This window comes from Macaca thibetana, chromosome 11 (assembly GCF_024542745.1).
Source record: "Macaca thibetana thibetana isolate TM-01 chromosome 11, ASM2454274v1, whole genome shotgun sequence".
Taxonomy (NCBI): domain Eukaryota; kingdom Metazoa; phylum Chordata; class Mammalia; order Primates; family Cercopithecidae; genus Macaca; species Macaca thibetana.
This window is the reverse complement of record NC_065588.1, coordinates 117636989-117708145: the sequence shown is the minus strand read 5'-3', so window position 1 is coordinate 117708145 and position 71157 is coordinate 117636989. Positions and strand designations below refer to the sequence as shown.

Here is a 71157-nt window from a genome sequence, read left to right as displayed (position 1 = left end):
TTGTTTTTTGTTTTATTTTTTGAGACAGAGTTTCGCTCTTGTCACCCAGGCTGGAATGCAATGGCGCAATCTTAGCTCACTGCAACCTCCGCCTTCCAGGTTCAAGTGATTCTCCTGCCTCAGCCTCTGGAGCCCGGCCTGTATCTTTTGATATAAAATTAAATCTCAACAATTTGTGTGGGTTGGGAAAATGTCTGTCTGAATTAGTGAAAAGTCTGAATTATAATAATTTTGAAAGTGATGTGATTTTAGCATATTTAAGTGTGTGCGGTAACTCTGAATAGACCAAATAAAATCTAGGAAAAGTGAAATTCTTAGAAATTTGCTTTTACACAGCCAGGCATGGTGGCTCACGCCCGTAATCCCAGCACTTTTGGGAGGCCGAGGCGGGTGGATCACGAGGTCAGGAATTCGAGACCAGCCTTGCCAATATGGTGAAACCCCGTCTCTACTAAAAATACAAAAATTAGGTGGTCATGGTGGCATGTGCCTGTAGTCCTAGCTACTCGGGAGGCTGAGGCAGTAGAATCACTTGAACCCGGGAGGCAGAGGTTGCAGTGAGCTGAGATCGATCGCACCACTGCACTCCAGCCTGGGCGACAGAGTGAGACTCCGTCTCAAAAAAAAAAAAAAAAAAGAAATTTGCTTTTATAAATAGATAATTATGATTCACCCTGCATTCAATAAGAAATTTATGTTTGTACAATGCTTTATAGTTTTCAAACACTTTCTTTTTATTATTTATTTTGAAGTAGAGAAGGCAAGTGTTATATTTTCCATTTCAGAGGGAATAAGAAAGCTAGTGACATGGCCAGCCATGGTGGCTTGCACCTGTAATCCGAGTATTTTGGGAGGGCGAGGTGGGCAGATCATTCCAGCCCAGGAATTTTAGACTAGCCTGGGCAACATGGTGAAACCTGGTCTCCACCAAAAAAAAAAAAAAAACAAAACAAAACAAAAAAAAAAAAACCTTGGTGCAAAAGCAATTGCAGTTTTTGCCATTACTGTCAATGGTAAAAACTGCAATTACTTTTGCACCAACCTGAAATTAGCTGGGGATGGTGGTGCACCCCTGTAATCCCAGCTGCTTGGGAGTCTGAGGTGGGAGGATCACTTGAGGCCAGGAAGTCAAGGCCGCAGTGAGCTGTAATTGTGTCACTGTACTACTGCACTCCAGCTTGGGCAACAGAGAGAGAGAGAGAGAGGAGAAGAAGAAGAGGAAGAAGAGGAAGAAGAAGAAGAAGGGGAAGAAGAAGAAGAAGGAGAAAAGGAAGCAAGGAAGGAAGGAAAGAAGGAAGGAAGGAAGGAGAAAGAGGGCTGGGCCCGGTGGTTCACACATGTAATCCTAGCACTTTGGGAGGCTGAAGCGGGCAGATCACGAGGTCAAGAGATCAAGACCATCCTGGCCAACATGTTGAAACCCCATCTCTACTAAAAATACAAAAATTAGCTGGGCGTGCACGCCTGTAGTCCCAGCTACTCAGGAGGCTGAGGCAGGAGAATCACTTTACCCTGGGAGGTGGAGGTTGCAGTGAGCTGAGTTCGCTCTACTGCACACCAGCCTGGCAGCAGAGCAAGACTTCGTCTCAAAAAAAACCAAAAAACAAAAAACAAAGAGAGAAAGAAGGAGAGAAGGAGAGAGAGAGAGGAAGCAAGGAAGAAAGGGAGGAAGGGAGGGAGGGAGGGAGAGAGAAAGAAAGAAAAGAGAGAGACCAGGCATGGTGACTCACGCCTGTAATCCCAGCACTTTGGGAGGCCGAGGCGGGTGGATCACGAGGTCAGGAGATTGAGTCCATCCTGGCTAACATGGTGAACCCCCATCTCTACTAAAAATAAAAAAATTAAGCCGGGCGCGGTGGCTCAAGCCTGTAATCCCAGCACTTTGGGAGGCCGAGACGGGCGGATCACGAGGTCAGGAGACCGAGACCATCCTGACTAACGCGGTGAAACCCCGTCTCTACTAAAAAAACACAAAAAACTAGCCGGGCGAGGTAGCGGGCGCCTGTAGTCCCAGCTACTCGGGAGGCTGAGGCAGGAGAATGGCGTGAACCCGGGAGGCGGAGCTTGCAGTGAGCTGAGATCCGGCCACTGCACTGCAGCCTGGGAGACAGCGAGAGACTCCGTTTCAAAAAAAAAAAAAAAAAAAATTAGCTGGATGTGGTGGCGCATGCTTGTAATCCCACCTACTTGGGAGGCTGAGGCAGGAGAATCACTTGAACCTGGGAGGTGGAGGTTGCAGTGAGTGGAGATGGCGCCACTGCACTGCGGCCTGGAAACAGAGTGAGATTCCATCGGAAGGAAGGAAGGAAGGAAGGGAGGGAGGGAGGGAGGGAGGGAAAGAAAGAAAGAAAGAAGGAAAGAAAGAAAAGAAAAGAAAAGAAAAGAAAGATAGTGACTTACTTGGAATGGGTCAAAAATCATGCAGCTTATCAGTCTGTAAAAATATTTTTATGAATTAAATTTTTATAAGACTAGAGATGAAGTCTCACCATGTTGCCCAAGCTGGTCTTGAACTCCTGAAGTCAAATGATGCTCTCATCTTGGCCTCTCAAAGTGCCAGGATTACAGGCACGAGCCACCATGCCCGGGCCAGGTTTTTTTTTTTGGTACAATAATAATAACAGCTAGCATTCATTGTGATTTACTAAGTCCAAGGAACGATTCTTAGCACTTTACATGTATTTCTCCTTTAAAGCTCATCATTGCCCCTGAAGTTTGTACTGTTAGTATTCCCATTTTGTAGATGAAAAAACTGAAGTATAGGGGATTAACTAATTGCCCAAAGTCCCTTGATAGTAAGTGGTATGGCCTGGTTGCACCCAAACAGTCTGATTACATGGCCCACACTTTTAATTATAACATTTAATTATAACGTGTAAGCAGTAGTCTCACTACTGATTTCAGAAGAACAGAGATGTTGTATTTCAAATAGGATACAGAGGTGCCTATTATGACCTGGTTTGTATGGCTCATTTCCTTAGAATTGCTTCCCATGCAGTAAGAAAATAATTATTAGAGCTGACCGTCCAAATCTTTGTGAAGGTAAGATTCATTAGTCTATGTTAATGATGTTTAACTGTGCTCAATGTGTATATATTGTTCTGTATTTGCTGATAGGTCACTTGCTCTCATGTGATGATTTAGTTTCTCCAATTAGACTGCAAACATTGAGGGGCAGATATTGATCTCTGGTTTCTTTGCCCTCCAATACAGTGTTGTGTCAAAAATTAGTTGTTGGCCAGGCACAGTGGCTCATGTCTGTGATCCCAGCACTTTGGGAGGCTGAGGCAGGTGGATCACTTGAGCCCAGGAGTTGGAGACCACCCTGGCCAACATGGTGAAACTCTGTCTCCACTAAAAAATCCAAAAATTAGCTAGGCATGGTGGTGCACATCTGTGATCCCAGCTATTCAGGAGGCTGAGGCAGGAGAGTCACTGGAACCTGGGAGGTGGAGGCTGCAGTGAGCTGAGATGGCACCACTGCGCTCCAGCCTGTGTGACAGAGCGAGACTTTGTCTCAAAAAGAAAGAAAGAAATCTGGTTTCTATTCTGCCACCAAAGGGCTGGGTGACCCCCAAGGCCTCAGTTTCCTCATCCTAAAGGACTCAAATTATTTTTGAGGTCACCAGCCAAGTAGCTTTTGTTATAAAACGCAGATGTTCATATTTTTTTTCTACTGTGGTAAAATTCCCTTAACATAAAATTCACCATTTTAACTTTTTTTTTTTTTTTTTGAGACAGAGTCTCACTCTGCCACCCAGGCTAGAGTGCAATGGCACGATCTTGGCTCACTGCAGCCTCTGCCTCCCGAGTTCAAGTGATTCTCGCACCTCAGCCTCCTGAGTAGCCTGGATTACAGGCACATACCACCATGCCTGGCTAATTTTTGTATTTTTAGTAGAGATGGGTTTCGCTATATTGGCCAGACTGGTCTTGAACTCCTGACCTCATGATTCGCCAGCTTCGGCCTCCCAAAGTGCTAGGATTACACACGTGAGCCACCGCGCCCAGCCTTAACCATTTTAAAGGGTACAATTCAGTGGCATTTAGTAACTTCACATGCAACCATCACCGCTATCTGTTCCAAAACATTATCGTCTGCATATGGATTATCCAGAAGAGTTAAATTCGTAGAGACAGGAAGCAGATTGGTGGTTGCCAGGGGCTGGGGAGAGGGGAAAGTGGGTAGTGATTGCTTAATGGGTACAGAGTGTCTTTTAGGGGTGATGAAAATGTTTCACAACTAGATGGAGATGATAGTTGCCCAATATTGTAAATGCATGAAATGGGACTGAAGTGCTCACTTTAAAATGGTTAATTTTACCACAATTTAAAAAGAGAAGGGGGAAAAAATAGCTTTGTTTATTAATTAATTAAGCACTTCAGATGTAGAGAGAGATAATTTAGATTAGTTAATGGGCTAACTCAATGAGACCCAGTCTAATGCCCCCATTACATCTACAGCACTGTGCCCTGAGATTTTAGCAGTGGAGACCAGTTAGGCTATTCATGAGCTTTCACATCTCAAAGTATGGTTAGAGGACTCATATTCTCAATATCACCTGGGAGCCTGTTAGACATTCACAAACCCAGCCTGCCCCAGACCAACTGAATGAGAATCTGTACTTTTTTATTTTATTTTATTTTTGAGACTGAGGGAATCTCCCTGTGTCACTCAGGCTGGAGTGCAGTGGTGCAATCTCAACTCACTGCAACCTCCGCCTCCCGGGCTCAGGCAATTCTCTTGCCTCAGCCTCCCAAGTAGCTGGGATTACAATGCATGCCACCACACCCTTCTAATTTTTGTATTTTTAGTAGAGACAGCGTTTTGCCCTGTCGGCCAGGCTGGTCTCACACTCCTGGCTTCAAGTGATCTGCCTGCCTCAGCCTCCGAAAGTGCTGAGATGACAGGTGTGAGACACTGTGTCCGACAGAATCTATATTTATTTAACAAGCTTTCCAGGTGATTTACTTGCACATTAAAGTTTGGAAAATCACAGTTATAGGAACACTGAAGTGGTACAAGCTTATCCCACTCTAGGCAACTAAGTATATATTAATATAATTTCAGTTTTGTTTTTGTTTTTGTTTTTGAGACGGAGTCTCACTCTGTCACCCCGGCTGGAGTGCAGTGGCACGATCTCAGCTGACTGCAACCTCCGCCTGCCGGGTTCAAGCAATTCTCCTGCCTCAGCCTCCTGAGTAGTTGGGGTTACAGGTGTGCACCACCATGGTCGACTAATTTTTTTTTTTTTTTTTTGGTATTATTGTTTTAGTAGAGATGGAGTTTCCTCATGTTGGCCAGGGTGGTCTCAAACTCCCGACCTCAAGTGATCCACTGGCCTTGGCCTCCCAGAGTGCTAGGATTACAGGCTTGAGCCACTGAGCCTGGACATAATTTCAGTTTTTTACAGAGGATGCATTGCGGCATGATTGCTTGCTTAACAGGCTCCCTTCAGTCTTTAATTTCCGATCTCCCTTAAGGCATTGGAAAATTTAACCACCATCAAAATATTTACCCATGATTTTCAAGGAACTCAGCTTTTGAGTAGATGAAAGTCTTTACAATTCAAAACACACACCAGCGACCAGAAAAAGTTAACATAAGCTTCCAAATCAGCAAGGGAAATTGCCTTCTTATGTGAGATGTGGCAGAGTTTATTTAAGGAGTGATGTGCCTTAATTCCAGCACTTTGGGAGGCTGAGGCAAGAGGATCACTTGAACCCAGGAGTTTGAGAGCAGCCTGGGTAGATAGGAATACACGTTGCTACAGAAAATGTTAAAAACGGCCGGGCGCGGTGGCTCAAGCCTGTAATCCCAGCACTTTGGGAGGCCGAGACGGGCGGATCACAAGGTCAGGAGATCGAGACCATCCTGGCTAACATGGTGAAACCCCATCTCTTACTAAAAAATACAAAAGAAAACTAGCCGGGCGAAGTGGCGGGCGCCTGTGGTCCCAGCTACTCGGGAGGCTGAGGCAGGAGAATGGCGTAAACCCGGGAGGCGGAGCTTGCAGTGAGCTGAGATCCGGCCACTGCACTCCAGCCTGGGCGACAGAGCCAGACTCAGTCTCAAAAAAAAAAAAAAAAAAAAAAAAAAGAAAATGTTAAAAACATTAGCCAGTCATGGTGACATGTGTCTGTGATCCAGCTACTTGGGAGGCTGAGGCAAGAGGATCACTTGAGCCTAGGAGGCCGAGGCTGCAGTGAGCCAGGATCAATCATGCCACTGCACTCCAGCCTGGGTGACAGAGTGAGACTCTGTCTCTGAAAAAATAAGTTAAATAAAAAAGTAAAAAGAGGCCAGGCACGGTGGCTCACGCTTGAAATCCCAGCACTTTGGGAGGCTGAGGCAGGTGGATCACCTGAGGTCAGGAGTTTGAAACCAGCCTGGCCAACATGGTGAAATCCTATCTCTACTAAAAATACAAAAATTAGCCAGGCATGGTAGCGCAAGCCTGTAATCTCAGCTACTCAGGAGGCTTGAGGCAGGAGAATTTCTTGAACCCGGGAGGCGGAGGTTGCAGTGAGCCGAGATTGCACCACTGTGCACTCCAGCCTGGGCTACAGAGCAAGACTCCATCTCAAAAAAAAAAAAAAAAGGATATTAAATATTTTATGTTTTAGAGTACACCTCTGAATAGGAATTTTTTTTTTTTTTTTTTTGAGACAGGGTCTCACTATGTCGCCCAGGCTGGAGTGCAGTGGTGCAATCTCAGCTCACTGCTGCCTCCGCCTCCTGGGTTCTACCGATTCTCTTGCCTCAGCATCCCAAGTTGCTAGGATTATAGGCGCCCACCACCATACGGGGCTAATTTTTGTATTTTTAGTAGAGATGGAGTTTCACCACGTTGGCCAGGCTGGTCTCGAACACCTGACCTCAAGTGATCCGCCTGCCTCAGCCTCCCAGTGTGCTAGGATTACAGGTGTGAGCCACCATGCCAGCAGGATTCTTTCCTCTCCCTCTCTCTCTCTCTCTTTTTTTTTTTTTGAGACAGGGTCTTCCTCTGTCACCCAGGCTGGAGTGCAGTGATGCGATCATGGCTACTGCAGCCTCAAACTCCTGGGCTCAAGTGATCTTCCTACCTCAGCCTCCTGAACAGGTGGGACTACAGGCATGCGCCACCATGCCTATCTAATTTTTTTTTTTTTTTTTTTTTTAAGTAGAGAGGAGGTATTGCTATCTTGCCCAGGCTGGTCTTGAAATCCCAGGCTCAAGTGATCCACCCACGTCACCTTCCCAAATAGCTGGGATTACAAGTGTGAGCCACTGCGCCTGGCAGTGAACAATATTCTCAATGGATGATTTTAAAGACGCTGTTCCCTTCAGCCTAGGGTACCCCACCTTTTCTTTGTGCTTTGGTCCTGTCATTAGTACTTCCTCAGTATCCCAAACTTGAAAATCAAAAGATGTGAAGCTAACACGACGATACCCATGTTCTACCTAATTTTATGGTAAAATTTGCTTGGTTTAACTTTCTTTTTTTTTTTTTTTAATTTTTTAGATGGAGTTTCACTCTTGTTGCCCAGGCTGGAGTGCAATGGCACGCTCTTGACGCACTGCAGCCTCTGCCTCCCAGGTTCAAGCAAGTCTCCTGTCTCAGCCTCCCGAGTAGCTGGGATTACACGTGCATGCCACTATGCCTGGCTAACTTTTTTTTCTATTTTTAGTAGATACCGGGTTTTATCATATTGGTCAGGCTGGGTTCGAACTCCTGACCTCAGGAGTGATATGATCACGGTTCACTATAGCCTCCACCTCCCAGGTTCCAGTGATCCTCCCACCTCAGCCTCCTGAGCAGCTAGGACTACGGTTGCACACCATCATGCCCAGCTAATTTTGTTTATTTTTGTAGAGACAGGTCTCCCTATGGCTCCACTTGCCTCGGTCTCCCAAAGTGCTGGGATTAGAGGCGTGAGCCACCACACCGGTGGTTTAACTTTCTTTTACCAATACATTTAACAAATATTTATTACATGCCAATTACATACTAGATGCTGCTACTTGTATGAAGATTTAGCAATGACCAAAGGAAAGGGAAATGTATTAAAATGACATAGAAGTTATCACTGGGTTGTGGAATGATAGTTTTGCTATTTCTGATTCATCTTGTTCTCCTTTTCTGTATTTTTCATGTTTTCTGCAAAGAGTATGTATCACTTTTTATAATACCTGAGAAAATATGGATGGGCTTAGTGGCTCATGCCTATAATCCCAGCACTTTGGGAGGCAGAGGCCAGAGGATCGCTTGATTCCAGGAGTTAGAGACCAGCCTGGACAACATATACGACAATGTCCATTCTTTTATTCATTAATTGACACAAACTAAGACCATGAAGAAGTGTTTCCTTCCTTTACCCCATACACACGCAGTGAATAAAATACTCATTCAAAGAACTCAAAACGACCAGAAGACTAGAGAAGTTTTCTGGCAACTTAATTGCTTTTGTCGTTCAAGATCATTAAGAACCTGAAAGGAAAGAGATAATCATCTAGTTTTTAATAGTGACTGAACAATGCTCAGAAGTTCCAGAAGCTTATGGGAAACATGAGTTCCAATGCTGTGGCTGGGGAACATGAAACCACTTTAAATTTTCCGATAATTCTGGCTTAACGATGACTTGTTAATCATTCCCTCAAAACTGGACTAGGCACTCCAGCCTGGGTGACAGACTGAGACTCCATTTCAAAAATAAATTTTAAAAAATTAGTTAAAAAAAACACCTTCCTAATATTAGAAATCAAATCCCAGCTAATTTTTGTATTTTTAGTAGAGATGGGACTTCACTATGTTGGCCAGGCTGGTCTCAAACTCCTGGCCTCAAATGATCCACCTGCCTTGGCATCCCAAAGTGCTGGGATTATAGGTGTGAGTCACCACACCCAGCCAAATGTATACATTTTTTAAAAAGCAAGGAATTAACATCCTGAAAAGAAGCAAAAGCAATAAGCAAATGTGTTTCTACTTCTATTACTGAAAGTAGCCAGTTCTGCTGGCAACTGCCAGTTAAACATTGAGAGTAAGTCAGGGTGGCTCCAAGGAAATGAAAAAGGTAAGTGTAGCCGGGCGCGGTGGCTCAAGTCTGTAATCCCAGCACTTTGGGAGGCCAAGACGAGCGGATCGCGAGGTCAGGAGATCGAGACCATCCTGGCTAACACGGTGAAACCCCGTCTCTACTAAAAAATACAAAAAACTAGCCGGGCAAAGTGACGGGTGCCTGTAGTCCCAGCTACTCAGGAGGCTGAGGCAGGAGAATGGCATGAACCCGGGAGGCGGAGCTTGCAGTGAGCTGAGATCTGGCCACTGCACTCCAGCCTGGGCGACAGAGCGAGACTCCTTCTCAAAAAAAAAAGAAAAAAGTAAGTGTAAAATTATGTAATCTTTCTCTGATTAGCACTGAGAGATATGGGTAGTGGGTTTAACCAAACAAATGATGAGAGTTGACAATAAAAATGCAAACTCAACCCCAATTAATTAATTTGTCCATTGATCCTTCAGCAGCGGAGTCTCCTTTGAATGAAATAAGTGGTCCAGAGACAACAGTGAGAATTCCTTTCCCCAGGGAGGGAGGTCAATTCAGTTCGTGAGCCTTGAGAAGCTGAAATGCTACCTTGGATCTGGAAACTTAGTGATGCTTATCAGGCTAGTAATCGAGTTTCCCCAGCAGCTCAGTTCATTACCCAGAACTTTCTGTACTGAGTGAGTCCTGAGACTCTGCGTGACTCTCTCAAAGTCAGGACTCATTTTATTTGATAGGAGACATTTTTCCCCCTTTCAGCTGGATTTTCTTGTATTATCAAAAGAGAGTGTTTATGCATGCACACAGGAGAACCGGTTCACACATTACATTTTCCTTGCCCAGAGGAATCAGAACAATTATCCATTCCCTCTAACATCATGTCTCAGAATTGTAGGGTTAGGGTTTGTCATTTTCTGAAGTTTTAGATCTGAGCAGCAGCAGGTATGGCATGTGTACGGTGACACTGCTGCCTTTCCCATCTGGGGTGGGTGCTGGGAATGATGTGTCAGCACTTAGCTGCTGGTGAACTTCTGTCTAACGAACAATGGAGAAAAATTGGCTCTAGTTGGTACAATTCTACTCAGGGTGTACAGTGTTCAGAGATACATAAAATCAGGAATATAATCATCCACTACTCAGAATAACTTTAAAATCTTTGATAATTATTTAGTTCTTTCAAAATCATCACATTGCTGAACATGATTCATGGTTAAACAGCAAGCTGGGTTTCTGATCCTCATTAAAATGTAGAGTCATTTCTGGTGGATGTAAAATGGTGCAGCCACTTTGGAAAACAGTCTGGCAGTTCCTCAAGAAGTTAAATGTAGAATTAGCATACGGCCCAGAAATTCCACTCCTAGGTATGTAACCCAAAGAACTGAAAACATATGTTCATGCAAAAACATGTACGTGAATGTTCATACCGTCACTATTCACAATAGCCAAAAGGTGGAAACAGCCCAAGTGTCCATGAACTGAGGAATGGACAAACAAAACGTGGTCTATCCATACAATGGAATATTAGTCAGGCACAAAAAGGGATAAAGTCCTGATCCACGCTATGATGTGGATGAACCTCAGAAACATGAAGCTAAATGAAAAGAAGCCAGACACAAAAAAACCACATATTGTATAAATCCATCGGAATGGAATTTCCAGAATAGGTACATCTATAGAGATAGAAAGTAGGTTCGTGCTTGCCAGGAGTTAGGGGAGGGACAATGGGGAGTGACTGCTACTGGGTATGGGGTTTCTTTTTAGGGTGATGGAAATGTTCTGGAATTAGATAGTGGTGATGGTCGCAGGCTTCTTTTCCTGGCTCCTGAGTCACCCTGATGGGTTGAACTAATAGGAGGCCCCGCGGGGAGATTGGAGGGCGAGGGAAAAGGAGAAGCTTCAGAATTTCTTGCCCTTTCTCTCTGCCTCAGGCAACATCCTCCAGCAGTGGCTGTATTTTACTTGGCACCACCAACTCCTTCTCAGTGGCTCTAGCTGGTCACCACTTTCTTTGTCCATTTCGACCTAGGAGTGGCAGGATCTTGTTATTCATATTCTCTCTCTCTCTCTCTCTGAGACAGGGTCTTGCTCTGTTGCCCAGGCTGGAGTGCAGTGGCACAATTGTGACTCCCTGCAGCCTTGACCTCCTGGGATCCTGAGATTCTCCCCACTCAGCCTCCCAAGTATTTGGGAATACAAGTGTGTGCCACCACACCCAGCCATTTTTTTTTTTTTTTTTTTTTAGACAGAGTCTTGCTCTGTCGCCCAGGCTGGAGTAGAGTGGTGGGATCTCCAGCTTACTGCAACCTTTGCCTCCTGGGTTCAAGCAAGTCTCCTGTCTCAGCCTCCTGACTAGCTGGGATTACAGGCATACGCCAGCACGCCCGGCTAATTTTTGTATTTTTAGTAGAGACGGGGTTTTGCCATGTTGGTCAGGCCAGTCTCAAACTTCTGACCTCATGTGATCTGCCTGCCTCAGCCTCCCAAAGTGCTGGGATTACAGGCGTGAGCCACTGTGCCCAGCCCACACTCAGCAACTTTTAATTTTTTTTGTAGAGACGAGGTCTTGCTATGTTGCCCACGCTGGTCTTGAACTCCTGGGCTCAAGCAATCCTTCCTCCTTGACCTCCCAAAGTGCTGGGGTTATAGGTGTGAGTCACTGCACCCAGCTTTATTGCTAATCTGTGTCCCGTTTGGGTTCTTAGATCTTTCATTACTTGTGGAACCAATTCTCTGTATTCATTTTCTTGTTTATAGCTTCTGTTTCCTGCCTGCACTCTGATGGATAAACCCTTCTAAGGGCTGTATCAATTCATATTCCTTCCAGTACTGTGTGAAACTGTCTCCTCCAAATCTTACTGCATTTTATCATTGTGGGAAATTGTGTCTCCCACTTCTACCCACCCAAATTTATATGTTAAAGCCCTAACCCTGAATAACTCAGAAGGTGACCTTATTTGGAAATAGGGCCATTGCAGATGTAGATTAGTTAAAATATGGGATCCTATGAATCAGGGTGGGCCTCTAATTCAACATGACTGGTATCCTTATAAAAGGGTGAAATATGGACTGGACGTGGTGGCTCACACCTGTAATCCCAGCACTTTGGGAGGGCGAGGCAGGCGATTCACATGAGGTCAAGAGATCGAGACCATCCTGGCTAAAACAGTGAAACCCCATTTCTACTAAAAATCAAAAAAAAAAAAAAAAAAAAATTAGCCAGGAGTGGTGGCATGCACCTGTAGTCCCAGCTACTCGGGAGGCTGAGGCAGGAGAATCGCTTGAACCCTGGAGGCAGAGCTTGCAGTGAGCTGAGATTTCACCACTGCACTCCAGCCTGGGGGACAGACCGAGACTCTGCCTCAAAATAAATAAATAAATAGCAAGCAGGAGTGGAAATATGAACACAGATATGTGTACAGGCTATGTGAAAATGACCATCTGCAAGCCAAGGAGAGAGGCCTCGAACGCAGCCTTCACTCACAACCTTCAGAAGGAACTGACCCTGCCAACACCTTGATCTTGGACTTCCAGCCTCCAGAGTTGTGAGGCGACACATCTCTGTCGATTAAGCCACCCCGCGTGTGGTTCTTTGTTATGGCAACCAGAGCAAAAAAATACTGGTTTTTCATTAGGCATTTTTAAAAACACTCATGCACAATAAAGAATGGATGTTTTAAACCGGGCACAGTAGCACCTGCCTGTAGTCCTAGCTTCTAGGGAGGTCGAGGCAGGAGGATCACTTGAGCCCAGGAGTTCAAATCCAGCCTGGGAAACATAGCAAGACTACATTTGTAAAATAAATAAATAAAAAATAAAGACAAAAAGGGATGTTTTATGACAGATCAAGGAAATAATTAACAGGGAGATACAGGTGCTGGAGTCTATGGGGGAAGAAAGCAAGAAAGAGGATTGAAGTGGTGGGGAGTCTTTAACAAAGAGGAGGCCAGGCACGGTGTCTCATGCCTGTAATCCTAGCACTTTGGGAGGTCGAGGTGGGTGGATCACCTGAGGTCAGGAGTTCGAGACCAGCCTGGCCAACATGGCGAAAACTCGTCTCTACTAAAAATACAAAAAATTGCTGGGCATGGTGGCACATGCCTGTAATCCCAGCTACTTGAGAGGGTGAGACAGGAGAATCGCTTGAACCCAGGAGGCAGAGGTTGCAGTGAGCCAAGATCGGGCTGCTGCACACTTCAGCCTGGGTGACAGAGTGAGACTGCATCTCAAAAACAAAACAAAACAAAAAACCAACAACAACAAAAAACAGGCTAAGATAGAGGTAAGCAAATAAAAAATAACTAGGTGGCAGCCTGTAACGTCCTTCCATTTAACAAATACGTGTTGAAGGCCAGGAGTGGTGGCTCACGCCGGTAAAGCCAGGACTTTGGGAGGACAAGGCAGGAGGGTCGCTTGAGCTCAGGAGTTTGAGACCAGCCTGGGTAACATAGTGAGACTCCCTCTCTACTAAAAATCAAGAAAATTAGCTGGGCATAGTGGCATGTGGCTGTAGTCCCAGCTACTTGGGAGACTGAGGTAGGAGGATCACTTGAGCCTGGGAGATGGAGGCTGCGGTGAACTGTGATTGTACCACTACACTGCAGGCTGGGCGAGAGTGAGACCACCACCTCAAAAAACAAACCAAAAAAACCCTCAAAACAATCCAAAACCATGTACCGATGGTCATGCCAGAAGCAGGGTGGTCTGAGGGGCACCCAGAGGTGCCCAAGCTTGCTGAAATTCAGCCGCTCAAATGTTATCTTTATTTTTATTTTTATTTTTGAGACAGGGTCTTGCTCTGTCGCCCAGGCTGGAGTGCAGTGGCATGATCTCAGCTCACTGCAACCTCCACCTATGGGGCTCAAGTGATCCTCTCACCTCAGCCTCCTGAGTAGCTGGGACTACAGATGCTCACCATCATGCCCAGCTTTTTTATTGGTATGTTTTTTGTGTATTTTGTAAAGATGGGGTTTAGGCCGGGCGTGGTGGCTCACGCCTGTAATCCCAGCACTTTAGGAGGCCGAGACGGGCGGATCATGAGGTCAGGAGATCAAGACCATCCTGGCTAACATGGTGAAACTCCGTCTCTACTAAAAATACAAAAAATTAGCCGGGCGTGGGGGTCAGGCTGGTCTTGAACTCCCGACCTCAGGTGATTCACCCCCCCTCGGCCTCCCAAAGTGCTGGGATTACAGGCGTGAGCCACCGCACCTGGCCTAAGTTATTTTTTGTTAAGCACTATTTTCTTCTGTGGCCCTGTGAGAAGATTAAACACTCTGAAATTTGTAGACACAGGTTCATTGCAGCATTATTCACAATAGCCAAAAGGTGGAAACCACCCAAATATCCATCCATGGACAAACGGGCAAATAAAATGTGGTCTCTCCATACAGTGGAATATGATTCAGCCATTAAAAGGAAAGGAGCGGCCGGGCACGGTGGCTCACACCTGTAATCCTGCACTTTGGGAGGCCGAGGTGGGTGGATCACGAGTTCAGGAGATCGAGACCATCCTGGCTAACACGTGAAACCCCATCTCTACTAAAAATACAGAAAAAATTTAGCCGGGCGTTGTGGCAGAAGCCTGTAATCGCAGCTACTCAGGAGGCTGAGGCAGGAGAATGGCGTGAACCCAGGAGGCGGAGCTTGCAGTGAGCCGAGATTGCACCACTGCACTCCAGCCTGGGCGACAGAGTGAGACGCCATCTCAAAAAAAAAAAAAAAAGGAGTACTGAAGTACTGACACATGCTACAACATGCACGAACCTTGAAACAACGTTATGCTAAGTGAAAGAAGTCAGACCCCAAAGGCTGCATATTGTATGATTCCATTTATAGTAAATATCCTGAAAAGGCAAATCCATAGAGACAAGCAGCAGCCTAGTGATTTCTGGAGGCTGGGGAGAGGGGACAGGAGAATGGGGAGTCACTGCTAAAGTGCGTGGGTTTTCTTTTTGGGGATGATGAAAAAGTTCTGGTACTGAATAATAGTGAAAGTTGCATATCACTGTGAATGTACTAATTACACTGAATTGTATACTTTACATGATTAAAATGGTAGGTTTTTGTTTGTTTGTTTGTTTTGAGATGGAGTTTCTCTCTGTCACCTAGTCCGGAGTGGAGTGGTCTGATCTCGGCTCATTGCAACCTCTGCCCTACCGGGTTCAAGCAATTCTCGTGCCTCAGCCTCCTGAGTAGCTGGGATTACAGGCACGTGCTACCATGCCTGGCTAATTTTTGTGTTTTTAGTAGAGATGGGGTTTTGCTGTGTTGGCCAGGCTGGTCTCGAACTCCTGATCTCAAGTGATTCGCCTGCCTCGCCCTCCCAAAGTGCTGGGATTACAGGCATGAGCCACTGTGCCCGGCCTAAAATGGTAATTTTTTTTTTTTTTTTTTTTGTTTTTGTTTTTGTTTTTTTTTTTTGAGACGGAGTCTGGCTCTGTCACCCAGGCTGGAGTGCAGTGGCGCGATCTCGGCTTACTGCAAGCTCCGCCTCCCGGGTTTACGCCATTCTCCTGTCTCAGCCTCCTGAGTAGCTGGGACTACAGGCGCCCGCCACCTCGCCCGGCTAGTTTTTTGTATTTTTTAGTAGAGACGGGGTTTCACCGTGTTAGCCAGGATGGTCTCGATCTCCTGACCTCGTGATCCGCCCGTCTCGGCCTCCCAAAGTGCTGGGATTACAGGCTTGAGCCACCGCGCCCGGCCTGTTTTTGTTTTTTTTTGAGAGACAGGGTCTCACTGTGTTGCCTAAGTTGCTCTCAAACTCATGGGCTCAAGCAATCCTCCTACTTTGTCCTCCCAAAGTGCTGAGATTATAGGTGTGAGCCACTGCTCCTGGCCCTAAAATAGTAACGTTTATGTTTGACCTTTAAATTATTATTATTACTGTCATTATTAGACACAGGGTCTCCTTCTGTTATCCAGGCTGGAGTACAATGGTATGATCATAGCTCACTGCAGCTTCAAATTTCTGGGCTCAAGTAATCCTCCTGCCTCAGCCTCCCATGTAGCTAAGACTACAGGTGTACGTCACCATGCCCGGCTAATTTTCATACTTTTTTTTGTAGAGATGGGGTCTCACTATGTTGCCCAGGCTGGTCTCGAACTCCTAGCTTAAAGTGATCCTCTTGCCTTGGCCTCCCAAAGTGTTGGGATTACAGGTATGAGCCACAGTGCTTGGCCAACATTAATTTCTTCTTTTTTTTGAGATGAGGTCTCACTCTGTCACCCAGGATGTGGAATGCAGTGGTGTGATCGTGGCTCCCTGCAACTTCCGCCTCCCGGGCTCAAGTAATCCTCCCACCTCAGCCTCCTGAGTAGCTGGGACTACAGGCATGCACCACCATGCCTGATTAATTTTTTGTATTTTTAGTAGAGATGGGGTCTCACCATGTTACCCAGGCTGGTCTCTAACTCCTGAGCTCAAATGATCTACCTGCCTCGGTCTCCCAAATTGTTGGGATCACAGGCATGAGCCACTGCGTCCGGCCACTGGCTGACTTTTTATTTTTAAAACATTTTTAGGCAGAGCACGGCGGCTCACGCCTGTAATCCCAGCACTTTGGGAGGCCAAGGCGGGCGGATCATGAGGTCAGGAGATCGAGACCATCCTGGCTAACATGGTGAAACCCCGTCTCTACTAAAAATACAAAAAAACTAGCCAGGCGTGGTGGCGGGCACCTGTAATCCCAGCTACTCTGGAGGCTGAGGCAGGAGAATGGCATGATCCCGGGAGGCGGAGCTTGCAGTGAGCTGAGATTGTGCCACTGCACTCCAGCCTGGGTGGCAGAGCGAGACTCCGTCTCAAAAAGAAAAAAAAAATTTAAATAAAAATAAGGAGTCACAAGTCAGAATTTTAGCACTGCAGACGACTTAACACATCATCTAGTACAGACCTTTCATTGCAAAGGCGATTAACCCAAGAGAGAAAACTAGGTTGTTGCTTGAATTACAGAGCTGGTTTCAAGGCTGACACTAGAACCTGGGGGTTCTGATTCCCAGGGTAGCTCTTTTGTCGCGTCGATCACAAATATTCTTGAATCATGGTTTTTCTCTTTGTGCTTGATTCTGCTTCTCTTTGCAGATTGGCCTTGTTCTCCTTCTCTACAGGCAGCAAAGAATATGCCACCTAAGCCTTGCTTAGCAACCTCAGGAGAAAGGGAGCTCCTCTTTCTCTAGAGTCCACAGTGCAACCCCAGAGGAGGGCTGATTAGCTCTACTAGGGCTCCGCGCCTGTCCCTGTATGCAGAGGGACATGTTCTACAACTTCATGCAAATTAACAACAGCACATTTATGGGGAGGACAGTAGCGTATGCTGGGCAAACTAAATAAATAAAAATAAATAGGCCGGGCGTGGTGGCTCAAGCCTGTAATCTCAGCACTTTGGGAGGCTGAGACGGGTGGATCACGAGGTCAGGAGATCGAGACCATCCTGGCTAACCTGGTGAAACCCCGTCTCTACTAAAAATACAAAAAATTAGCCGGGCGACGTGGCGGGCGCCTGTAGTCCCAGCTACTCGGGAGGCTGAGGCAGGAGAATGGCGTGAACCCGGGAGGCGGAGCATCCAGCCACTGCACTCCAGCCCGGGGGATAAAGCGAGACTCCGTCTCAAAAAAAAAAAAAAAATAAAATAAAATAAAAAAATAAATAAATAAACCAAAGTGCACTGCAAGTTACAAAGCCCTGCTTCCTTTATGACCTTGGAGTGCTGCTTTGAAATGTTGGTGTAAGGAACAGCATTTATAGCAGCCAATCACTCACCTGCAACGGCAGGTCCTCCTCAAGTCTCCTGGAGACAGAGCCTGTTTCATCAAAGGGACTTCTGGCTAGTTTCTCTCTTTTCTTTCTTCCTTCCCTTCATTATCTTTCTTTTCTTTTTCTTTTTTTTTTTTTGAGACGGAGTCTCGCTCTGTCGCCCAGGCTGGAGTGCAGTGGAGTGATCTTGGCTCACTGCAACCTCTGCCTCCTGGGTTCAAGCAATTCTCCTGCCTCAGCCTCCTGAGTAGTTGGGATTACAGGCACACGCCACCATGCTCAGCTAATTTTTTGTATTTTTAGTAGAGATAGGGTTTTATCATGTTGGCCAGGCTGGTCTCGAATTCCTAACCTCAGGTGATCCACCCGCCTCGGCCTCCCGAAGTGTAGGGATTACAGGCATGAGCCACTGCACCCAGGCCTCTTTCTTTTCTTCCCTCCCTCCCTCCGTTCTTTTTCTTTCTTTCTCTCCCTCTGTCTTTCCTTCACTCTGTCTTTTTCTTTATTTCTTTCCTTCTTTCTTTTCTTTCTTCTTTCCCCTCCCTCCCTCCTTCCTTCTCTCTAGCTCTTTCCCTCTCTTTCTTTGGTTTTGATACAATGTCTCACTGTCACCCAGGCTGGAGTACAGTGGCATGCTCACAGCTCACCGCAGCCTTGACCTCCTGGACTCAAGTGATTCTCCCACCTCAGCCTCCTAAGTAACTGAGACTACAAGCACCCACCACCATGCCTGGCTATTTTTTTTTTTTTTAATTTCTTGTAGACACGGGGTCTTATCATGTTGTTCAGGCTGGTCTTTTTTTTTTTTTTTTTTTTTGAGACGGAGTCTCGCTCTGTCACCCGGGCTGGAGTGCAGTGGCCGGATCTCAGCTCACTGCAAGCTCCGCCTCCCGGGTTCACGCCATTCTCCTGCCTCAGCCTCCCGAGTAGCTGGGACTACAGGCGCCCGCCACCTCGCCCGGCTAGCTTTTTGTATTTTTTAGTAGAGACGGGGTTTCACCATGTTAGCCAGGATGGTCTCGATCTCCTGACCTTGTGATCCGCCCGTCTCAGCCTCCCAAAGTGCTGGGATTACAGGCTTGAGCCACCGCGCCCGGCCAGGCTGGTCTTAAACTCCTGGGCTCAAGCAATCCTCCAACCCTCGGCCTCCCAGGTGCTGGGATTACAGGCATAAGCCACTGTGTCCAGCCTTGGGTAGTTCTTATGACAATTGTTTTCCTCCATGAGGTCAAGCACCTAGTTTGTATATTCACTGCTGTACCTGCACGGACTTAGCACAATGACTGGCATATAGTATGTACTCAAATATATTTGTTGAGTGAATGTCAAGGCTTTGCAGCACAGTTGACTCAAAGGCATATTGACAATAATTAAGCCTATACTAAATGTGTCAGAAACTAAGGATGCAAAGATTTTTTTAAAAAAGCAAACCTGCTCCCTGCCTATGACAGTCCCTCAGAGGACGCAGTTAATTATGTAAGTCATAGATATAAAATCATACATATAATAAATGAAGCTTGAATGAAGTGCTATGAAAATGGTCACATGATCTCTAAGATGATGGAGTAAGTCCAAAATAGTTCAGATCTTTTCAGAGTTTTGATATTTAGCCATGTTCTTTTTTTTTTTTTTTTTTTTTCTGAGAAGGAGTTTCGCTCTTGTTGCCTAGGCTGCAGTGCGATGGCATGATCTTGGCTCACTGCATTCTCCGCCTACTGGGTTCAAGTGATTCTCCTGCCTCAGCCTCCCAAGCAGCTGGGATTACAGGTATGCGCCACCATGCCCGGCTAATTTTGTATTTTTAGTAGAAAAGGTTTCGCCATGTTGGTCAGGCTGGTCTCAAACTCCCGACCTCAGGTGATCCATCTGACTCAGCCTCCCAAATTGTTGGGATTACAGGTGTGAGCCATGGCGCCCAGCCTACCCACATTCTTAAAATCAGATATGTACAAAGAGAAAAGTCTAGGCCAGGCAGGATGGCTGGCACCTGTAATCCCAGCATTTTGGGAGACGGAGGTGGGAGGATTTTGTGAGCCCAGGAGTTACAGACCAGCCTGGACAACACAGCGAGACTCTATCTCTACAAAAAAATTAAAAATTAGCCACATGTGGTGGTGCATGCCTGTGGTCCCAGCTACTTGGGAGGCCGAGGTGGGAGGATCACTTGAGCGCAGGAGGTGGAGGCTGCAGTGAGCTGTGCTCATGCCACTGCACTCCAGCCTGGGCCACAGAGTGAGACCCTGGCTCCAAGAAACAAAACAAAACAACCCAATAATGATTGATGACGATTGTAGTGAGTTGGAAACGGCATGCCCTAAATAAAGGTGGCTTATTTATTTATTTATAAGACAGAGTCTCACTCTGTCGCCCAGGCTAGAGTGCAGTGGTAATTATAGGTCACTGCAGCCTTGAACTCCAGGGCTCAAGGCATCCTCCGGCCTCAGCCTCCAGAGTAGCTGGGATTACAGGCACCCACCATCATGCCCAGCTAAATTTTGTATTTTTAGTAGAGACGGGGTTTCACCATGTTGGCCAGGCATGTGTCGAACTCCTGGCCTCAAAGTGATCCACCCACCTTGGCCTCCCAAAGTGCTGGGATTATAGGTGTGAGCCACCACCCTCAGCCTATTTATTTATTTATTTTTGAGACGGAGTTTTTGCTCTGTTGCCCAGGCTGGAGTACAGTAGCATGATCTCAGCTCACTACAACCTCTGGCTCCTTGGTTCAACTGATCCTCCTGCCTTAGCCTCCCGAGTAGCTGGGATTACAGGCACCCGCCACCATGCCTGGCTAGTTTTTGTATTTTTAGTAGAGACAAGGTTTCACCATGTTGGCCAGGCTGGTCTTGAACTCCTGACCTCAAGCGATCTGCCTGCCTTAGCCTCCCAAAATGTTGGGATTACAGGCAGTAAGCCACTGTGCCTGGCCAAAGGCAGCTAATGCTGTGCATATCCAGTCAGTTGGTACCATCTGGGAATAAATCAAGTTACCAAATTTTCTAATTTTTCAAGTGAAGCTGGAAGTGTAGTTCTTTGTTGGCAGAAATATCCTATTTTTTAAGTGTTGGTAAACACCATGCAAGGCAAATAAAATATATCTAATGAGCCACATTTAGTTTAGATTACAACTTCAGTTTGCAACTTCTGGTTTAGAAATTCATCCCTTTTGGTCCCCAGCACCTAGAACAGTGCCCTAAATATAGTAGGAGCTTAGCACAGAGTTATCGAATAAATGAATCAATGGCTTGAAAGTCTTACCAATTTAGAGTAAGATTGTTACTTAGGATTTTGTAAAATTACTTTCCTCTTTCCATTCATTAAGTGTTCCTACTCATAATTTTTTTTTCTTTTTCTTTTCTTTTCTTTCTTTTTTTGAGATGGAGTCTGGCTGTGTTGCCCAGGCTAGAGTGCAGTGGCGCGATCTCGGCTCACTGCAAGCTCCGCCTCCCAGGTTGACGCCATTCTCCTGCCTCAGCCTCCCAAGTAGCTGTGACTACAGGCGCCCGCCATCACGCCCGGCTAATTTTTTTCTGTATTTTTTAGTAGAGACGGGGGTTCACCGTGTTAGCCAGGATGGTCTTGATCTCCTGATCTCATGATGATCCAGCTGCCTCGGCCTCCCAAAGTGCTGGGATTACAGGCGTGAGCCACCGCGCCAGGCCCCTACTCAGGATTTTAAGGTTGAATACTAGTTTATTCCACAGACCCTTTGTCAAACCTTATTTATGGTATACACATATGCAAAAATATCCTAAAGAGCTGGGAGATTGTAAGTATGCTTTTTCATTAATGGAGTGAGGCGTAAAAATAAACCAAGGCAAAGAAAGAGGTTAAGTAAATATTAAATTCCTGGCAAAAGCCAGCTTCTCCTTTCACAAATAAAAGATAGTTATACAATAATTATGTATGGTAACTAAAACACACAGAGTTCTCAAGATAGGTAAGTTAGCTTGTATTTTAAGAGATCAATGTCTTCTTTTTCGATAGCATTATTTAGCTTATACGCATCTGCCTTCTTTTTTGTTTTTGTGAATAATGCATATTCATTCATTATTAAACAAACAGCGATTGAGAAAACAAAAACCAGGCATGAGGCTGGATGCCGTGGTCCATGCCTTTAATCCTAGCAATTTGGGAGGCTGAGGCAGGAGGATCGCTTGAGTCCAGGAGTTCGAGACCAGCCTGGACAACACAGTGAGACCTCGTGTCTACAAAAAATAAAAAAAATTAGCCATGCGGCCAGGCGCGGTGGCTCATGCCTGTAATCCCAGCACTTAGGGAGGCCGAGGTGGGCAGATCACCTGAGGTCAGGAGTTCAAGACCAACCAGTTCGAGACTAGCCTGGCCAACATGGTGAAACCGCATCACTACAAACAATACAAAAATTAGCCGGGCGTGGTGGTGCGCTCCTGTAGTCCCAGCTACTCAGGAAGCTGAGGCAGGAGAATTGCTTGAACTCGGGAGGCAGAGGTTGTAGTGAGCCGAGATCAAGCCATTGCACTCCAGGCTGGGCGACAGAGCAAGGCTCCGTCTCAAAAAAAAAAAAAAAAAGAAATGCAGAGTACAGATTTTGTAGTTTATTAGGTAGGAAACCGACTCACCATAGGGAGGTGTTTATCTTCTATTTCACGTAAGGATACATGACCACTGGCAACCTGACCTGGCTGTCTACAAAGGGCATTTGTTGTGAAACGCTGAAGAAAAATCTCATGTTCCTATCTTTAAAGACAGAGTTAAATGAAACTCCTAAACATTTGAGTTTAAAAGTAACATAATGAATTAAATACATACTTTAACGGTGCAAATTTAATTTCGTTACTTTTAAACAATCATTTAAACATTGAATTTGAACTATTTTCAAATTACAAGAACAAGCCAGGCGCGATGCCTGTAGTCCCAGCAGCTCGGGAGGGTGAGGCGGCAGGATCGCTCGAGCCCAGGATTTGGAAGGGTGCAGTACTTCTTTGATGGCGCCTATGAATAACCACTGCCCTCCAGCCTTGGAAACATAGCGAGATATCGTCTCAACAACAACAACAACAAAACCACATGGGGAGCTCCTCAGTTCCTTCGGCCCGGACCCCAAGCATCGACTTTGCCTTCCATCCGATCCCTGTCCACGTCGCCTGGGAACCTGCTCCCACTCGGCAAGAGTTTCTGTAGGGAATCAGTCTTTGGGTGCAACCTGCGCCGCACTCTTGTACATTCTGATTGGCTGAGGCCATCCCATGTGCACTGATCGACTGCTCTGATTGGTTAACAACATGCCGCGAGCACGCGGATGCCTGTTTCCTGGGATACTGTGAGGGCGGGCGGAGATGTAGACCCGGTAGTGTTGTGCTCTGTGGTGAAAACTGGCGGCAGCGCGCCGCGGGCCCGGGACTTAGTCTCGGGCCGCCATGGCCAGCGTCCACGAGAGCCTCTACTTCAATCCCATGATGACCAATGGGGTGGTGCACGCCAATGTGTTCGGCATCAAGGACTGGGTGACGCCGTACAAGATCGCTGTGCTGGTGCTGCTGAACGAGATGAGCCGCACAGGCGAGGGCGCCGTCAGCCTCATGGAGCGGCGGAGGCTCAACCAGCTGCTCCTGCCCCTGCTGCAGGTGAGAGGCGACCGCTGGCTCCTGTTCGTGCAGCAAACTTTCACTGAGCATCTGCTCTGTGCGGAACCCTGGGCTTGAAGACACGTGTGTCCATCAGATACTCACCCTGCCTGGAGGAACGTGAAGAAATAAAGATAGCTACTACCGCTAGCTAACGCGTACTGAGCGTTTACGGTGGGCCAGGCGCTTTGCATGCATTTATTTATTTTTGCAAGTTCATGTCTGGCTCCAGTATTTATTAGCTGAGAGTTAGAATCTCAGATCCTGTGTCTTCTGTAAAATGGAGCGTTGGAGACACAGGGATAAGTCATACAGGCTCCCTGTCCTAGAGGACCGTAATAAATAGTAAAAATGCCATAAAACCGGGCCGGGCGCGGTGGCTCACGCCTGTAATCCCAGCACTTTGGGAGGGCCAGGCGGGTGGATCACGAGGTTAGGAGTTCAGAGACCAGCCTGACCAACGTAGTGAAACCCCGTCTCTACTAAAAACACAAAAAATTAGCCGGATGTGGTGGCGGGCACCTGTAATCTCAGCTACTCGGGAGGCTGAGGCAGCAGAGATCGCTAGAACCTGGGGGGCCCAGGTTGCAGTGAGCCGAGATCGCGCCACTTGGCGAGATGTCGCCAGCTTGGGCGACAGTGCAAGACTCCATTTCAGAAAAAAACAAACAAAAAAAAGGCGTAAAGCCAAGGACGAGCATTGATTGAATACTTAACTGTGTGCCAAGCACTTCGCTTAAAATTTGTTTTAAGTTATTTTTTGAGACAGGGTCTCGCTTTGTCGCCCAGGCTGGAGTGCAGTAGTGTGATCTCGGCTCACTGCAGCCTTGACCTCTCAGGCTCAAGTGATCCTCCCACCTCAGCCTCCCAAGCAGCTGGGAGTACAGGAGCGGGCCACCACGCCCAGCTAATTTTTAAAATATTTTTTTGTAGAGACGGGGTTTTGCCATGTTACCCAGGCTGGTCTTGAACTCCTGGACTCAAGCGATCCTCCCGCCTGGTCTCCCAGAGTATTGGGATTACAAGTGTGAGCCACTGCGCCCAGTTGTCATGTGTTATTTCATTTTGCAGACACAGGTCTAGCTCAGATACTTAAGTTCCTTAATTCATTTGGATCTCAGTTTTCTGTCTGTAAAATGGGAACAGTAGTAGAAACTGTTACTATATGTAATAAATGCTCAGTGTTACTAGTATTTTCATTTTAGTGTGTTCACATAGGGCATATATCTTCCCGTATAGCAGTTGTGGCTTTTCGATTTATATTCATGGTTACGTGATTGACAGCCTTCTCCCCCATTAGACAGTAACCTCCACGAGCGCAGTACTTAGTTCTATTTTTGTTTAGCAGTACATTCCCGAAGCCTCCTGAAAAGTCTAAGTAGTTTTTTGTAAAATTAATGAAATGCGATAGAGGTAAATGAGTGCACTGAGGTGAATGGAGACGCTTTTTTTTTTTTTTTTTTTTTTTTTTTGAAACGGAGTCTCGCTCTGTCGCCCAGGCTGGAGTGCAGTGGTGTGATCCCGGCTCACTGCAAGCTCCGCTTCCCGGGTTCACGCTATTCTCCTGCCTCAGCCTCCTGAGTAGCTGGGACTACAGGCTCCCGCCACCATGCCCAGCTAATTTTTTTGTATTTTTAGTAGAGACAGAGTTTCACCTGTGTTAGCCAGGGTGGTCCCGATCTCCGGACCTCGTGATCCGACCGCCTCGGCCTCCCAAAGTGCTGGAATTACAGGCATGAGCCACTGCGCCTGGCCCGAGGATTTCTTACAGAAAGTGTGAAGCTGTGTCTTGATGGATAAGCATTATCTGTTGAGTAATACTGATGGCAGAAACAGATCTGGGTTCCTGGGCCTCCATATTATGGGATCTTAAGAGATAAACTTAATAAAATTAGTATCTAGAGTTGCATTTATATTCCTTAGTATAGTTTATAAAGGATTTAAAAAAAAATTATCACTTGTATTTGTGGGTGAGGGGAATGGGAGGAGGGGAGACCTGAGGACACGACGGTTAAGAGACTTACCCAGTTAAATAAAAGGCGCGTCTTTATAACTTATAGTTCCCAGGGCTAGCCACGTTTGCTATTATTATAAATGCATTTCCCTCCATTGTTAAAGTTAGGATACTAAAATTTTGGTAAATAAAAGGCTGAGTGCGATGGCTTATACCTGTAATCCCAGCACTTTGGGAGGTTGAGGTGGGCGAATCACTTGAAGTCAGGAGTTTGAGACCAGCCTAGCCAACATGGTGAAACCCCATCTCTACTAAAAATACAAAAAAATTATCTGGGCATTGTGGTGTGCACCTGTAGTCCCAGCTACTCGGGAGGCTGAGGCAGAAGAATCATTTGAACCCAGGAGGCAGAGGTTGCAGTGAGCCGAGATCATATCACTGCACTCCAACCTGGGCATCCGTCTCAAAAAAAAAAAAAAAAAAAAACAGTGATTCTGGTCTCTTAACTCTCACCTTCCTGCTCATGCTGTTTTTTGCTGTTTAGAATTCTCCTTTCTGGTTTTTAAACTGGCTAACTACTATACAGTTATTTAATTTTTTATTTTTAAATTTATTTTTTTAATTAATTAATTTTTTTTTTTTAAATTGAGACCGAGTCTCGCTCTGTCGCCCAGGCCGGAGTGCAGTGACACAATCTCGGCTCACTGCAACCTCCGCTTCCCAGGTTCATGCCATTCTCCTGCCTCAGCCTCCCTAGTAGCTGGGACTACAGGTGCCCGCCATGACGCCCTGCTAATTTTTTGTATTTTTTAGTAGAGACGAGGTTTCACCGTGTTAGCCAGGATGACCTCGATCTCCTGACCTTGTGATCTGCCTGCCTTGGCCTCCCAAAGTGCTGGGATTACAGGCTTGAGCCACTGCGCCCGGCCTGTGTTTTTCAAATTTTTTTTAGAGTGGTGAGATCTCACTCCCTCAGTCATCTGGGCTGGAGTGCCGTGGCGTGATCATAGCTTACCATGGCCTCCACTTCCCGGGCTCAAGCTGTCCTCCTACCTCAGTCTCCTAAGTAGCTGGGACTGCAGGCACCTGCCACCATGCCTGGCTAATTTTTAAATTTTAGTAGAGATGAGGTCTCCCTATGTTGCTCAGGCTAGTCCTGAACTCCTGGGCTCAAGGGATCCACCTGCCTCAGCTTCCCAAAGTGCTGAGATTATAGGCATGAGCCACCACACCTGGCCCCCTGCTGTACAGTTTTAATCAAAATGTATGTAGAGTTCATGTAGTAGCATTCCAGCCAGACCTCAGCTCCTTTACTAACTGTTTGACTTCTTAAATTAGTTAATTTTTGGCTGGGTGCCTAGACTTTGGGAGGCCGAGGTAGGAGGATCACTTGAGCCTAGTAGTTCAAGAGCAGCCTGGGCATGGAGTTTCACCATGTTGGCCAGGCTGGTCTTGAACTCCTGACCTCTAGTAATCTGCCTGCTTCAGCCTCCCAAGGCGCTGGTATTATAGGCATGAGCCACTGCGCCAGGCCCTGAATGGTCTTTTTAATGGCTGCATTATATTTCACAGTAAGAAAAGCAACATAATTCAACTCTGTATTATAAATTAAGTCTCTGTTGGACTTACAGGCTCTTTTCAGTTTTTCTTCATTTCAACCAATGCATGCCAAAATAACTCCCCTAGAAGTGCAATTGCTGGGTTATCCGCATCTAAAGTTGGCATATATGCAGTCACCTTATTCTCTGAAAAAGATTCTGTATTTAGTTTTAAATCTCAACTAGACTGTAATCTTCTTGGTAGCTGAGGTTGCATACTCTTGTTCCTCATGGTACTCTTTTTTTTTTTTTTTTGGAGGCGGAGTCTTGCTCTGTTGCCCAGGTTGGAGTGCAGTGGCATGATCTTGGCTCACTGCAACTTCTTTCTCCCGGGTTCAAGCCATTCTCCTGCCTAAGCCTCCCGAGTAGTAGCTGGGACTACAGGTGTGTGCCACCATACCTGGCTAATTTTTGTGTTTTTAGTAGAGACGGGGTTTTGCCATGTTGTCCAGGCTGGTCTTGAACTCCTGACCTCAGGTGATCCACCCGCTTTGGCCTCCCAAAATGTTGAGATTATAGGCGTGAGTCACTGCACCTGGCCTCTCGTGGTACTCTTTATAGACTTCAGCGCATACTATGTCTGCATATGTTACAAGGTTTAGGAGAAGATCAAATGAGATTATGTTTGTGAAAAATAGTATTTGTTTAGTGTTTTCCAGTTTACAAAGCACTTCGTATTATCTTATTTAATCTTTGCCAAAAACAAGGGAGAGATTATTATCTCCATTTTGTTGATGAAGGAAACTAGGACTCAGAGGTCACAATTTTGCCATGGTTACAAAATTAAGAAGGAAGGAACAGTGGATCCTCAGACTATAAATCCTGTGTTTTTTTTCTATTTTAAACCATTCCACTGACTAGACAAAAATGGTATGCAAATGTGAAATATTACTTTAGTGTTTTAGGTACATAGAAAAATCCTTATTTGCATATTTGGAGTGATTATTAAATGAATTTATGTTTGCAATTCTTTATCAGTCTCCAGCTCTTTAAAATGTATCCATACCTCCCTATCTCCCCTTTACACAGGGCCCAGATATTACACTGTCAAAACTTTACAAGTTAATTGAAGAATCTTGTCCACAACTGGCAAATTCAGTGCAGATCAGGTAAACTTCATTTTCTTCTTTATATATGAAAAGGTGTCAAGGTAGACGAAAATCACAAAAGGGTATGTGGTAGTTAATTCTTTTAAAAAGATACCTTTATTATTCTAGGTTGTTTTCCCAAGAACTTTTACTTAGGTTTTTTTGTTGTTGTTGAAAAATGGATAGCTGTTTTTTTTGGAGACAGGGTTTCACTCTGTTGCCCAGGCTGGAGTACAGTGGCACAATCAGGGCTCACCGCAGCCTGGACTTCCTGACCTCAGGTGATCTTCCCACCTCAGACTCCCGAGTAGCTGGGACTACAAGCATACACCACCAAACCTGGCTAATTTTTTGTAGTTTTAGTAGAGATGGGGTTTTGCTGTGTTGCCTAGGCTGGTCTTGAGCTCCTGGGCTTAAGCAATCCGTCCGCATCTACCTTGCAAAGTGCTGGGATTGCAAGTGTGAGCCACCGCACTTGGCTGAAAAATTGATAACATTAAACATACTGTTTTATAGCTTTTTTCCCCAAATTTTATAATTCTTTACCCATCTTATTCTTTTCAGTCACTGCGGATAATTGCATTTTTACTGGTTGATGTGATAGTTTGACAAATTTTATGATCAAGAAAACAACAATGATACTTTTCCTAAATATGGGAGTAACATTTTGAATCATGAAGTTTGTTTTATGAGCCACCATTTTATACAAATCTCTGAATTGCCTGTAAACTACATTATTCGAGATAATTGAGGAATATGAAACGAGAGAAGTTGTTCAAAGGGCCTTTCTAAAATATGCACCTCGATTTTCTCATTCAGAATCAAACTGATGGCTGAAGGCGAGTTGAAGGATATGGAACAATTTTTTGATGACCTTTCAGATTCTTTCTCTGGAACTGAGCCAGAGGTTCACAAAACAAGTGTAGTAGGTATGAAACTCTTCTAAGAAGAGCAGAGAGTATTTTCATTGAAGTGAGCAGCTTTCTAAGTCATGTCTGTCATTGCTCTGCTATATCTGTGAACAGACTCAGTGGGGATGTTGGAGGTGTTGCAGTTTGTATTTATTGCCTTGCTGTTTTGATCTATATTTAAATTATTAACTATGGAAAAGCACCTTCTGTTTTGTCTACAATAGTAAGAGTCAGAGCCTGGTCCTGGGGTTTTTGGGGGTTCCCAGCTCTTTCTCTCACAGTCTTCTGGATCACTTGCCTGCATGGTCCATCTGTGAGTGAGGGTCACCAGCCCAGACTTACGAAGAGAGGTAAGTAAAAATACATTACTGATACAGTATGCAAAGTGAGGGCATACATGGTGTTTCTTTGATGCTTTTCTATTAGCTTTATCCCATGCTCTATCCCTCTGGCTTTTTTGCATGGTAATTTTTATGTTATTCAGCGTGAGCTGTTTCTCTATCTCTTCCTATGTGCCAGGCTCTGGACGTGTAAGATAGACATGGAATTTCCTCTTATGGAGATTACCTCTGGTTGGGGTAGCCAGTTGGTAAAAGTAAACACATAAATATCATTTCAGATAATGTAACAGCCATGAAGAAAGTAAAATGGAAGCCTTCAGGTGGAGGTGGGGTGGGTAGATTGAGCCCTGTATAAGAAGAAACCAGCTTTGTAAAGGACTGGGGAAGAACATTCCAGGAGGAGGGAATGGCAACTGCAAGTGTGTCTTTCTTATTCTTCTGAAGGAAGAATTGCAGCAAACAGTTGTTGCCGTTGTGGAGTTGCCGTTGTGTAGCCTGGATGTCAGTTAATGCTTTCCCCTTGTCTCTGGTCTTATTTTGTAGGTTTGTTTCTGCGTCACATGATCTTGGCCTACAGTAAGCTTTCTTTCAGCCAAGTGTTTAAACTGTACACTGCCCTTCAGCAGTACTTCCAGAATGGTGAGAAAAAGACAGTGGAGGATGCTGATATGGAACTGACCAGTAGAGATGAGGGTGAAAGAAAAATGGAAAAAGAAGAACTTGATGTATCTGTAAGGTAATTTGGCTTTTTCTGACAGGGATCCTTTTTCTGCGAAATAGTATAATTTTTAAGTGCAGTAAGTCCTTGTTCATGTAGAGTTCATGTGCTGCCTTATGCTCTTTTTACCCCTCCAGATCTGGGAAGTTAACTGATAAAGGCTTCACCAGTGGGTCCCTTGCCCTCTGACTTGTGATTGGCCAATGGGAGTCACTGGCAGGAAATCCCAAGGGCCAGGGAGAATAAGGTGGAGTGTGGATTCCTTGGGGGTCCTGGGGAGCTGGCTGTAGGGTCACAGCTTCTGTCAGGTTGCCGTTTCTGCACTCCTTCAGTGGGTTCGGTCACTAGGAGCAAGTGTTTGTCGGCCCCAGGTGAAAGGTTCCCACTGTTACCAGTGCGGGGGACTATGTTGTCTCTGATGACTTCTCTGTCCTTTCCCCTACTTTTGTAAAGTGATCTTTTGTTAAACTCTTCTCAGACTACTCAATTCGAACGTGTTCTTTGCTTTCTGCTGGGTCCCTGACTGGTATTGTTCGTTAAATCAGAGTGAAGTAACAATTGATTAATTCAGTGAAAATTTACTGAATGCCTCCTAAGGTCTAGTCTCTAAGGAAGCTGTTGTAAGGAAGTTACTCACCTAGTTGGCCAAGCCCAAAATCCAGTAGTGTCCTTGATTCCTCCGTGCCCTTCACCCCAGTCCCTCAGCAGATCCGGTCAGTCCTTCCTCCTTGCTATGTTTGGAACTTGTTCACTTATTGCACGGCCACTGCTACCCGTGGAGTCTAAGCACCAAACCTCTACCAAATCTGCTCACCAAATCTGCACTAGCTTCAGTTTTCTTCTTGACTTAACTCCTGTCTCCCTACATCTGTTCTTCAGGCAGCATCCGGGGAAGCCCCTAAGAATATTAATCAAATCCCAGCACTTTTCTGCCCAAACCCTTTGGAACTTACAGAGGAGTCTCAGCTTACCATGGCTTCAGTGCCTGTATAACCCGGCCCGATGATCTTCCCTGACCTCTTTCTCTTTACTTTCCCGTTCCCTCTCAGCATCGTGACTGCTCTGGCTCTCCTTCAGTTTCCTGACTACTCCAATCAGTTTCTGCCTCAGCTTGCCTGGAATGCTCTTCCGTGGCCTTTCACCTCGTGTGCTCCCTTTCACCGTTCAGATCTCAGCTCAAGTTTCCTCAGACAGGCCTCCCTGAGCACGAGGTAGCCCCTATCCCAAATACTTTCTTTTTCTTTCTTTTTTTTTTTTGAGTTTGAGTCTCGCTGTCGCCCAGCCTGGAGTGCAGTGGTGCGCTATTGACTCACTGCAACCTCCACCTCCTGGATTCAAGCGATTCTCTTACCTCCGCCTCCCATGTAGCTGGGATTACAGGTACCTGCCACCATACCTGCTAATATTTTTGTATTTTTAGTAGAGACAGGGTTTCACCGTGTTGGCCAGGCTGGTCTCAAACTCCTGATCTCAGGCAGTCCACTCGCCTTGGCCTCCCAAAATGCTGGGATTACAGGCATGAGCCACTGCACTCAGCCCCAAATACTTTGTATTTCTTTATTCCTCCATACCTCTGATCACTAAGTAACCTTCTTAAGCTTGCTTGCTTATCTGTTTCCCCTGCCTCTTCACCCCTTGAGAACTGAGACCCTTCTCTGTCTCGTTTCATCACATTTCCCCAGTGCTTAATAGAGTGCCTGACTCGTAGTATGTGTTCTGTACCTGAATGTTGGATGAATCAATAAGTCTATCACCCATACTGGTAACTGGCCCGGTAACACACTTTGTATTAACTGTCCTTTCTTTTGCTGTTTTACTTCTCCTTCCCCAACTACTATTATCTGGGATTGCTTCCAAATAAACTACTTGTACTTGCAGGCAAAAAGATATGTATTTCATATTCCCTGGTGTCAAAGAGCCTGTGGTCTGGTGAGGAAGGCTGACAAGTAAACAGATACAGTGTCCAGAGCTCTGAGAGAAGTAAGCCCCTCCTGCCCTAGGGAGGTGGTCAGAGGACCTTATCATTTACTGGGAGCTTATCATTTACTGCATTGTAGGTTGTTAGGCTACCGTAATCCCCAGGGTGGCAGGGGGTGACGTTGTTTATAAATGGGAAATGCTTATCGCACTTTCTATGAGTAGTTTTTGTACTGTTACATGATTTGTTCAGCACATATTGGGAGCAAGAGGATAATAGTACCATTAACTGCTCCCCAAAACTCATTTCCTGACAAATGCTTCTTGTCTGGTGGAAAGACAACATAGTGTGTGGTTAAGAGTCTGGCTCTACAGTCAGACCCACAGGTTTGCCTGCTGCTCCTCTGCCTTTGGTCTATGAGACCTTGGGCAAGTTACTCACCCTTTCTGTGCTTTGAGCTCTTTATCTGCAAAATGGGGCTCATACCACTTCCCCAGAGGGTTCCAGAATTAAATGATAAATTCATACAAAGTTTTCAGAACTATGCCTAGAAATGTTAACTGTTATTATTCTCTACTTTCTTTTAGTTATTTCTCCTCAGAAATGCTTATAGGCTACAGTGTAATCCTTTTTCTAGCTACTTTATATGCTTAAAGTAGCAAAGTGTCACTTCTGCAGAAATGTTAAAATTCAGACTTTTCTTATTTGGATTGGTTTTCTCTTAAATTAACTTGATTTATTTAGGTCTAACTCCATCTTTTTGTTTTTATCTTATTCCAAGAAGTCATTTATGTATAATCTAATATATTTACTGTAAAGGTACATGGTTTCAGAAAATTGTGCATATTTAGTAAACTGAATTTAATCATGAAAATTGAAGAAACGTTTTCTTTTTTTCTTTTTTTTTTTTTTGAGACAGAGTCTCACGCTGTCGCCCAGGCTGGAGTGCAGTGGCGCGATCTCGGCTCACTGCAAGCTCCGCCTCCCGGGTTCCCGCCATTCTCCTGCCTCAGCCTCCTGAGTAGCTGGGACTACAGGCGCCCGCCACCGCGCCCGGCTAATTTTTTGTATTTTTAGTAGAGACGGGGTTTCACTGTGGTCTCGATCTCCTGACCTTGTGATCCGCCCGCCTCGGCCTCCCAAAGTGCTGGGATTACAGGCTTGAGCCACCGCGCCCGGCCAGTTTTTTGTATTTTTAATAGAGACGGGGTTTCACCATGTTAGCCAGGATGGTCTTGATCTCCTGACCTCGTGATCCGCCCGTCTTGGCCTCCCAAAGTGCTGGGATTACAGGCGTGAGCCACCGCGCCCAGCCTGAAATGTATTCTTTAAATTTAAATCTAACTAATGATTATAATTCTTTGTCTAAAAAGAAATTACTTTGTTAGAGAACCTTTTTATTTTATAGGATGTTCTTACGTATATTTTTAAACTCTTTTTTAAAGGAAAATTTCAATTTTTTAAATTTTTGTGATCTTTTCTTTTCTTTTTTTTTTTTTGAGATGGAGTCTTGCTCTGTCGCCCAGGCTGGAGTGCAGTGGTGTGATCTTGGCTCACTGCAACCTCCGCCTCCCAGGTTCAAATGATTCTCCTGCCTCAGCCTTCTGAGTAGCTGGGACTACAAGCACACACCACCATGCCTGGCTAATTTTTTGTATTTTAGTAGAGATGGAATTTCACCATGTTAGTCAGGATGGTCTTGATCTCTTGACCTTGTGATCCACCTGCCTCGGCCTCCCAAAGTGCTGGGATTACAGGTGTGAGCCACTGCACTTGGCCTACTCTATGTTTTCTTCTAAGAGTTTTTAGTTTTTTTAATTTAAAAATGTACTATTTATTTTTTATTACTAGCAGGTGGAAGGAAGATCTTCTAAGAGTTTTATAGTTTTTGGCCTCACATTGAGGTCTTTGAGTCTTTGCGAGTTAATTTTTGTTTATGGTATTAGATAAGGACTCACCATCATTCCTTTGCATGTGGATGTGCAGTTTTCCCAGCATCACTGGTTGGAAAGGCTGTCCTTTCCCTATCAAATGGTCTTGTCGCTGTTGCCAAAAACCATTTGACCGTGCATGCCAGGGCTTCTTTCTGGGCTCACTGCATTGATCTCAACATCACTTTTTAAGTTTTTCTTTCCTAGTTCTGAGGAGAGAATTAAATTTTTTGAACTCTTTTGATACAAGAATCCATTTGATTTTATAAATGTTATCATTTTCACTTATGTATAATTCTTTACTCTTTTTGTTTTTTTATTTTTTCCAGAGAAGAGGAGGTATCTTGCAGTGGGCCTCTGTCCCAAAAACAAGCAGAATTTTTTCTTTCTCAACAGGTATGTGAATTCTGTAGTTTTTCATGAACTTCTGTTTTAGTCCTGTGATGTGTGTCATGGCATAGGCCCGTTATGTGCATAGGTTTGTTAGTGAATCTGTGTCAGCCTTTACTCTTGGTCCCCTCTGCTTCACTAATGAAGCACTTGTAACTCTGTGCCCCTTCCTATTTTGTGTGTGATTTTATTTTTCTGTTAAAGTTATAATCAAGGTTCATTTAGTAATGGTATGTGACTAACAGCCTAAAACCCTGTGGTTTAAAAGACTTGCTTCCCTTCTCTCAACATTTTATTATAGACATTTGCAAACGTAAAGAGAGCCTGAAAAACAGTGTATGTAATTACCCATACCTATTACCTTGATTCTACAATTAATATTTCTGTTTTATTTATTTAATTTTTTATTTATTTATGTTTTTGAGACGGAGTCTCACTCTGTCGCCCAGGCTGGAGTGCAGTGGTGTGATCTCCACTCACTGCAAGCTCCGCCTCCCGGGTTCACGCTATTCTCCTGCCTCAGCGTCCCGAGTAGCTGGGACTACAGGTGCTTGCCACCGCGCCTGGCTAATTTTTGTATTTATAGTAGAGACGGGGTTTCACCGTGTTAGCCAGGATGGTCTCGATCTCCTGACCTCGTGATCCGCCTGTCTCGGCCTCCCTAAGTGCTGGGATTACAGGCGTGAGCCACAGCACCCAGCCTATTTATTTATTTTTTTGAGACGGAGTCTCTCTCTGTCGCCCAGGCTGGAGTGCAGTGGCGCGATCTCAACTCACTGCAAGCTCTGTCTCCCGGGTTCATGCCATTCTCCTGCCTCAGCCTCCTGAGTAGCTGGGACTACAGGTGCCCGCCACTGCGCCAGGCTAATTTTTTTTGTATTTTTAGTAGAGACGGGGTTTCACTGTGGTCTCGATCTCCTGATGGGGGTTTCACCATGTTGGTCAGGTTGGTCTCGAACTCCTGACCTCAAATGATCCATCTGCCTTGGCCTCCCAAATTGCTGGGATTACAGGCATGAGTCGCCACACCCATCCTGTTTGCCTGTTAATTATGCTAAAACAAGTCCTGATATGGAGATGCTTTCAATTTTTATTCTGAAAGTCAAATTATCTTCTCCTACCTGTTTTCTTCCACAGCGTTTTTTTTTTTCCCCCCCCAGATGGAGTGTCGTTCTTGTGGCCCAGGCTGGAGTGCAGTGGTGTGATCTCGGCTCTATTAAAACACAAAAATTAGCTGGTGTGGTGGCATGTGCCTGTCGTCCCAGCTACTTTGGAGGCTGAAGCAGAAGAATCACTTGCACCCATGAGGCGGAGGTTGCGGTGAGCCAAGATTTCGCCACTGCACTTCAGCCTGGGCGACAGAGCGAGACTCCTTCTGAAAAGGAAATTAAATTAAAATTAAAAAAATTAAAAGGCAAACAGCAAAGGTGTTCTTGGGCTCTAATACTTTGGAAAAAAGCATTTACGATAAATGTGACAGTGAAAGTTTAGGTTTTGGATTTGGTTTAGAAATCATATTTTCAGGCCAGGCGCGTTGGCTCACGCCTGTAATCTCAGCACTTTGGGAGGCAGAGGCAGGTGGATCACCTGAGGTCAGGAGTTTGAGACCAGCCTGGCCAACATGGAGAAGCACCATCTCTACTAAAAATAGAAAAAATCAGCCAGATGTGATGGTGGACGCTTGTAATCCCAGCTACTTGGGATGCTGAAGCCAGAGAATCGCTTGAACCTGAGAGGCAGAGGTTGCAGTGAGCCAAGATCGTGCCACGGCACTCCAGCCTTGGTGACAGAGCAAGACTCTGTCTCAAAAAAAAGAAAAAAGAAAAAAGAAAGAAATCATATTTGATGATGAGACAAAGTTTACAATATAAAATGAAAAGAACAGGAAATAAAGTTACAGATCATATTCTGATTTTGTTAAAAATATAATGTGTGTGTATACATTATATAAATTTAGAATACACCCTGTATTGTAAACATATTGTGAGTTTATTAAAAATATAATGTGTATACACAATATATGTTTACAATACAGGGTGTATTGTAAATTTATATAATGTGTATACACACATTTTTTTTTTTTTTTTGAGACGGAGTCTCGCTCTGTCACCCAGGCTGGAGTGCAGTGGCCGGATCTCAGCTCACTGCAAGCTCCGCCTCCCGGGTTTACGCCATTCTCCTGCCTCAGCCTCCCGAGTAGCTGGGACTACAGGCGCCCACCACCTCGCCCGGCTAGTTTTTTGTATTTTTCAGTAGAGACGGGGTTTCGCCGTGTTAGCCAGGATGGTCTCGATCTCCTGACCTCGTGATCCACCCGTCTCGGCCTCCCAAAGTGCTGGGATTACAGGCTTGAGCCACCGCGCTCGACTTACACACATATTTTTAACAAAATCAGAATATGATATGTAACATATATATATACACACACACACACGGAACAAAGACTCGATAATATACACTAAAGTATTAGTAGTGTTATTTCTTGGTAGTGGGATTGCAGAAGATTTTTGTTTTCTTCTGTAGGTTTTCTATATTTTTGGAATAATTTTTCCCCCTACTACACCTACATAATAATTCTTTTTTTTTTTTGAGACTCAGTCTTGCCCTGTCACCCAGGCTGGAGTGCAGTGGCATGATCTCAGCTCACTGCAACCTCTGCCTCCCGGGTTCAAGTGATTCTCCTGCCTCGGCCTCCCGAGTAGCTGGGATTACAGGTGCGCGCCACCACACCCGGCTAATTTTTTGTGTCTTTAGTAGAGACAGGGTTTCACTGTGTTGGCCAGGCTGGTCTCCAACTCCTGACCTCATGATCTGCCCGCCTTGGCCTCCCAAAGTGCTGGGATTACAAGTGTGAGCCACCACACCTGGCCAATAATTTTCTATAATGATATAAATTAACAATGGAATTAGAAATTATTTTTACTTAAAAAAATTTTTTTTAAAGAAATTATTTTTAAACAGAGATGAGGTCTCAGTATATTGCCCAGGTTGTTCTTGAACTCCTGGGCTCAAGCAATACTCCTGCCTCAGCCTCTACCTCCCAGAGTTTTGGGATTATAGGCATCAACCACCACACCCTGCCCTTAGAAATTACTTTACTTATAGAAAAACTCATCTAGGTAAAATTGGAGTAAAGTGTCTATAACCCAGTTAAATGTAAACATTTAATTTGTAGCTAACTTTCTACATATGTTATATAATTGTTGCTGATATTATCCATATGAAACAAATAAGTAGGGCTGGGGCAAGGCACCTGGCTCCTATAAGGCCTCATACAGGCACTGGAAAAGAAGCAAACACGTTACTTGCCTGGAAGGAGCTTACAGTCTGGGGTGGGGTTACATTGGCAATTTTACTGTAGTTTGATAGTGCTACAGGAAGGGTAAATGCAGAGGGCTTATGGGAGCATGGAGGGGCTTTTAGGATCTCACCTCATCTAGAAGGTGACAGAAGCAGGTGGCCTGGAGGATGAGCTAGGCGTGGGCGTGGGTTTGCTCAGCCTTGGGTAGTGTATGGCTGGGGAGTGATGGGTGGGAGGCTTGGTGTTTCTGGAAGAGGAAAGTGTTTTCGTATATGGTCAAGAGGAGAGCATGTGGCAGGGTCCACCTTCAGTGTGCCTAGAGTGAGGGGAGACCAGCCAAGGCTGGCTAGATGAGGGGCCAGAGCCTGAAGGGACCCCTGTAGGAAAGAAAATAATCAGGTGATGCTAGTTAGTATATCTTTTCATATGTTTATTGACCCTTTCTTTCTACTGAGTTATCATTTTTAAATTTCAGGCTTCTTTGCTAAAGAATGATGAGACTAAGGCCCTCACTCCAGCTTCCTTGCAGAAGGAGTTAAACAATTTGTTGAAATTTAATCCTGATTTTGCTGAAGCGGTGAGTCTTTCCCAGAATTTGTTGCTGTGTTAGAAAGGAATGACAAGGCTACTTTTTTGTTTGTTTGTTTTTGGAAATGGGTCTTACTCTTGCCAGGCTGAAGTGCAGTGGCATGATCTTGACTCACTGCAACCTCCGACTCTGGTTCAAGCGATTCTCCTGCCTCAGCCTCCTGAGTAGCTGGGATTACAGGCACGTGCCATCACGCCCAGCTAATTTTTGTATTTTTAGTAGAGACAGGGTTTCACCATGTTGGCCAGGATGGTCTTGATCTCCTGACCTCATGATCTGCCTGCCTCGGCCTCCCAAAGTGTTGGGATTACAGGCGTGAGCCACTGCGCTCAGCCAAGGCTACTTTTTATATTGAGTAGCTTTGCAAATGAGGATCAGCCCATTGGCCCAGGTTCTTGAAGGAAATCATGTTCTTGGCAGGCAAACAACTTGGTATAGGTTGCAAAGCTCCTCCCTCCCTCCCCGGGCCATAGGCGATTTCTTCAAACTCTTGATGTTCTCTTTCAGTCATCTCCCTGATGTTGTAAAGTTTAGACTGGAGATAATATACTAGACTGATGCAAAAAACTTTGTTTGTTTGTTTTTTTTGGAGACTGAGTTTCGCTCTTGTCACCTGTGCTGGAATGCAATGGTGCGATCTTGGCTCACTGCAACCTCTGCCTTCCAGATTCTAAGTGATTCTCCTGCCTTAGCCTCCCGAGTAGCTGGGATTACAGGCACCTGCCACCATGCTGGCTCATTTTTTGTATTTTTAGAAGAGATGGGGTTTCACCATGTTGGCCAGGCTGGTCTCGAACTCCTGACCTCAGGTGATCCACCCTCCTCAGCCTCCCAAAGTGCTGGGATTATAGGCGTGAGCCATCGCGCCCAGCCCAAACGACAGTTTTGAGGCTGAAAAGCTCTTTTCCTTTCTCTTCTTTTGTCAGTGTTTATTTTTAAAGTTCTAATAATTACATTCCTTAATGGATTTTTTACTCGGGAAATTTTCTTAAATAGTATTTGGATTTTCCATCTGACTTTGTGTGTAGAAATATATCTAGTTTGCTTCCTAGTAACTGAGATCTGCCTGTTAGGAAAGTTTCGGTGACTCAAAAAAAAAAAAAAAGTAGAAAATAATTAACTTAGTAAGCTAGTAAGTCTCAGTGTGTTTTAACTTGTACATTAATAAAACTTAATTTTATAATTTGTATATGAATTCAGGTTTTAGGATCTTTAATTCTGAACTCTAAGTTTTCCTCAATATTTGAACTAGGTAAGGCCCAGTATTCTCATCTATCACTCGTGTGACCAGTGACATAATGGCGTATATTTGAGATAAAACTGACACAAATACTAATGGAACTCCCATTTTTAATTTGTGGACTCCCTCTAGGGGGAATGTGTCTTGAAGCTGTTTTATTCTGCCTCTAGGGAGAAGATTAAGCTAAACTATGACCATCTTATTACAAGGGTATGGTATACACTAGTGTTTGTAGCCAGTGGAACTCTCTGCAGTTGTCTTACACAAGATGTATTTACAGCATTTAAAATACATTGATTATTTCTTGTTTTAGCATTATCTCAGCTACTTAAACAACCTCCGTGTCCAAGATGTTTTCAGTTCAACACACAGTCTCCTTCATTATTTTGATCGTCTGATTCTTACTGGAGCCGAAAGCAAAAGTAATGGGGAAGAGGGCTATGGCCGGAGCTTGAGATACGCCGCTTTGAATCTTGCTGCCCTGCACTGCCGCTTCGGTCACTAGTAAGTTTATAGACTTTCGTCCTTGCGCAAATTGAAGAAACTGATAACAATAAAAGATCTGCTATTTGGCCGGGCGCGGTGGCTCACATCTGTAATGCCAGCACTTTGGGAGGCCGAGGTGGGTGGATCACGTGAGGTCAGGAGTTCAAGACCAGCCTGGCCAACATGGTGAAACCCCATCTCTACTAAAAATACAAAAACTAGCCAGGCCTGGTGGCAGGCGCCTGTAGTCCCAGCTACTCAGGAGGCTGAGGTAGGAGAATGGCTTGAACTCGGAAGGCGGAGGTTGCAGTGAGCTGAGAGCGAGAGCACGCCATTGTACTCTAGTCTGGGCAACAGTGAAACTCCGTCTAAAAAAAAAAAAAAAAGATTTGCTATTTTGTGGAGAAAAGAAAAGGGAAAAGAAGTGGAAGAAATGAATTCTGAAATGTTAATTGTGATGCGTTTTTTAAAAATGTATTTTTTAAAAAGAAGAAAAGAAAGAAACTCATTAACCTGGACTAGTCAGTAACTTCCATAGAGGGAACCTTTTTTGCACTGGAATAAAGTTAATGAAAACCTTCTGCCTAAATAGTCTGCCCTCTAGTGTCACTATTTAACATTGCCATCTTAGTGCCTGGCCTCTTTCATTACTTCTAAGAACAACAGGCCGTTCAGTGGAAAGGAAATTAGGTCATTAGGCCAGAGAGTCCCTAAAGGAGTTTTTGGAGGTAAAAATGGGGATGCAGAAGCTATTTTTCGTATTTCAAAAAGCCAGAAGGCAGTTGTGCCTTTGCTGGATGAAAGACTACATAGGATTACTAAAAGTCACGTTTGCTTTCAGATAGAATTCAGGCCGCTCAGTCAGGTGACACTGGTTTATACTGTTGCCTCGATATGCCTGTGTTTTTAATGAATAGAAATAGGAAAATTGGTCAATTATTTTTTAGTAAATAGAATTAAGTAGATAAAACAACTTTCAAAACATGGAGACTATCTTGGAAATAATAAAATCATGTAAATAATGGCAAAAGGTGGGAAATTACTAATTCAAAGATCCCTTTGCCCCCCCACCTGCCCTGTGGTTTTTTACCAGTTGAGAGAAGTGTAGTGTTTGCTATAGGCATCCTTGAATACAGACTATAGCGTGTATTAATGGGAGTATAGTGTCCACAGTTCAATAATGGAGACGTCTATCCCTTTCTCTGTGTGTCAGGCAGCACCTAGGGAATTCTTTTTATTTCTGGTTGTCAGGTTTTTTTTTTTTTTTTTTTTTAAGAGACAAGGTCTCACTCAGTCACCCAGGCTGGAGTGCAGTGGTGTGATCATAGCTAACTGTAACCTGAAACTCCTGGGCTCAAGCAAGCAAGCCCTCTCAGCCTCCTAGCTATGACTACAGGCATGCACCACAATACCCAGCTAATTTTTTTTTTTTTTTTTTTTTGAGATGGAGTCTCGCTGTGTCACCCAGGCTGGAGTGCAGTGGCCGGATCTCAGCTCACTGCAAGCTCCGCCTCCTGGGTTTACGCTATTCTCCTGCCTCAGCCTCCCGAGTAGCTGGGACTACAGGTGCCCGCCACCATGCCCAGCTAGTTTTTTGTATTTTTTAGTAGAGACAGGGTTTCACCGTGTTAGCCAGGATGGTCTCGATCTCCTGACCTCGTGATCCACCCGTCTCGGCCTCCCAAAGTGCTGGGATTACAGGCTTGAGCCACTGCACCCGGCCTTAATTTTTTTTTTTTTTAATTATTTTTCATAGAGATAGCATCTTGCTATGTTGCCCAGGCTGGTCTCAAACTCCTGGCTTCAAGCAATTGTCCCACCTTGGCCTTCCAAAGTGCTGGGATTACAAGCATGAACCACTGGGCCCACCCAGTTGTCAGGTTTTAAAAGGGACACAGACAAGCTGAAGCTTGTGTGGGGAACAGTCTCAGGGTGTTGAGACATTCAAAGCCATATCATATAAGTAATGTGGGAGGGATGTGAGTTGTTTAGCCTGGAGAAAAATGACTTATCCAAGCATGTGTTGGACATCTTTATGTAGTAAAAGGTCATGTGAAAAGAGCTTAGATTGATCGAGGGTATGGCTACGGGAGAAGATTGAGAGCTGGTAATTAAGTGTAAGTTAAAGGACAAAATATTTCTGCTCATTATAAGGAAACGGTTTCCCCTTATTGAACCCTCTGAGGAAGGCATCAGTGGGGTGCAGCGGCCTAGACCAAAGATGTTATTAAGGGTATTCAAACATCAGATTGATGGTTGTACCCAAAAATGTTTAAGGCGCCAAAAAACTCCATGATTTTTGCGACATTCCATGATATCTTGTAATAACTAACTGCAGCCTCGCCACCTGGATTCAAGTAATTCTCCTGTCTCAGCCTCCCAAGTAGCTGAGACTACAGGTGCGTGCCACTACGCCCGGCTAATTTTTATATTTTTAGTAGAGATGGGGTTTCACCATATTGGTCAGGATGGTCTCAAACTCCTGACCTCAGGTGATCCACCTGCCTCGGCCTCTCAAAGTGCTGGGATTACAGGCGTGAGCCACTGTGCCTAGCCACAAATAATACTTTGATGAACAGAATTTCTTCTTTTTATTTGTAAAAATATAGAGATGAGGTTTCGCTATGTTGCCCAGGTTGTTCTTGAATGCCTGGTCTCAAGTGATCCTCCAACCTTGGCCTCCCAAAGTGCTGGGATTACAGGCATGAGCTACTGCACCCATCTCAGAATTTGTCTATGTTTACAGTATTATCAATGGGTAGACAGCTAATTGCACAGAATATAAACAAGGAAAGGTAGATTTTTATTAATGTGTACATTTTCCTTAATTCCTGATTTATTCAGGCCCAGCCTTCTTTGTTTCTGGTCCTGGATCTATGGGCCTGTGTAAATCTTTGTCACTTAGCTAAAAGGATTTCTTGAAAATCCTTGTAGTTATTTATTGAGCATTTACTGTGTACTAGGCACTATTATAGGTACTAGGGATACAGCAGTGAAAAAGAAAAAAAAAACCCTGTTATAGAGCTTATATCAGGGGAGGTAGGGAATAAACAATGCTAAGCATAGTTGTAATATCTCAGGTAGTGATAGGCCAAGATAAGAGGTTAGAAAGTGATGGCAAAGTGCTCTTGTTTGCTCTTGTTTTCCTGAGTAACACTCTTACTCCAGATACATGCATAGATCACTCACTCCTTCAATTTGTAAATCTCTGTTTAAATATAAAGGTAGCAGATCAGCCCTCCTTGATCTCTGCCAACTTAATATTTGAACAGACATTTAAAGGAAAAAAATATTACAGAAGTGGGAATCCCCAAAATACTTTCTAAAACTAGCTTTGGGCTGGGCACTATAGCTCATGCCTATAATCCCAGCACTTTGGGAGGCCAAAGAAGGAGGATCGCTTGAGGCCAGGAATTGGAGACCAGCCTGGGGAACACAGTGAGACTTTATCTCTTTAAAAAAATTAGCTGAACATGGTGGTGTGAGCCTGTAGTCCCAGTCACTTGGGAGGCTGAGGCAGGAGGATCGCCCGAGGCCAGGAGTTTACCAGCCTGGGGAGCATAGTGAGACTCTTTATCTATTTAAATAAAAATTAGCCTACCAGGCATGGTGGTGAGTGCCTGTAGTCCCAGCTACTCGGGAGGCTGAGGTCCATCGCCTGAGCCCAGGAATTCGAGGCTGTAGTGAGCTAGGATTGCGCTGCTCTACTCCAATGTGGGTGACAGAGGGAGACCCTGTCTCTAAAAAACAAACAAAAAAGTGATTTTGAAAAATGATAAAAGTAACAAATGCACATAGTAAGAAAAAAGTTCAAATAATGTAGGAGGGAATGCCATGAAAAGTAAAATATTATGTCCTCTCCTTGCCCCTCCCCTCAGCAGTGCACCTTTAAAATAAACGTCTTAGGAGCAGAGATAAAAGTCTTTGCTTTATGCCCTTTTCGTAGAAATTCCCCTTAGAAGAGACATGTCCTATATTTCCACTGTCAGTGTTTTCTGCTGCTGGGGTTGGGGCATGCCTCTGAGAGAATAAGCCCAGAAATAGTTACAGCTTCCAACCCAGAGACCTGCACTTGGATGACTGTGTACACATGACTTCCTGCTATGGTTGCTTATGCATGTTTGTGATTATTAATGAGATATTAATGTTTAGTCTGTCATTAGTCAACAGGCAGAGCTCGCCCTGCAGGAGGCAATTAGGATTGCCCAGGAGTCCAACGATCACGTGTGTCTCCAGCATTGTTTGGTGAGGCCGTCCTCTGGTCTTGGGAGTTTTGTTCACGGGTTGAGTTGGCCTTCACAAGGCCCCATTTGAATTGGGTTGTTTTGCAGTTGGAGCAGAGATCTTCAGCAGTAAAAGGAAACAAGTTAGGTGGTCATGGGAATTCAGAAAGGGCAACCTAGCTTTACTTATCTTTCTTAATTCATGACATCTGTGTTGCTTTTGGCATATATCTGGTCTACAAAGTTTAATGCAACTTGCCATGAAAGAAGAGAAAAAACCTTTATCACATTTAGGACTGGCATTAACAAAAGATATATGCTACACTTAGTAACTGGGTGAGATGTAGTCCTGTAATAGCAAAATCACCAAGCACAAGTGGAACACAGAAGCTACTTGACAAGCACCTGAGAATCTTATTTCTCAATTAAAGGCCATCTAGGAGCTTCATGATTTTTTTCTGAAACACCTGCCCCTCAGTGGCTGGCAGGTGAAGCAGAACAATGACTCGTTTATTTCAGCCTGGCTTTAATGGTGTTGATATGTTTGACAGGTCTCATTGAGATTCTTGATATTTCTTGAAAGAGTATCTGAGAGGATTCATTTTGTCCCTTTTAAATTCCTTCTTATGACCACATTGATATTTCACTAGAACATCAGCCCATTGCCATTGTTATGATATATTTTGATGATTTCTCTTGCCAGAGCTGGCTTTATGTGCTGGGGCAGAAGAGATCCGATAGCTATGTTCTGCTGGAGCATTCTGTGAAGAAAGCAGTACATTTTGGGTTACCGGTAAGGCTCATCTTTCTGTGCTGTGAGATTGTTTCCATAAATGGTCGAGCCTTTGTCTCTTTTTCTGCCCACCTCTGTCATTAACCAGCGATAGATTTAGAATGGGTTTCAAAGTGTGGTTTTATTCTTGGCAGTTTCATATGACTTTAATTATTAATCAGACCACTAAATTCTGTGTGGTAGGTTTTTCTCTGTTCCCTGTATCCTAATAACATCTGTGGAAATTCCCTTTACCAATTTGATAAGAGATTGTTGTTTAGTTTATTGAGCAACATTAATTTTAGCACATAGTCACTTAGAAAAATTTTAGCAAAGGCTTATTTTTAAACCAGGGATTGGTGAACTTTCCAGCCCTTAGGCCAAATCTGGCTTTCTGCCTACTTAGGGGCTTCAGGCTGAGTGGATTTTACAATTTTAAGTGATTGGGGAAAAAATGAACAACAGAGAAGAAATGTGTGACAGAAACCAAATGTGGCCTGAAAAATCGAAATTATTTACTCTCTGGCCCTTTATAGAACAAGTTTGCTGATCCTTGTTTTAAACAATAAACAAAGCCAGGAACCAATAAACCTGACAGGCAGATTTGTCCTTTCTCATTTTGAGTGATAGGGAAGGCCGTGAATTATAGTCCTCAATGACATACACAGAGGGACATTGAAAAGACTTATCTGGCCAGGTGCAGTGGCTCACACCTGTAATCCCAGCACTTTGGGAGGCTGAGGTGGGTGGATCACCTGAGGTCAGGAGTTCGAGACCAGCCTGGCCAACGTGGTGAAACCCGGTCTCTACTAAAAACACAAAATTAGCCGGGTGTGGTGAAACATGCCTGTGATCCCAGTTACTTAAGAGGCTGAGGCAGGAGAATCGCTTGAACCTGGGAGGCGGAGGTTGCAGTGAGCCGAGATTGCGCCATTGCACTCCAGCCTGGACAACAAGAATGAAATTCCATCTCAAAAAAAAAGGAAGCACAAGCTTGGAGAACCTTATTCTCACTCAGAAACACCTATTGAAAACTAGACCATAGGCAGTGGGACTGCTTAAGCATTCTGTCTTATGAAGTTTGTGACAGACTTTGGTAAAATAGAAAGTAATTATGTGTAGTAATTTAATGTATACACTTTAAAATCTGGGCCTGGCGCGGTGGCTCACGCCTGTAATCCCAGCACTTTGGGAGGCCAAGGCGGGTGGATCATGACGTCAGGAGTTTGAGACCAGCCTGACCAGTATGGTAAAAGCTCGTCTCTACTAAAAATACAAAAATTAGCCGGGCGTGGTGGCGGGCGCCTGTAGTCCCAGCTAGTTGGGAGGCTGAGGCAGAAGAATTGCTTGAACCAGGGAGGCGGAGGTTGCAGTGAGCCAAGATTGCGGCACCGCACTCCAGCCTGGGTGACAGAGCAAGACTCCATCTCAAAAAACACCCAAAAACCAAAAAACAAATCTGTAGCTTGTCCTTTGATTCACACCTGGGAAAGAAACTTATACATACAGAATTGATTATAATGACAAAAGTGGCTCCTTGAACTAAGTGTAGGCTTAACTACAATTTTTGCCATGAATTTAAGCTGGCATTTTTTTTTTTTTTTTTTTTTTTTTGAGACGGAGTCTTGCTCTGTCCCCCAGGCTGGAGTGCAGTGGCCACATCTCAGCTCACTGCAAGCTCCGCCTCCCGGGTTTACGCCATTCTCCTGCCTCAGCCTCCCGAGTAGCTGGGACTACAGGCGCCCACCACCTCGCCCGGCTAGTTTTTTGTATTTTTTAGTAGAGACGGGGTTTCACTGTGTTAGCCAGGATGGTCTCGATCTCCTGACCTAGTGATCCACCCGTCTCGGCCTCCCAAAGTGCTGGGATTACAGGCTTGAGTCACCGCGCCCGGCCTAAGCTGGCATTTTTTAGTTGAGCTTTCATCCTTGAAGATGACACCAAAAGTTAATGACAAGATAATTTTGTTGCTCATGATAGGCATCCTTTTTTGATCTCCTATTACATATGTGCACAGCACTGTTTGACATCTATTATTTCATTGTAATCCTTACGATAATTCTTTATGATAGGTTTGATGCCCATTTTACAGATGAGGAAGCTGAGGCTTAGCTAAGAAGCTAAGTGACTGGCCCTAAGTCACACAGTAAGTAGCAGAGGCAGTGTTTAAGTCCAGGTCCATCTAATGCTAAAGCCCTGCTGGCTCTTTCCCGTGTACCCTCTGCCTCTCTCCCAGACCCAGTTTTTCAGGAACACATCTCGTATGGATCAGGGTTAAGGCCAGGTTATAGGTACTTTCCTTTTAAATAGTGCTGTCACTGTGCATGTGCTGAAATGTGAAATCCACCACATTTCTGAAGAGCAAAACAAATTCTGTCATGTAATCTCTATCTTGGGTCGTGGGTATATCTGTCCCCTTAGTACCTCGCCTCCCTGGGAATACAGTCCCTTGTTCAACAGAGAGCTTTTGCTGGGAAGACGGCAAACAAGCTGATGGATGCCCTAAAGGACTCCGACCTCCTGCACTGGAAACACAGCCTGTCAGAGCTCATCGATATCAGCATCGCACAGAAAACGGCCATCTGGAGGCTGTATGGCCGCAGGTAGGTCTCCCAAGGCCCTGGGGGTGTAAATCCTTTAGAGAGAAGCAGGAGCTAGCAAACTGGTTCTGTGAAAGGCCGTACATACAAGATTTACCCGCCTTGGGCAGACGTTGTTCCTGCAGGGGATTAGACAAAATGTTTTATAGTCTAAAACATTTTGTATTTTGCACAGACTGAAAAGTTTTTTCCCATGCATGTTCCTTCTTACTCCTCCCAACCACTCTGTGAGGTAACGGGTGGGTGATCTCCATGCTGGGAGAGTAAACCAAGGTTCACACATCTGATCTACCCGAGATTGCAAACGCAGTTAACAAGTGACAGAGAAAGGACTCAAACCCATGTCATCTGACTCCAAGCACCGGGCTCCTCTGCTCTGTGACAGGAACCTTTCTTCCTGTTCATAGCAGGCATGATCCATGGTTGCTCTAGTTGAGTGTCACCTGAACCCCAAAGCTATTATGTAAAGAAACTTGCTTTTCTGTTAACTGAGGTGTTTTCTGTGGAATATTTTCAGCTTCTTGCGTACTTTCCCATTTAGCCACTTTTAGCCTGGAAGTAAACTTTGTTGCGGGATTTTAATCCTGGAGTTCTGTTGCTACCTCACCCCTCACTTAGACAGTCTGTTTCTAGGAATTCAGTAATGAAAGGAAGTGCCTTTTTTTACCAGTCTTGTTTTTGTATTTCAGATAATTTTTTGGCACGATGTGCTCTGAAACAGCTGCAGACACTGGCCACTGCTTACATTGCCAGAGCAGCCTGTGCCAGGATGGCATCGGGTCTGAATTCACCCGTGAAAACTAATTAACATACTATGACTGCAGGGACCATGGGGTGGGGGCGGGGGGATCTGGGAGCACGCACTCCCAGCTGTGCCCTAACCACTACGTGTCTCCTCGCGCTGCACATCCAGGATGCTTTTCTGCTTTTCTTATCCTGAGGGCAGGGTTGCTGGCACTGGGAGGCAGCTGCTCCCAAGAAAGCCAGAGCCTGTGAGGTGTTTGACTTTACGCCTCCACTCAAGATAGCTGACGGGCATGACCAAAGGGCAGCCAGGTCTGCTGCCGAAAGGAAATCCTGTTCCCTCTCCCCACCCAGCACCATGGCCCTGCAACAGGCCCAGATGTTGCTGAGCATGAACAGCCTGGAGGCGGTGAATGCGGGCGTGCAGCAGAACAACACGGAGTCCTTTGCTGTCGCACTCTGCCACCTCGCAGAGCTACACGCGGAGCAGGTAGGCAGGTGGCCGGGCCCACGTGCTTCTGGGGCAATGGAGGCTCTACCATTTCTCTCCTCTAGTGCTTGAGGAAAGCACTGGACACGTGTTGGACAGGTCTGCTCAACGATGTGGCTGAAAGAGTGAAACCCCACCAGTGGAAGGGGACCAAGTGTGGAGTCTGCAAAGTTGTTTGAATTTGGGGTGTTTTTTTGGCATCAGTGAAGGGAATTCTAAGAGGTCAGCCAGTTTCATGTAACTAAGGAAATAAATAGGATTCTTTGACATTTAAGGTAGTAGAGGTTTGTGTGTTTTAGGAGAGAGGAGAGTATAATAGAAGTATAGCTGAGATCATAATAACTAATGTTGGTTGTAAATTTCTTCTGTGCCAGTCCCTGTGCCTATTTTATGTGTACTGTCTTATAGAATCCACTTCATAGGCTCAGGTTTGTTGTTATCCTTGTTTCACAGAACTAAAGACTGAGGTCGTGGGAGCTAAATCCTGTATCCAACACCCATAAGTGTCAGAGACAGGTTTCCAACCCAAACCTGGTTGACTCTAAAAAAGAGCAGTGGGAATGGGACATAATCTTGATGACTTCCAGCCCAAGTAATCTGACGAGATTCTCTTTATATGGGATCAATTAGTGTATCTCTTCTGCTACTGTAGGCTTTATCTTCCCTTTGTTCAAAATGTCTTCTTTCATGGGAAAGAGTCAGGGAAAGCTATTTTATCTAAAGCCCTCCATCTCACTAAACACTGCCGTGGCAATCCAGACGTTTCCTTGATCATATTTTTCTCTTCCTCTTTGTGATACCTGTTACTGTTAGATTGCATCATAATACTCAATATTTCCCTAATTGCAGCCTAAAGATTTTTGAGTGATTTCCACTCCTTTCAGAGGTCTAGAAATACTTCTCTATAGCAAACATGTCAGCATTTTACAGTCTCTTACATGGCTGTGTAAACTGAGGGGTGGATGGGCCCTGACTGATGGGTTCCATGGTGCTTTGCCAGCTGGTTTCTTCCCGTGCCTGGGAAGCACCGCCTGTGTTTTCTGAGGTTGAAAGGGCTGGCTGGTTGCCTTCCCCCCGGGAATGTTGCAGGTCTGTCTCTCGCTTGTTTCTTCCCTCTTTGTGGCACTGGCACCTCTTTAACATCACTTCACTTTCTTTCCTGGTGCCATGGATAAGAGGAGCATCTGGTAATGAATGAGTTGGTGAACATATTGAAGTATTTAGGTGTTTTTTTTTTTTTTTTTTTGAGACAGAGTCTCTTTCTGTCACCCAGGCTGGAGTGCAGTGGCTCAATCTCGGCTCACTGCAAGCTCTGCCTCCCAGGTTCACACCATTCTCCTGCCTCAGCCTCCCAAGTAGCTGGGACTACAGGCACCCATCACCATGCCCATCACCATGCCACCAGCCTATTTTTTTGTATTTTTAGTAGAGATGGGGTTTCACCACGTTGGCCAGGATGGTCTCTATCTCTTGACCTCGTGATCCACCCACTTCGGCCTCCCAAAGTGCTGGGATTACAGGCATGAGCCACCATGCCTGGCCAATATTTAGTTTTTTTTGAGACAGAGTCTTGCTCTGTCACCCAGGCTGGAGTGCAGTGGCATGATCTTGGCTCACTGCAACCTCCGCCTCTGGGGTTCAAGCAATTCTCGTTTCTCAGTCTCCCGAATAGCTGGGACTACAGGTGTACACCACTATACCTGGCTAATTTTTGTATTTTTAGTAGAGATGAGATTTCACCATGTTGGCCAGGATAGTCTCAAACTCCTAGCCTCATGTGATCTGCTTCCTCAGCCTCCCAAAGTGCTAGGATTATAGATGTGAGCCACTGTGCCTGGCAAAATTATTATTTTTTACTATTAGAATAGAAAACTACTTTTCAAAAACCTTAGTCTTGGTTCAATTCTTTTTTTTTTTATTTTTAATTTTAAATTTATTTTTAATTTAATTTTATTTTTTTGAGAGGGAGTCTCACCCTGTCACCTAGGCTGGAGTGCAATGGTGCGATCTCAGCTCATTGCAACCTCCACCTCCTGGGTTCAAGTGATTCTCCTACCTCAGCCTCCCAAGTAGCTAGGATTACAGGTGTGTGTCACTACACCCAGCTAATTTTTGTATTTTTTGTAGAGATGGGTTCTTACCATGTTGGCCAAGCTGGTCTCAAACTCCTGATCTCAAATGATCCATCCACCTCAGCTTCCCAAATTGTTGGGATTACAGGCGTTAGCCACCGTGCCCAGCCAATTTTTAATTTTTTTTGAGACAGGGTCTCGCTCTATCACCAGGGCTGGAGTGTAGTGGTGCAATCACAGCAAACTGCAGCCTCAAACTTTTGGGCTCAAGTGATCCTCCCACCTCAGCCTCCTCAGTAGCTGAGACTACAGGAGCATGCGACCACACAGTTAATTAAAATATCTTTTTGTAGAGATGGAATCTCACTGTGTTGCCCAGGCTAGTCTCAAACTTCTGGGCTCAAGCAGTCTTCCCACTTCAGCTTCACAGTGTTGGGATTACCACACCCAGTGTATTTTTTATTTTTTTAAGAGATGGAGTCTCACTGTTACCCAGGATGGAGTGCAGTGGCACAATCAGAGCTCACAGCAGCCTTGAACTCCACCTCAACCTGCCCAGTAGCTGGGACTATAGGTGCACACCACCTCACCCAGCTAATTATTTTAATTCTTGTTTCTTAGAGATGGAATCTTTCTGTGTTGTGTTGCCCAGGCTGGCCTTGAACTCCTGGCCTCAAGTGATCCTCCTGCCTTGGCCTCCCAAAGTGTTAGAATTACAGGTGTGAGTCACAGTGCCTTGTGGCTCAATTCTTTAGCTTTGTAACTTTGTCCAAGGCCATTTGTTGGAATTTTGTGTTTTTTTCCTGGGAGTAAGACCCTAAAAAGTAACCATGCTCTTTGGGTCTCTATTAGTAATGCCATCTGCATCCCCCTTTCACCTCTGGGCTTATGTGAAAAACCTGCTGATCCAATCATTGTTTGGCTTCAACAGCCAGGGTGTGTTAGGAAGCCTTTTAGTACACAACTAGAAGGTAGCTGCCTTTTTGTTTTAAGTCAGTCCTTTACCCTTTTCTTCATCTTGCCTTAGATCTTTCTAGTTTTAGAACATCAGCCATGTGGATATATATACTTACTGGGCTGATGACTGTCACATTTTTAATTAGACAAGTTAGACTTGCACCTGTGAAATTAAGTTTGGCCAGCTGCAGAGAAGGCAACTTTATCATGAGTCTCCAGTTACTCTTTTATTTCTTTTGTATCTGCTTCTGAAACTTTCCTCCAAGTCAATTTCATGGTGCACTTTGTTTTGTGGTATGGGAGTAATTGGGGTTTTGGTAAGCCTATAAATAAGTTATGGAGCTCAGAACTGCTTTCTGAGCTTCCTCTTGCAACCCAGAGGAAGTAGAGTGAATTCTTTCTCTAAGATAACCATTCTCCTTTTCTCTTTCTGTGTAATTCTAGCTCATCTTATATCATTCCTCTCTCAGTCTCAGGAATTGTAGGCTACAATGGGAATGTTTTTGGGGGATACTGCAGGATCTGTATCCCCATGCCCGACTCTGTGTGGCAGTCATGAAAATAATTGGTGAGACTGGGCCGGGCGCGGTGGCTCAAGCCTGTAATCCCAGCACTTTGGGAGGCCGAGACGGGCGGATCACGAGGTCAGGAGATCGAGACCATCCTGGCTAACACGGTGAAACCCCGTCTCTATTAAGAAATACAAAAAACTAGCCGGGCGAGGTGGCAGGCGCCTGTAGTCCCAGCTACTCGGGAGGCTGAGGCCGGAGAATGGCATAAACCCGGAAGGCGGAGCTTGCAGTGAGCTGAGATCCGGCCACTGCACTCCAGCCTGGGTGACAGAGCAGGACTCCGTCTCAAAAAAAAAAAAAAAAAAAAAAAAAAAAAAAAAAAAAAAAGAAAATAATTGGTGAGACTGGCTAGTTAAAATCACAGGAATAATGATCTTTTGTTGTAATTCAATGTAATTTCTGCTTATTCACTTCAAATAAAAGTCCACTTGTGGCCTGAGCTTCTATGTAGACAAAAAGAGCATTACCTCATGAAAGGATTGAGACAAATTGAAAAGATTTCAGGATCAATAAGATAAACCTCCCAGCTGGGCGCTGTTTATCTTTATACTTGTAATCCCAGCACTTTGGGAGGCTGAAGCAGGCAAATCACTTGAGCTCAGGAGTTTGAGACCAGCCTATGCAATATGGCGAAACCCCGTATCTACAAAATATACAAAAATTAGTTGGATGTGGTGTGTGGTGGCGCCCGGCTGTAGTTCCAGCTACTAGGGAGGCTGAGGTGGGAGGATTACTTGAGCCTAGGAGGCAGAGGTTGCAATGAGCTGAGATTGCATCACTACACTCCAGCCTGGGCAGTAGAGCAAAACCTTGTCTCAAAAAAAAAAAAAAAAAAAAAGATAAACATCCGAACAATATAAGAGTATTAAAAAAGTGATGAATGTATATTCACAGAAAAAGCATGGCCCAAAAACATGAAAACATTTCAATCTAGTCATTGAAATTAAATTTAAAGCAGTTAAGGTACTACTTTCACCAATTATATAAGCAAAGATACTTCAGTATTAGGGGAAGAAAAGCACATAGAGTTTTGGTATGAAAGTACTTGGTACATTTCTATAGGGTAATTTAGTAATATATCTCAAGGAACTTAAAAGTGCCTGTCATTTCTACTTCTAAGGTTTTTTGTTTGTTTGTTTGTTGTTGTTGTTTTGTTTTTGAGATAGAGTTTCGCTCTGGGGCCAAGGCTAGAGTGCAGTGGCGTGATCTCGGCTCACTGCAACCTCTGCCTCCTGGGTTCAAGCAATTCTCCTGCCTTTGCATCCTGAGTAGCTGGGATTACAGGCGCATGCCACCACGCCTGACTAGTTTTTTTGTACTTTTAGTAGAGACGAGGTTTCACCATGTTGGCCAGGCTGGTCTCAAACTCCTGGCCTCAAGTGATCTGCCCTCCTTGGCCTCCCAGAGTGCTGGGATTATAGGCGTGACCACTGCATCCAGCCTACTTCTAAGGTTTTATGCTAAGGAAATAATTGGACAAGTATGCAAAGCTGTGTGCACCAAGATATTCATTGTAGCATTTTTTAAATGGAAAATATTAGAAATAACCAAAATATCAAAAACTAGGAGATTATTTTCATGTACCATAATTGATTTACCCGATAAAATACTATGATGATACAGATCTGTATTTATTGACATTGAAAGATTTATTCATTCAACAAATATTCATTGGATGCCTACCATGTGGTAAACAGTGTTATAAGTAATTTATAAAAATATATGTAAGCCGGGCGTGGTGGCTCATGCCTGTAATCCCAGCATTTTGTGAGGCTGAGGTGGGGAGATCACCTGAGGTCAGGAGTTCGAGACCAGACTGGCCAACATGATGAAACCCTGTCTCTACTAAAAATATAAAAATTAGCTGGGTGTGGTGGTGTATGCCTGTAATCCCAGCTACTCGGGAGGCTGGAGCAGGAGAATTGCTTGAACTTGGGAGGTGGAGGTTGCAGTGAACTGAGACCGCACCACTGCACTCCAGCCTGGGTGAGACAGTGAGACTCTGTCTCAAAAAATATATATATAATTATTTTTGGAATAATTATATATTTTCAGTTTATGTGCATAAAAGAAGCATGGGAGATATGCCACAACATTAATTGTGATTATCTTTTCTGAGATTAAAAGTAATTTGTCACCAGGTGTGGTGGCTCAAGCCTGTAATCCCAGCACTTTGGGAGGCCGAGGTGGGCAGATTACGAGGTCGGGAGTTTGAGATCAGCCTGACCAACATGGTGAAATCCTGTCTCTACTAAAAATACAAAAATTAGCTGGGCATGGTGGCGCGTGCCTGTAGTCCCAGCTACTTGGGAGGCTGAGGCAGGAGAATCGCTTGAACCTGGGAGGCAGAGGTTGCAGTGAGCCGAGATCTCGCCATTGCACTCCAGCCTAGGCGACAGAGTGAGACTGTCTCAAAAAAAAAAAACCAAAACAAACAATAAAAACAACAACAACAACAAAAAACCAAAAGTAATTTGTCAGCTGGGCACATTGGCTCATGCCTGTAATCCCAGCACTTGAGGAGGCTGAGGTGGGTGGATTGCTTGAGGCCGGGAGTTTGAGACCAGCCTGGCCAAACATGGCAAAACCCTGCCTCTACTAAAAGTGCAAAAATTAGCTGAGTATGATGGCACATGCCTGTATTTGTAGCTATTTGGGAGGTGGGGGCTAAGGCATCAGAATTGCTAGAACCCAGGAGGAGGAGGTTGCAGTGAGTCAAGCTCACGCCACTGCACTCCAGCCTGGATGACAGAGCAAGGTTCTGTCTCAAAAAAAAAAAAAAAAAAAAAAAGTATTTTGTGTAGCCAGGTGTGGTGGCATGCACCTGTATTCCCTGCTACTCGGGAGGCTGAGATGAGAGGATTGATTGAGCCTAGGAATTTGAGGCTGCAGTGAGCTGAGATCAAGCCATTGCACTCCGGACTGGGAAACAGCAAGACCTGTCTCAAAAAAAAAAAGAAAAGAAAAGAAAAGAAAAAAGTAATTTGTCTGTTCTTGTTTACATGTATTTTGTAAGTGTTTTCCTAGAATGGATATGTCTTATGTGTGTAATTTAAAAAAAATTTTTTTTTTTTGAGATGGAGTTTCGCTCTTGTTGCCTAGGCTAGAGTGCAATGGCACGATCTTGGTGCACTGCAACCTCTGCCTCCCGGGTTCAAGCGATTCTCCTGCCTCAGCCTCCCAAGTAGCTGGGACTACAGGCATGAGCCACCATGCCCAGATAATTTTGTATTATCAGTAGAGACGGGATTTCTCCATGTTGGTCAGGCTGGTCTTGAACTCCCGACCTCAGGGGATCCACCCGTCTTGGCCTCCCAAAGTGCTGGGATTATAGGTGTGAGCCACCATGCCTGGCCTTGAAATTTTTTAAAAAATAAAATGTATTAGTCTTTTAAACATGGCCCTTAGAAATTTGAGTCTCTGGCTGGACACAGTGGCTCACGCCTGTAATTCCTTTATTACAGCACTTTGAGAGGCCGAGGTGGGCGGATCACGAGGTCAGGAGAGCAAGACCATCCTGGCTAACACAGTGAAACCCCGTCTCTACTAAAAATACAAAAAAAATTAACCGGGCATGGTGACGGGCGCCTGTGGTCCCAGCTACTGGGGAGGCTGAGACAAGAGAATGGCATGAACCCGGGAGGCGGAGCTTGCAGTGAGCCAAGATGGTGCCACTGCACCCCAGCCTGGGCAGCAGAGCGAGACTCTCTCTCAAAAAAAAAAAAAAAAGAAAGAACTTTGAGTCTCTGACCAGTCCCTCTCAGGGTGCTGCACCAAGAACAGGTGAATCTGTCACCATCTGTGCATGGTGCAGCAGGTGTGGCTTCAACACAGGTTACGCTGATCAAATGGTGTCTTTCTACTTTAGGGCTGTTTTGCTGCAGCTTCTGAAGTGTTAAAGCACTTGAAGGAACGATTTCCGCCTAATAGTCAGCACGCCCAGGTAATCTGCCTTTTGCATGGTATTAGATTTATTTCTGATAATAATAGCTTTTATTATAATATAAAGTGGGATATAATCTCCCCTCAGAAAAATAATATTGAGCTAAAAAGGAACTTGTCAAAGGATGTTTACAAGTATGATATTACTTATACAAAGTTTAAAAACACAGGCTTACACTCTATGTTGTTTAAAGACAAGTGTATATGTTGTAAAAGTATAAAAAACATTAGGCCGGGCGCGGTGGCTCACGCCTGTAATCCCAGCACTTTGGGAGGCCGAGGCGGGCGGATCACGAGGTCAGGAGATCGAGACCATCCTGGCTAACACGGTGAAACCCCGTTTCTACTAAAAATACAAAAAATTAGCCGGGCGCGGTGGCGGGCGCCTGTAGTCCCAGCTACTCAGGAGGCTGAGGCAGGAGAATGGCGTGAACCCCGGAGGCGGAGCTTGCAGTGAGCCGAGATTGCGCCACTGCATTCCAGCCTGGGCGACAGAGCGAGACTCTGTCTCAAAAAAAAAAAAAAAAAAAAAAAAAAAAAAAGTTGTATAAAAAACATGAATAAGAATGATAAATACCAAATTGAGTGTCTACTTTGAAAAAAGAGAAAGGGAAGTAGAATTTGCAAAGGACTTCATCGGTATCTAATAGTATATGAAGCAGATAAAGCAAAATGTGAGTTGACAAAGTTGATGGTTGGCACACATCTATCTACTGTTTTATTCTCTGTGCTTTTTCACATACTTGAGATATTTTTAAAAAATTTTAAATACCCCCAAAAAGAATGTGAGTGAATTATTGTAAGGGTATTTGCTAAGCAATCCAAAATATTTTTATATACCCATTGAGTAAGATAAACATTTGCCATTTTGTACTTAATTGTGTTTTTTCTTACTAGTTATGGATGCTATGTGATCAAAAAATACAGTTTGACAGAGCAATGAATGATGGCAAATATCATTTGGCTGATTCACTTGTTACAGGAATCACAGCTCTCAATAGCATAGAGGGTGTTTATAGGTAAGAAACCTTGAAAATCTAATCCCAGAATAAAATAATTGGTAAATGGTTTTGTTTTTGTTTTATATGTGCATTAACTTATTTTAGCTTAGAAGAAAACTTTTTTTCCTATTTATTACTGGGAATAAGAAAATACAGATAAGCAGCTGGGCGTGGTGGCTCACAACTGTAATTCCAGAACTTTGGGAGGCTGAGGTGGGCGCATCACTTGAGGTCAGGAGTTTGAGACCAGCCTGGCCAACATGGTGAAACCCTGTCTCTACTAAAAATACAAAAAATTAGCGAAGTGTGGTAGGCACCTGTAATCCCAGCTACTTGGGAGGCTGAGGGAGGATAATTGCTTGAACCCACAAGGCGGAGGTTGCAGTGAATCAAGATCGCATCACTGCACTCCAGCCTGGGCAACGGAGTGAGACTCTGTCTCCATAAAAAAAAAAAAGAAAAAAGAAAATACAGACAAGTAAAATTAAGAAAATAAGTATCTCCCAGAGATAATCATTAACATGCTGTTATCTATAATTCCAGAATTTTTCCTGCCTGCATATATGTATGTGTGTATACACAGCATGCTCACATACATGCTTACACACACATTCATACACGCATACACTTTATTCTTTCAACAAAAATTAAATCAGGCACAGTTTTTCCCCTTGGGAGGTTTATAGTCTAATTGAATAAATAGCGATTCTTACCCTCAAAGTGACTAGTTAAAATATTTGTGTTCATTTTGATTCTGTTTCAGGAAAGCGGTTGTATTACAAGCTCAGAACCAAATGTCAGAGGCACATAAGCTTTTACAAAAATTGTTGGTTCATTGTCAGAAACTGAAGAACACAGAAATGGTGATCAGGTAAGGGGTCTCTTGTGCATCTCACGGAGACATGGTGGTGGATCTTCTCATCCTGTGTTTTCCTCTTTACGGTCAGTGTCCTACTGTCCGTGGCAGAGCTGTACTGGCGATCTTCCTCCCCTACCATCGCGCTGCCCATGCTCCTGCAGGCCTTGGCCCTCTCCAAGGAGTACCGGTTACAATACTTGGCCTCTGAAACGGTGCTGAACTTGGCTTTTGCGCAGGTAAGCCGATCTCTGTTTTTATTTTTATTTTTCTTTTTTTTTTTTTTTTTTTTTTTTTTTTTTTTGAGACAGAGTCTCGCTTAGTCGCCCAGGCTGGAGTGCAATGGCGCGATCTCCGCTCACTGCAAGCTCTGCCTCCCGGGTTCACGCCATTCTCCTGCCTCAGCCTCCCGAGTAGCTGGGACTACAGGCGCCCGTCGCCTCGCCCGGCTAATTTTTTTGCATTTTTAGTAGAGACGGGGTTTCACCGTGTTAGCCAGGATGGTCTCGATCTCCTGACCTCGTGATCCGCCCGCCTCGGCCTCCCAAAGTGCTGGGATTACAGGCGTGAGCCACCGCGCCCAGCCTCGATCTCTGTTTTTATAGCACATATTTGTGCTCAGGAGCTGGTGAGTCTGTGACTACTTTTGAGTATTGAAAGGATAATAATGAGTTTTCATTTGTTCATATTGAAGTCTGGAAAGGTAGTCTTCATGTGCTAGCCCTCCAAAGAAGCCTGTGGAGGTGTGAACGTGGTGGCAAACTGACACCTTCCAGTGGCGCTGGCTTTCCTGAGCTGTGTATTCAGTAAGGGGACTTGCCTCTTTAGTGAGAACACCTGCCTCATATTAATGATTAGCTGACACAGAGTGATGCTTGATTTAGCAACAAGGGGGAGTGAATAAAGAAATGAGGAACACGGATGTTCATTGAAAACTTTTGGAAATCAAATTGTATTTTATGTTTGTTTTCTTTCTCCCTTAGTAAAGGCCACGAAGGAATTGACTCTTCATTTTCATCTATATTCCCTGGTACCTTATAGGCCCTACACATAGAAGGCTTTCAATAAATATTAATCAATGAATGAGTGAAGGTCAAACTCTTGCAAGAATTTATTAATTAAAGGGGAGGTCTCCAAACTGGCTGTACATTAGAATTATTGTGGAGATTTAAAAAATATCTTCATACCTGAGGACTTGCCTCAGACCTACGGAGTCAGAATCTCTAGGGGTGGAGCTAAGGAATCTGTTTCTTACCGCCTTCCTTAGTGATTCTTTTTTTGTTTTTTTCTTGAGATAAAATGTACATGGCCAGGCGTGGTGGCTCACGCCTGTAATCCCAGCACTGTGGGAGGCCGAGGCGGGCAGGTCACAAGGTCAGGAGTTCGAGACTGGCCTGGCCAGCATGGTGAAACCCCATCTCTACTAAAAATACAAAAATTAGCCAGGCATGGTGGCGCATGCCTGTAATCCCAGCCACTCAGGAGGCTGAGGCAGGAGAAGGCAGGAGAATCATTTGACCCTGGGAGGCGGAGGTTGCAATGAGCTGGGATCATGCCACTGTACTCCAGCCTGGGCAACAGAGTGAGACTCCGTCTCCAAAAAAAAAAGTACATAATATGAGATTTACCATTTTAACCATTTTAAAGTGTACATTTCAGTGGTTTTGAGAATATTGACAACGTTGTGCAACCATAACTGCTGTCTAATTTCAGACTATTTTCATTACACAAAAAAGGAAACTGTACCCATGAAGCAGGCCTTCCCCAGTCCTCCCTTCCCCTGGCCTCTGGTGACCTCTAACTGCTTTCTGTCTCTGTGAGTTTGCCTCTGCTGAACAATTTGCATAATCAGGCTCATATAAATGTGGCTTTTTTTGATTGGCTTCTTTTACTTAGCTTGATGTTTTCAGGTTTTATCCGTGTAGTAATAGGTATCAGTGCTTCATTCTTTTTCATGGCTGAATAATATTTCACTGTATGGTTAGATCACATTTTGCTTATCCATTCATCAGCTGATGGACATTTGGGTCTTTTCCACCTTTTGGCTATTATAAATAGCGGCTCTTACCATTTCTGTACAAGTTTTTGTTTGAATACCTGTTTTCATTTGATGCCTATGAATGGAATTGCTGAGTCATGATAATTTTGTGTTTAACTTCTTAAGGAAATGCCACAGTGGCTGTACCATTTTCTTTCAACCAGCAATGTGTAAGGGTTCCAATATCTCCACAATCTTGCCAACTCTTGTTATTTTCCATTTTTTATTATTATATCCTTCTTAGTGGGTATGAATTGGTGTCTCATTGTGGTTTTAATATGCATTTCTCTAATGACTAATGATGTTGAGTATCTTTTCATGTGCTTATTGACCATTTGCATATGTTCTTTGGAGAAACGTCTATTCAGATCCTTTGCCTGTTTTCTGAGTTGTCTTTTTGATGTTCACTTGTAAAAATTATTTATATATTGTGGATACTAGACCCTTATCAGATATATAATTTGCAAATATTTTCTCCTATTCTGTGTTTGGTCTTTTCACTTTCTTGATAGTGTCTTTTGATATACAAAAGTTTAAAGTTTTTATGAAGTCCAACTTATTTTTATTTTGTTGCTTATGCTTTTGGTATCATATCCAATATACTGACAAATCTAATGTCATGAAGATTTTCTTCTATGTTTTCTTTTAACAGTATTATAGTTTTAATGCTTATGTTTAAATCTGAATAATTTTGAGTTTATATATACTATGAGATAGGGCTCCACTCTTACTCTGCTGCATGCAGATATAGGTTATTCTGGCACCATTTGTTGAAGACTTTTCTTTCCCCATTTAATGGTTTTGGCACCCCGGTTAGAAACCAATTGATCAAATTAAAAAAAATTGATTGTAAATATATAGATTTATTTCTGGACTCTGAATTCTATTCCCTTGATCTATATGTTATCCTTATGCCAGTACCACATTGTTTTGATTACTATAGCTTTGTACTAAGTTTTGAAATTAGGAGGTGGGAGTCTTCTTTGTTCTTTTTCAGGATTGTTTTGGCTATTCAGCATCCCTTGCAATTATATGTTGATTTTAGAATTAGCTTGTTCATTTCTGCAAAAACAGTAGTTGTAATTTTGATAGGGATTGTATTTGAATCTGTAGGTCAGTTTGGAGAATATTGCCATCTTAATACTATTGTCTTCCAACCCATGAACACAGGGTGTCTTTCCATTTACTTGGATCTTTAATTTACTTCAACAATGTTTTGTAGCTTTCTGTGTATAAGTCTTTCACTTCCTTGGTTAAATTTATTCCTAAGTATTTTATTCTTTCTGATGGTAATTTAAATGAAATGTTTTTAAAAATTTATTTTTGGATTGCTCATTGTTAGTGTATATTGATCTTATATCCTGTAACTTTGCCAAACTTATTACCAGTAACAGGTTTTGGAGATTTTTTATGGTTTTGTATGTATAAGATCATGTCATCTGCAAATACAGATAGTTTTACCTCATCCATTCCCACTTAGATGCCTTTATTTCTTTTTCTTGCTTAAATGCTTTGAGTAAAACTTCCAATATATGTTGAATAAATGTGGCAAGAGTGTGTGTCTTGGCTGGACTCACTGTCTCACACCTATAATCCCAGCACTTTGAGAGGCCGAGGCAGATTACTTAAGGCCAGGAGTTCGAGACCAGCCTGGACAACATGGTGAAACCTCGTCTCTACTAAAAATAGAAAAATTAGCTGGGTGTGGTGGTGGTGCATGCCTGTAATCCCAGCTACTAGGTAGGCTGAGGACTGAGAATTGCTTGAACCCAGGAGGTGGAGGTTGCAGTGAACTGAGATCATGTCACTGCACTACAGATTGGGCAATAGCGAGACTCCGTCTCAAAAAAAAAAAAAAAAAAAAAAGCATGTTCTTATTTTGTTACTGTAGGGGGAAAGCTTTCAGTCTTTCATCATCAAATGTCATGCTAGCTGTGGGTTTTTTGTAGAGGTTGAGGAAGTTCCCTCTACTCCTAGTTTATTTTTTTTTTCATGAAAAGGTATTAGATTTTGTCAAGTGTTTTTTCTGCATTGATTGATTTGATCATATTTTTTTGTGTGTGTTTGTTTTTGAGACAGGGTGTCTCTCTGTTGCCCAGGCTGGAGTGCAGTGGCGCAATCTTAGTTCACTGCAACTTCTGTCTCCCAGGTTCAAACAATTCTTGTGCCTTAGCCTCCCAAGTAGCTGGGATCACAGGTGTGCACCACCACGCCCTGCTAATTTTTGTATTTTAGTAGAGACAGAGTTTTGGCACGTTGGCCAGGCTGGTCTCGAACTCCTGGCCTCGTGATCCACCCGCCTCTGCCTCCCAAGGTGCTGGGATTGCAGGTGTGAGCCACAGTGCCCAGCCCGATTTTTTCTTTCACTTTATTTATATGTTATATTTGTGGATTGAATTACCTTGAATTCCTGGAATAAATTTCACATGATCAAAGTGTATGATCTTTTTAACATGCTGTTGGATTTGGTTTGCAAGTATTTTGTTGATAATTTTTGCATCTGTATTCATAAGGGATGTTGATTGATCTGTAGTTTTCTTGTGATATCTTCCTTTGGCTTTAGTATTAGGGTAATAGTGGCCCCACAAAATGGGTAAGGAAGTATTCTCTCCTCTCCTTTTTTTGGGAAGAATTTGAGGATTGGTGATAATTCTTTAAAAGTTTGGTAAAATTCACCAGTGAAGCAGTCTAGCCCTGGGCTTTTCTTTGTTGGAAGTTTTTTGGTTACTAATTCAGTCTCTTTAGTTGTTATAGGTCTATTCAGATTTCCTGTTTCTTCTTGAGTCCATTTCAGTAGTTTGGTCTTTCTAGAAATTTGTTCATTTTATGTAGTTTATCTAATTTCTTGCATAGAATTGTTCATGGTATTCTTGTATAATCCATTTGACTTTTGTAAGGTTGTTAGTAAAGTCCACACTGTTGTCCCTGACTTCAGTCATTTGAGTCTTCTCTCTTTTTTTTCTTGGTCAGTCTAACAGTTTGTCAATTTTGTTGATCTCTTCAAAGAACCAACTTTTAGTTTTATTGATTCTCTCTGTTGTTCTCTTAGTCTCCATTTTGTTTATCTTCACTTTAATCCTTATTTTTTCCTTGGTTCTGTTAGTTAGCTTTAAGTCTAGTTTGCTTTTCATTTTCCAGTTTCTTTCTTCCTTTTTTTTTTTTTTTGAGATGGAATTTAGCTCTTGTCACCCAGGCTGGAGTGCAATGGTGCAATCTTGGCTCACTACAACCTCTGCCTCCCAGATTCAAGCAATTCTCCTACCTCAGCCTCCCGAGTAGCTGGGATCACAGGCGCATGACACTACGCCCGGGTCATTTTTATAATTTTAATAGAGACGGGGTTTCTCCATGTTGGCCAGGCTGGCCTTGAACTCCTAACCTTAGGTGATTCACCCGCCTTGGCTCCCAACATGCTGGGATTACAGGCGTGAACCACTGCACCTGGCCTCTTTTTCTAGTTTCTTTTCTTTTTTTTTTTTTTTTTTTTGAGACGGAGTCTCGCTCTGTCTCCCGGGCTGGAGTTGCAGTGGCCGGATCTAAGGTGGAAGATTCACTTATTGATTTGAGATTTTCCTTCTTTTATAATATAGGCCTTTACAGTTACACATTTTCTTGAGAACTATATTTCGTAAGTTTTTACTTTATCCCACAAATTTCATAAATTGGAGTCTGTGATTTTTTTTTTTTTTTTTTTGGACTCAGAGGCTTGCTCTGTCATCCAGGCTGGAGTGCAGTGGCTCACTGCAACCTCTGCCTGCTGAGTTCAAGCGATTCTCCTGCCTCAGCCTCCCAGGTAGCTGGGATTACAGACACGTGCCACCATACTCAGGTAATTTTTTCTTTTTTTTGAGACGGAGTCTGTCTCTGTCGCCCAGGCTGGAGTGCAGTGGTGCCATGTCAGCTCACTGCATCCTCCGCCTCCTGGGTTCAAGTGATTCTTCTGCCTCAGCCTCCCTAGTAGCTGGAACTACAGGCATATGCTACCACACCTGGCTAGTTTTTTTTTTTTTTTTTTTTTTTTTTTTTTTTTGTATTTTTAGTAGAGATGGGGTGTCATCGTGTTAGCCAGGATGGTCTCAATTTCCTGACCTCATGATCCGCCTGCCTTGGCCTCCCAAAGTGCTGGGATTACAGGTGTTGAGCCGCTGTGCCTGGCTACCTGGGTAATTTTTGTATTTTTAGTAGAGATGGGGTTTCATCATGTTGGCCAGGCTGATCTTGAACTTCTGCCCTCAGGTGATCCACCTGCCTCAGCTCCCAGGGTGCTGAGATTACAGGCGTGAGCCACTGTGCCCAGCCAGAGAGTCTGGTATCTTTATACATCTCATTGCACTTTCTAATTTCCCTTGTGATTTATTCTTTGACACATTGGTTATTTAAGGGTATATTAATTTCCACATATTTGTGAATTTTCTAATTTCCTTCTGTTACTGATTTTTGATTTCATGTGATCAGAGAAGATTATTTGTATGATTTCATTCTTCTTAAATTTATTGAGTGTTATTTTGTGGCCCAACACAGTCTACCCTGGAAAATGTTCCATATGCACTTGAGAATAACTTGTATTCTGATATATCATTGGGTGGCATACTTTATATATCTGTGTTAGGGCCAGTTCATTTGTAGTGTCATTCAGGTCTTCTCTTTCCTTGCTGATCTTCTAATTTTTCTATCGGTGATTAAAAGATGGGATATTGAGCTCCCCAACTATTATTTTGGTTTTTTTTTTTTTTTGAGACGGAGTCTTGCTCTGTGCCCCAGGCTGGAGTGCAGTGGCGCGATCTCGGCTCACTGCAAGCTCCGCCCCCCCGGGTTCACGCCATTCTCCTGCCTCAGCCTCCCGAGTAGCTGGGACTACAGGCGCCTGCCACCTCGCCCGGCTAATTTTCTTGTATTTTTAGTAGAGACGGGGTTTCACCGTGTTAGCCAGGATGGTCTCGATCTCCTGACCTCGTGATCTGCCCGTCTCGGCCTCCCAAAGTGCTAGGATTACAGGCTTGAGCCACCGCGCCCGGCTTATTTTGGTTTTTGTTTTGTTTTATTTTGTTTGAGACAGAGTCTCACTCTGTTGCCCAGGCTAGAATGCCGTGGCACAATCATGGCTCACTGCACCCTCAACTGCCAGAGCTCCAGTGACCCTCCCGCCTCACTCTCCTGAGCATCTGGGATTACAGGCGTGCCCTACCATAGCCAGCTAATTTTCTGTATTTTTGTAGAGATGGGTTTTTGCCATATTACCCAGGCTGGTCTCAAACTCCTGGTATCAAGAGATCCACATGCCTCAGCTTCCCGAAGTGCAGGGATTACAGACGTGAGATACTGTGCCTGGCCTATCATTGTTGAATTGTCTATTTCTCCCTTCAATTCTGTCAGTTTTTGTTTCATATGTTTTGGAGCACTGTTGTTGGTTTGTTTATAATTGTTGTATCTTGATGAATTGACTGTTTCATGAGTATATAATGTCCTCCTTTTTCCTTGTCTCTTGTAACAATTTTTTTTGTTTGTTTTTTGAGACGGAGTCTCGCTGTGTCACCCAGGCTGGAGTGCTCGAGTGCAGTGGCGTGATCTCGGCTCACTGCAAGCTCCACCTCCCAGGTTCACGCCATTCTCCTGCCTCAGCCTCCCGAGTAGCTGGGACTACAGGCGCCCGCCACCATGCCCAGCTAATTTTTTGTATTTTTTAGTAGAGACGGGGTTTCACTGTGTTAGCCAGGATGGTCTCGATCTCCTGACCTCGTGATCCGCCTGCCTTGGCCTCCCAGAGTGCTGGGATTACAGGCAACAGTTTTTAACTTAAACTCTATTTTGTGTGATACTCATATAGGTAGTCCAGCTTTCTTTTGGTTATTGTTTGCATGGAATATTTTTCTATCCTTTTGCTTTCAGCTTATTTGTGTCTTTATTTTATTTTTTTAGAGACAGGGTCCCACTCAGTCGTCCAGGCTGGAGTGCAGTGCTGCAATCATAGCTCACTGTGACCTTGAGCTCCTGGACTGATGGGATCCTCCCACCTCAGTCTCCCAAGTAGCTAGGACCACAGGAAAGCACCATCATGCCTGACTAATTTTTAAAATACTATTTGTGTCTTTTAATCTAAAGTGAGTCTCTTGTAGACAGCATATAGTGTATACTTAAAAAAATTTTTTCTGACAATTTCAGCCATTTTTTCAGTTATACCAAAAAACGAGTGTAACTCATTTACATCTAATGTCATTACTTCTAATTTGATTTTTTTTTTTTTGAGATGGAGTCTTACTCTGTCACCCAGGCTGGAGTACAGTGGTGCAATCTCTGCTCACCACATCCATTACCTCCTGGGTTCAAGTGATTCTCCTGTCTCAGCCACCCAAGTAGCTGGGATTACAGGTACGCGCCACTATGCCCGGCTAATTTTTGTAATTTTAATAAAGGCAGGGTTTCACCATGTTGGCCAGGTTGGTCTCGAACCCCTGACCTCAAGCGATCTACCCACCTGCACTGCCCAAAGTGCTGGGATTACAGACATGAGTCACTGCACCTGCCTTGTTTTCTATATGTCATATTTTTTTTGTCCCTCAGTTCCTCCATTACTGCCTTCTTGTGTGTTAAATAGATGTTTTCTAGTTTTATTTTATTTTGAGACAAGGTCTTGCTCTGTTGCCCAGGCTGGAGTGCGGTGGCACGATTGTGGCTCACTGCTACCTTGACCTCCTGGGCTCAAGTGATTCTCCTGCCTCAGCCTCCTGAGTAACTGAGACTACAGGCATGTGCAACCATGCCCAGCTAATGGTTTTAAATTTGTTTTTTGAGACAGAGTCTTGCTATGTTGCCCAGGCTGGTCTTGAACTCTTGGCCTCAAGTGACCTTCCTGCCTAATGCTCCCAAAGTGTTGGGATTATAGGCATGAGCCACTGTGCCCAGCTCTAGTGTACCATTTTAATTCTCTTTTTTTTTTTTTTTTTTAAACATACTAACACCAACGGGAATCTCTTGTTTCTTTTGCTCTATTCTTTTGAGCTATTTTCCGAATTGTTACTTTTCTCCCACCTAGTTCAACCCCTCAGAATCACCAAGCTAAAGGATATTAATGCTGGATCTTTTTGTAAAGACGGAAACCTTTCCATAGTGTGAATAACCACTCCCTGCTGTATGTGTCATAGTCTGAAATCAGATTGTCACATATTGTGTTTTCTAGGAGTGTGGTGCCTGTTTTAATGTAGTATACATGTCAGGTAAAAGATAAGCCAGAGATAGCCATTCAGGAGAGAACTGCCAGAAACGAAGCCTTTCCTGGTGAAGGGCAGTGGGTTTGGGTATGTACAGTGCCGTAATGTTTCTTTTTCAGCTCATTCTTGGAATCCCAGAACAGGCTTTAAGTCTTCTCCACATGGCCATTGAGCCCATCTTGGCTGACGGGGCTATCCTGGACAAAGGTCGTGCCATGTTCTTAGTGGCCAAGTGCCAGGTGGCTTCAGCAGCTTCCTACGATCAGCCGAAGAAAGCAGAAGGTAGGAAGCTGTACAAAGACTGTTGGGCAATGCTATTCCAGAAAGCATTGAAAGTTTAGGACCCAGAAGAAGAAAAGACATTAAATTTGGAACAGCATTTAAGTTCTGAGTGTTCACAAATATATATTAAAATTTCATGCAGCATTTAAAGTGCTTTCACATGCATGATTGGCAGGAAGACTGAGGACAAGTGAATGGTTATTTTAACCCTATAGAGCCAAGTACCGGGCTAGAAGTCAGGACTTAAAGACCATTTTTTGGTTTTTGGTTTTTGTTTTTTGAGATGGAGTCTTGCTCAGTCGCCCAGGCTGGAGTGCAGTGGTGCGATCTCAGCTCACTGCAAGCTCCACCTCCCGGGTTCACACCATTCTCCTGCCTCAGCCTCCTGAATAGCTGGGACTACAGGTGCCCGCCACCATGCCCGGCTAATTTTTTTTTGTATTTTTAGTAGAGACAAAGTTTCACCGTGTTAGCCAGGATGGTCTTAATCTCCTGACCTCGTGATCCACCTGCCTCGGCCTCCTAAAGTGTTGGGATTACAGGCGTGAGCCACCAGGCCTGGCCTTTTTTTTTTTTTTTTTTTTTTTTTTTTTGAGACAAAGTCTCGCTCTGTCGCTCAGGCTGGAGTGCAGTGGCGCGATCTTGGTTCACTGCAACCTTCACCTTCCAGGTTCACGCGATTCTCCTGCCTCAGCCTCCTAAGTATATACAGGCACACGCCACCATGCCCGGCTAATTTTTGTATTTTTAGTAGGGCTTTCACCATGTTGGTCAGTCTGATCTTGAACTCCTGACCTCGTGATCCGCCCACCTCAGCCTCCCAAAGTGCTGGGATTATAGGCATGAGCCACTGTTCCTGGCTTTTTTTGTTTTGATTTGTTTTGTTTTGTTTTGTTTTTTTGAGGTGGAGTCTCACTTTGTCACCCAGGGTGGAGTACAGTGGCGTGATCTCAGCTCACCGCAACCTCTGCCTCCTGGTTCAAGTGATTCTCCTGCATTAGCCTTCCAAGTAGATGAGATTACAGGTGTCCGCCACCACACCTGGCTAATTTTTGTATTTTTAGTAGAGACGAGGTTTCACCATGTTGGCCACGCTGCTGTCGAACTCCTGACCTCAGGTAATCCACCCGCCTCGGCCTCCCAAAGTGCTGGGATTACAGGCATGAGCCACCGCACCCAGTGTTAAAGACCTTTTTGAAAACCTCACCCTACCTAGTGGTTTGTTTTTTCTCTCTCAAAGAAAGGAGAATATGAAAGAATCTTCTGGTACTTGTTGAACAAATAAAACTAAATACCAAGTTTTGAAAACCGTATGTGAAGTGTTGAGTTAAATGTGTGTGTTATTTTCCCCACTTTCCATCAGCTCTGGAGGCCGCCATTGAGAACCTCAATGAAGCCAAGAACTATTTTGCAAAGGTTGACTGCAAAGAGCGAATCAGGGACGTCGTTTACTTCCAGGCCAGACTCTACCACACCCTGGGGAAGACTCAGGAGAGGAACCGGTGTGCGATGCTCTTCCGGCAGCTGCATCAGGAGCTGCCCTCTCACGGCGTACCCTTGATAAACCATCTCTAGAGAGGACATCCCTGCTGGGCTGCTGTGCAGAGTATAAGATTTTGGACTCGTTCGTGTCCCCTCTCTCCTTATAAATGATGTATTTGTGACCTATCTTGTCAATAAACTGCATTCTGATTAGTTTGTCTTACTTGGTTTCTTAGTAACTACGTATTTGTTTTCTTCCCTTTTGGTAGCAAAGGATACCAACTTCTTGTTAATAAATGGGTTAATAAATATAACAAGTTAGTGCAGGCATCTCAGATTATGTTCTCTCTGGGCAAAATTGCCAATATCTTGATTAGAAATTGTACGCACTCCATCATTATGTAAATTCATTTAGCACCTATTCTCAGACAAGAGCTCTTCTGGGAATTGGTAGATCTCTCCAGGGTGGTCAGTGCAGGTTTGTATGAGGCTTGGACTTTCTTCTGAGGCCTCTCTGCCTTGTTGGACTGAACCAGGGCTTGTGGTTCCTGTGGGTGCTTGTTGAGTACTTGTCGGCCCCTGACTGGAGATTAAGAAGGAAAAGATTTTTTCATAGTTTTTGGACCAATGACCAGAAGCATTTTTCAGTCCCTTTGTAGGTGCTGGCTTTATTATATATTCTGCGTGGGCACTTTTTTTTTTTCCTATATTTAACTCTATAAATGAGGGATGATGATACATTAAGTCCAGGAATTCATCATGAGTAAGGTGATTATAAATTAAGGGGGCCAGCTGCCGTGGCTCACACCTGTAATCCCGGCACTTTGGGAGGCCGAGGCGGGCAGATCACGAGGTCAGGAGATGGAGACCAGCATGGCCAACGTGGTGAAACCCCGTCTCTACTAAAAAAAAAAAAAAATCAAAATTTTATTAGCTGGAAGTAGCAGTGCATGCCTGTAATCCCAGCTACTCAGGAGGCTAGAGCAGGAGAACTGCTTGAACCCGGGAGGTGGAGGTTGCAGTGGGCCGAGATTGCGCCACTGCACTCCAGCCTAGTGACAGAGCAAGACTCTGTCTCAAAAAAATAATAATAGTAAAAATAAAAATAAAATAAGAAAGGGTCCAAAGCTCAAAGGTGTGAGATGCTATCACCAAATATACAGTGTATTATAGTTTACATTTCTTAACCCTGCAAGTAAGTAGGAGCCAGTTACTGCTTTTTCTGTTCATGAATTTCTTATCATTGAGTGTTCACAGAAAAATGCTATTGTTTCAAGTCCAAAGCAGCAGCTATATCCAAATAGTCTGTTTCTTTTTTTTTTTAGACAGAGCCTTGCTCTGTTTCCCAGGCTGGAGTGCAGTGGCGTGATCTTTGCTCACTGCAACATCCATCTGGGTTCAAGTGATTCTCCTGCCTCAACCTCCCGAGTAGCTGGGACTACAGGCGTGCACCACCATACCTGGCTAATTTTTGTATTTTTAGTGGAGATAGGGTTTCACCATGTTGACCAGGTTGGTCTCAAACTCCTGACCTCAGCTGATTCACCTGCCTCGGCCTCCCAGAGTGTTGGAATTACAGGCGTGAGCCACCATGCCCGCCCCAAATAGTCTTTATAAAGCAACAGGGAACCAACTAAATTTTGCAGCTCCTGTTATTGGCTCTTTCATTTCCCATCAGAAAGTTTTTCTGATGGGAAGTAATTTCTCTTCAGGGCTCTTTGAGGCACTGTAAAACAGTTGTATCCATTACAGTACATTTGCTGGCCAAAGACAGCTGCTCTGGAAACAAGAGACTTGGTGGAGAGAGAGAGACTAATTGGTATGTTGATTGAAAATCTTTCCTTAAATTCATTTGAAAGGTTATATATAGAGATGGTAAACATTGAGTAATGTTAAAGGCTATGTAGTAAAAAGTAATTCTCGAGGCCGAGACGGGTGAATCACCTGAGGTTAGGAGTTCAAGACCAGCCTATCCAACATGGTGAAACTCCATCTCTACTACAAACAAAAAATTAGCCGGGCGTGGTGGCGGGCTCCTGTAGTCCCAACTACTCAGGAGGCTGAGGCAGGAGAATC

The 71157-nt window shown here is 44.2% G+C and overlaps 1 protein-coding gene across 3 annotated transcripts; it reads left to right on the top strand.

Annotated features, from left to right (window-relative positions):
- The first annotated feature begins 23054 nt into the window (after positions 1-23054).
- On the top strand, positions 23055-69294 carry ANAPC5 (anaphase promoting complex subunit 5). Of its 3 annotated transcripts, none has more exons than XM_050747914.1 (17): positions 23055-23380; positions 27962-28041; positions 28840-28949; positions 29816-30008; positions 34169-34235; positions 38006-38107; positions 39673-39863; positions 44009-44090; positions 44772-44861; positions 47301-47443; positions 48539-48674; positions 56144-56218; positions 57115-57236; positions 57982-58089; positions 58166-58313; positions 67437-67599; positions 68963-69294. In XM_050747914.1, exons 1-17 carry the CDS (start codon positions 23174-23176, stop codon positions 69172-69174), a joined length of 2229 nt encoding a protein of 742 aa, XP_050603871.1. In that variant the 5' UTR covers positions 23055-23173; the 3' UTR covers positions 69175-69294. The 3 variants fall into 3 exon arrangements, with proteins under 3 accessions (XP_050603871.1, XP_050603870.1, XP_050603872.1); XM_050747913.1 differs by having other exon boundaries at positions 47262-47443; XM_050747915.1 differs by lacking the exons at positions 23055-23380; positions 27962-28041 and having other exon boundaries at positions 28857-29281; positions 47262-47443.
- The last annotated feature ends 1863 nt before the right edge of the window (positions 69295-71157 follow it).

What these genes read in the sequence shown, in the direction of transcription:
- ANAPC5 (XM_050747913.1), top strand. Translation starts at nt 23,174, where the DNA reads ATGGCCAGCGTCCACGAGAGCCTCTACTTCAATCCCATGATGACCAAT. An exon ending in CAGTACATTTTGGGTTACCG is followed by an intron (nt 44,862 to 47,261) that starts GTAAGGCTCATC and finishes CTGTCCCCTTAG; the next exon opens with TACCTCGCCTCCCTGGGAAT. An exon ending in TCAGCCGAAGAAAGCAGAAG is followed by an intron (nt 67,600 to 68,962) that starts GTAGGAAGCTGT and finishes ACTTTCCATCAG; the next exon opens with CTCTGGAGGCCGCCATTGAG.